This window comes from Pseudophryne corroboree, chromosome 7 (assembly GCF_028390025.1).
Source record: "Pseudophryne corroboree isolate aPseCor3 chromosome 7, aPseCor3.hap2, whole genome shotgun sequence".
Taxonomy (NCBI): domain Eukaryota; kingdom Metazoa; phylum Chordata; class Amphibia; order Anura; family Myobatrachidae; genus Pseudophryne; species Pseudophryne corroboree.
This window is the reverse complement of record NC_086450.1, coordinates 445921988-445990834: the sequence shown is the minus strand read 5'-3', so window position 1 is coordinate 445990834 and position 68847 is coordinate 445921988. Positions and strand designations below refer to the sequence as shown.

General features: G+C 48.0%; 1 protein-coding gene across 7 annotated transcripts; it reads right to left on the bottom strand.

Moving 5' to 3' along the window:
* Positions 1-37856: 37856 nt before the first annotated feature.
* INTS15 (integrator complex subunit 15) lies at positions 37857-53419 on the bottom strand. Of its 7 annotated transcripts, none has more exons than XM_063934983.1 (8): positions 53180-53419; positions 52468-52580; positions 45655-45853; positions 45242-45463; positions 44746-44911; positions 41739-42224; positions 40695-40734; positions 37857-39672 (listed from the first exon to the last, which is right to left on the bottom strand). In XM_063934983.1, the coding sequence occupies exons 3-8, from the start codon at positions 45844-45846 to the stop codon at positions 39399-39401; spliced, it is 1380 nt and encodes a 459-aa protein (XP_063791053.1). In that variant the 5' UTR covers positions 45847-45853; positions 52468-52580; positions 53180-53419; the 3' UTR covers positions 37857-39398. The 7 variants fall into 7 exon arrangements, with proteins under 7 accessions (XP_063791053.1, XP_063791054.1, XP_063791055.1 ...); XM_063934984.1 differs by having other exon boundaries at positions 52515-52580; XM_063934985.1 differs by having other exon boundaries at positions 53184-53419.
* Between the last annotated feature and the right edge of the window lie 15428 nt (positions 53420-68847).

Below are 68847 nucleotides of genomic sequence, written 5' to 3'. Positions count from 1 at the left end.
GGACATGTATATCTAGCACTGTGTGAAGCACTGTGGGGGCATGTGTATCTGCACTGGGGACATATCTGACACTGTGGGGGCATGTGTATCTGCACTGGGGCATATCTGCCACTGTGTAGGCATGTGTATCTGCACTGGGGGCATATCTGGCACGGTGGGGGCATGTGTATCTGCACTGGGGGCATATCTGGTACTGTGGGGGCATGTGTATCTGCACTGGGGCATATCTGGCACTGTGGGCATATCTGGCACTGTGGGGGCATGTGTATCTGGCACTGTGGGGGCATATCTGGCACTGTGGGGACATGTGTATTTGGCACTGTGGGGGCATACATGTATCTTGCACTGTGGGGCATATATGTATCTTGAACTGTGAGGCATATATGTATCTGGCACTAGGGGCATATATTAATCTGGCACTGTGGGGGCATGTGTATCTGGCACTGGGGGCATATATAGTGTTCCACCTAGGAATTTTTGAGGGCAGGGCGCCGGTTTGTGGGGGCACTTGTGCACGCGTCTGACAGCGTCACTTAAGGGGGCGTGGGCGGGCGCTGTCATCACTAAAGGGGGTGTGGGAAGCTGGCGGCGTCACTAAAGGGGGCGTGGGCGGCTGGCGGCATCACTAAAGGGGGCGTGCCTAGCACCTACGGTGGTGCTGGGCTTCCCCCAAGCGCTCTCCCGTAGCGTGAATGGATGCTGTGCGCATGCGCACAGCATCTATACACGCCGGAAGAGCAGGAAGCGGGCAGGCTGTTTAGCAGGGCGCCGCAGAAAGGGCAGGGCGGATTATGCCTTAATAAAATCGGGCAGGGCGCAGCGCCCTGCTAAAACAGCCTAGCGTGAACGCTACATATATGTATCTAGCACTGTGGGGACTTGTGTATCTGGCACCGGGAGCATATATTTATTTGGCACTGTGGTGGCACCCATTTTTTGATGGGGGGGAGCGAAGTTTCTTCACTCCCCCCGTCACCCGGCTCCAAAGCAGTGCATGCAAATATGGACGAGATCGCCCATATTGGCCTTCATGCACAAGCGACGGAGCACCAACGATAAACTTCATCATTGCTGCCTCCACACTGAACGATATGAACGTTTAGTTCTATCGGGCAGTGTGTAGGGCCTATTAGGGTCAGTTGTGCAGTGAGGGATAAGATTTGCTATGTTTGTCCACATATTTATTGATTAGTAGCCACCAGAACTGGTTTTGCTTATTTCATTGAACATAACTGATTTGAATTGGTCCTGGACCACCAAACCAGGGCACCCCTGCAAGTGTCCTGAGGCACCCTAGAGTGCCTAGGCACACAGTGGCTTAACGCAAATCATCATCTTCTGCAGCCAAACCCTCCAACAAGAGCCTAACCTTAATTTCTGTAGCAGGTTACATTGGTTTCCACAGGGAAACATCGGGGTGTAGAGTGGATCTTGATCCAGAGGCACCAACAGGCTAAAGCTTCAGGCTGTCCCAGGATGCATTGGGGCCTCCTCTATAATCCCGCCTCCAAGCACTGTGAGCTCAGTTTCAGTTGGTGTCTGCAGCAGTAGGTCACTTAACAGGTGGGCTGCACTGGGCAACCCTGAAAAAGCGGGACAGAAAATTTCTTCAAAACTGGGCTGTCAGCGCTGCATGTCAGGGTGACACTTCAGCACTGCAGCTCCATCACCTCCCAAGCCGCGTTGCGTACTCCCGCGCCCTGTTCCTGGGTACTTGCGACGGAGACGCTCCGGCTTTAGGCACACAGTCACAGTTATTCTCCTGGTTTGCGTGGCTGCTACGGGGAGGAGGTGAGAGGGTCCCCAAGGCGGGACCCGCCATTAAATGGCGTTCCATCCGCAACCTAGGGAGACGGGTCACGGCGCTGGCGTGGGCACTGTCACCGAGCAGGGACCCCACTAGACCACCAGGGCAATAGAGCACAGGTCGGGTGTACTAACGCCCCATTTAATACGACTCGCTAGTACCTGGGGTGGAAGTCCAGCATAGGGGAGCTGGCGCTTGACCTGCAGGCTCTCCCCTGCCTAGGGCAACATCTACTGCAGATTTTCCTGCCCTGGAGCTGCCTCACACTCTTCCTCACTGAGACGCTGGGTGCCATCTTATAAGCATAGTTGCGGCTGGTCTCTGGGATTGCAGGGCAAGGTCTCACTTGCAAAGCCGCCTGTATACAGCGCTATGACTTTACAAACACTTGAGTATTCTACATCTTTATACAGACCGCGTTGGTTAACAAAAAAAGTGTACCTATTACAGGATATATTGTACGAGTATTCTGATATATACCTCTGGTCTAGGACCGTGCTGTATTATATATATATATATATATATATCTGTATATACACTAGTCAAGTGGAGTTTTATTGTCATAATAATTAGCTGCTTTGCCTGTGACTGTGTGTGCCTGTACAGTTGTGCTCATACGTTTACATACCCTAGCAGAATTTGTGATTTTCTGGCCATTTGTCAGAGAATATGAATGATAACTCACAAACTTTTCTTTCACTCATGGTTAGTGGTTGGGTGAAGCTCCTGCATCATGCGCCAAATATTTACCAGAGGGGGAAGCTGTGTATGATGGTCGGTGTACTATGTTTCATACATCTCCCAGTCAGTCCGCAGCTCCTGTAACCAAATCAGGAGCCTCCCTGGGCTGCGTTCACAAACCTACTGGGTACTCTGGTGGAATGCCTTACGCTCCCTATGGGACCACCTATGTCATTACAACTACAAATTGTCCCTATGATTAATCCGCCTTGGGAAGAAAATTTACCTAACCAGTTGCAGCAATTAAATCATTCTTTGGTCAGACAAAAATCTACTCCAGGTCACTCTAGTGTCTCGAGGTCATCTAAGCGGGCTGCTTCCTCCTCACAATCCACGAGTCTCTCAGATGTTTCATCTGAAGAGGGGGGGGGAGCATACTGTCCTGTCAGACACTGAATCAGGTGTTTCTGACAATGATTCTCCATTGCAAATTGATGTCCCTGCCCTTGTGGTTGCTATTTAGCAAATCCTACAAATCACTGATGATGAGGATTCCACTGCTGTGGCTAAGAAAACCGATATGTTTAAATGGCAGAAGGTGGTTAAAAATCTATCACCCCATTCTAACCATTTGGTGGACATCAGGCAGGAGCCTTGGGCTAATCCAGTGAAGAAATTCCCTCTGTCTAAACGGGCCTTGGCTCGCTATCCTCTCCCGGCAGAGTTATGTAACAAGTGCGAAAATTCACCGCCGGTGGATTCTTATGGCACCCGCCTAGTGGCGTCGTCCACTCTGCCTGCTACCACTGTCACTTCACTGAAGGAACCCACAGATAAGCGTGTGGAGGGATGCCTGAAATCTATCTACTCCCTTACAGGTGCTGTACATAGACCCACTATTGCGGATTCTTGTGCTGCTAAAGGAATTGAAACATGGATTCAGGCATAAGAGGATGATCTGCCCGAGGCTATCTCTGACAATGCCAGACAATACCTGTCTCACATTACCACCGCCGCCTATTAAATTCGGGAGGCGTCCTCTGAGGCAGGTGTGTTGGCAGCAAAGGCGTCGACTACGTCTGTCTTGGCTCGCCGTATTCTGTGGTTGAGGTCATGTAAGGTGGACCTAGACTCCAAAAAGACCTTGTAGGTACTCCCCTTTGAGGAGGACATTGTGTTTGGGGAAGACCTAAATAAAATTGTGTCTGAATTGATGGCTGCTAAGACTGCCTTTCTTCCAAATAATAATCCTTCTACACAGAAGGCTAAAGGTACCATTTTTAGTTCCTTTCGGCCTCAAGGGAAAGCAAAAGGTCAGGCATACCCGAGACAATCTCGTGCTTCCAAAACCACTAAGCCCAAGACAAGTCAGTCCTGGGCGGCCCGTCAGCCTGCTAAACAAGACAAGTCTGCCACATGATGGGACGAGGCTCCCGCTGGGGGAGCACAGGATGGGAGGCAGACTTCTGCAGTTCACCCAGGTCTGGTTAATGACCACTTCAGACGCATGAGTGCTAGAAGTTGTCTCTCACGGGTACGCAGTCTCCTTCAAGAAACGTCCCCCTCGAACAGTTTTGCAGCACAGTTATCCCTTCGAATCTGTTAAAGGCGCAAGTTTTGCAAAAGGTTGTGAGTTCTCTCCTGTCAAAGTCGAAAAATATTACAGAACACACATCACGTACAAACTGCACACAGATGCCCAATGCGCGTGCACTTGTTCTGCAGTGCGTGCACATGTACGCACTTTGCGTATGGTCCTGCGCATCGGCGCGTGGTATGGGTATTTACGGCAGAGTTTGTGTACGCATGGAGGGCCATCAGAACACATTACATATTTAATCCAAATAGTGCACAATGTACACAGTCTCCTTGCACCACATCAGAAAGTTATAGCTGTTTAAATGGTTGCAGAACAAAGGGATTCACCTTTACAGGATAAGAGGGGACAGACTAAGGTTATAAGGTGGTATTTGGTACCCAGCTGTAGGGTATTTTAAGGGTAACATTCCGGTGGTGGTCTGCGGAAGATCGCATGTTCCTGCGGATAGTTATGTGCAGAAGCAGAATATAGATATATATTGTATTTACTGTATATTATGTATGCGGCGGGAATTCAGAGACCACCCACAAGAGCAGTTGAGAAAGACATCGCCTACCTTTTCAAATCAACCTATGACCTCTCCTGTACTGTAAAAGTGCATTCCTGTGTCCAATGGACAACGGGATTACAGTATCCATTGTATTGCTTTTGGAAGACTTGTATAAATAAAGCCTGCTTCAGGCCAGCCAGTCACAAGACTCACAACGTTATCTATTTGATTACGGAGGACTGGACCAGGAAGCGCACGTGAATATTCTCACGTATGTACATTGACTGTAGCCATTATTCTGTTATATATATTGTCTTGTATTGTAGCGTATAATTTGTATTGTAAACCCCCTTTCAGAAATAATCCACTGTGGTGTCGGAACCCAGCGGTAAACTCACAATTGGTGTCGTGCGCTCATTGCCCTGCTAAGGTTTAAAGTGTATTATTACTATTATTGCATAGCATTGCTGTAGAAGGCTTAAAGTGTATCTCTGGGTGTGTATGCGCTGCGAGTACTTTGTACCATCAGCGCGGCGTGTGTACGCAAAGTCCGTACACTACGGAACCATTTTAAAAGGTGTGTAGTGTGAATTAAGTATAGCGGCCACAGCGGCTAAAGGTTTAAAGTGTGTTTAAGGTATAGCTTTCATTCCTGTAAAGATAATCAGCTTTGTCAATTGGGGGCATCGTCCGATTTTCCACATTTTTACTGCTTAACAGGTCACAAGCAGACATAATCTATCAGCATAAGGGTGGACAGAAGGTATCCTACGTATCCTTTTCTTGGTCGGTGGATACACTGAAAACCCTACTTAATTGCTGATTAGATGGTGTCTGCTCTGTATGGTTTGTAGGGATGCTGGTAAGAACTCGTAAGGTAAGCAGGAAAAAAGCTATTTAAAATCTGTGAATTTATTTTTGGCGCCAAATGCGTACACAACAAAAGCGTACACCCATACCCTGTGCACACTCTCCCACATTGTTGCCATAACATTCAGATTACTAGATTCGTAATATAAACAAAGGAAGTAAGTGTAAAACACAAACGCAGTCTGGCCTAGTTATAAAGATTTATACAGAAAAGAAACTGTGTGGCATGTTAAGTGAGCAATTATAGTTAATATTGCTCACATTTATAGAAATTGTATGATTTGTGTTATTGCGGACGTACGGTTTTGTACACGTGTCTCGGACAAGGTACGGAACTGCACATGCGGCGTAAGCACGGTCGCGTGTTTACGCAAATTGCGTAAGAATACGGTCGCTAAGTACAAATTACACAATAGTTTGTTTAGTTTAAAGGTGAGACAGTAGCCACGCTACAATAACACAAGATTGCCCAGCTTCCAAAGTTTAGTATAAAACCCTTATTTACTGTATTGCCTCTGGGAGTAAAGCTGCTTGTCTGAATGAATTATAATTTTCTGTACAGAAAAACCAAAGTGTAATTGAGTGAGTGAACGCAGGAGCGAGTGGAAATTTGAACCACGGAATTTGGAATCTCAGTGTGTGGTACATCAAGTGAGTGGAGACTTGGTGGCGTGAGGCGGCTGACTCACGTTAATATAAGGTTTAATACGTAAGTCGTGAGGAGACATACACAGGAGCGTGGTAGGGAATTGTGAAGTGTTGTGACCCATATAGTTTTTTTTTATACGCTCCGGCTGAGGTTTCGCAGCCTGAAAATCGATTCCAGTGGTCGTACGGCAGATAAGTAACAAGTACCTATACGCTGTGCGATTGGACCGCGCGTTTGTGGGTGCGATATATAGCGCAACGTAATATCCTTTTTACGAGCTTTTGCGTAAAATCGCGGTATCATCAGCGCTGTATAGAACATACACAGGCGTGATTTGTGTATAATAAAGTGCATAGGGAGTTTTCGCTGGTCTCTCTCAGGAAAATCTCCAACGGCCGATACTTTACTGGAAAGGGTAAGTTATTCCTAAAAACTTCCAGTAAATATAGGTCACATAGGGCCCTAAGTTGGGTACATTGCCTTCGCTATCGACAGTGTATGGTAGTACTGGCCAATGTGGGCGGTGAGCAGGTCAAGAGCGCTCGGAGAACTTTCACCGTTACCTTATATTGAGTATTTTGGTGTTTGTGGGAAAAGGCCCACAATTATGGGAGCCAGTTGCTCAAGTAAGGGACGTTTAACCAGGGTTCAGGTTGTAGAGCCGCGGCCCATGGGGTCAGCGGAGTTTAAAGGAAAAAGTATTGAAGACTTTTTGTCTGAATAGGAATGTGTGACTGACAAAGATAGGGAACCATTCCCTAAGGTGGGCAGCTTTGAACCAGAGGTACTGCAGAATGTAAGCAGTAAAATATGTCTTCAAAAATCCAGAAAACAAAGGATTAGACATAATGATTGTTTAAAATTATGGCAACAGGAGGGGGATATGCAAAGAGAACAAATTCGCAAAGCAGGTTCAAAACCTAGCGGGAATGAGAACACAAACACACCAGTGTCGACACAGGTCGAAGGGGAAGAGATGGCTACAGTCAATGATATATCCGTAAACGATAGCAGTATGCAAAAAAACAATGTATTAACCCTAATTTTTGCAAGATGTATCCTGTTTTGAAGTCTTTTCCAGGTTATAGGTCACAGGAAGATGAAGGATCCAGCCAAATCGCAGCTCTCCTCCAAGCAGTCACTTTGCAGGACAAACAGGTGGGGTCTGTCCAACCAGGTAGTGCAGTAACAATATTCCCCAATGAACGAACTGGTGAGGTCACAGCTACCGGTAAGTATGAGACAGTTCATTGCACAGAGACAACACCTCACAGTAAACAAATCAGGAACGGAATGGTAGAATTACACCCTGTCTTGGGAACAGTAACTCCCAATGGGGGAACCGATAGTCAGGGAGTAGTCCTCACCAGGAATAATGCGATGCATTGCCCATGGCCCAGAGATGAGCTACGATCAATCATTTCAGAATTCCCCGACCCTCGGAAGGATTTAGCTAGATGTCAGAAATTTATCAGAGATCTGGGTAATGCGTATGAACCGACAAACACACACTGGCGGATACTTTTGAAAGCGTGCCTATCCCCTAATATTGACACCCAAAAATGTATCACTGATTGTAGATTAGAGGCGGATAGTCTTATGACTGACAAACACAATCAGGAGAACTTAGAGCAAATTAACAGGCAACTAGAGTTGTATTTCCCCACAACTGTTAAGTGGAGAAGAATTTTCTCCATAAAGCAGAGGGAAAATGAAATGATATCTGAATATTTCCATCGGGCCCTGCAAATAATGGACAGATACATGGGGGTATCGGATACAGGGAACGATACGAATTACAGGGAGGTGGCTGTCTCTGTGCTAATGGACGGACTCGATAAGACAGTAAGGGACAGAGTACAAACATCTTTGCCTAATTGGAGAGGGGTCACAGTAGCTTGCCTTAGAGAGTGCGCAATTGTACACCACAAAAATATTGTTAGGCGTAGAAAACAACAGGAGGAGAGGCTGAGGATTGAAAGTATACAGGCTCTTACACCAAAGTCTCATCAGCCTAAACCCTAGACCCCTGCTGTTTGGAATAGACCGAGAACATGCTACATTTGTAGGAAGGAAGGGCATTTTGCCAGAGATTGTAGGTATAGTAGAACACATAGCCAATATAGACCCCTAGACAGAGAAAACAAGCCACGTTATTAAACACATAGACGGGATCAAGGGACATATAGTAAGGAATCACGAGCCATATAGAAAAACACAGATTCGGTTAATGGGAAGAACAGAATAAATGCAACTTTACCCTTTTGACAGAACTTACTGGGGTTAGGAGGAGGCCTCTAAACTTCTGCTTCTCTCTCTAGCAGAAGTGACCTCTAAGTAACTTAACAGGAGTTTTGTTAGAGATGGTAAACATATTGAGTGCTCCCACCCAGGAAGCACAAAATGTTAGATACCCACGAAGACTAATGTTGCATTTCACTGTTTTAGATGCATGTCCATCACAGGTAGAGGAAATTATCTCAAAGATACCGAGTTCCCTATGAACTTAGAATGGACAGGACACTGGATTGATGGCTGGGATAGTCCCAGTAGAGATATAACACACACAGAATTTTTTTTAGGGGAACAGACCGATTAGGGAATCATTCCCCGTAGTGCCCAATCCAGATGTCAAACTTTGTAAAATCTTTTTTGCCTTTACAAACTTACCTGTTACTAAACTCTGTGATTTGTCTTCAAAGTTTCCTCTTCATTTCTTACGTTCACTGACAGGATTATAGTTCAAACGCCACATGCCTACTCGGTCTTTTCAGAGTTCTGCCCAAACCCAGTATATCTCACCAGCATAGGGACACCAGTATCAGTGTGCCTGGCCATGCACAAAGGGTGGAGAATGGGAATACTGGTGAAGGGAGACTGTGCATAGATACCGATATACATTATGGTGTGACAGCCTGATGGTGAACGCAAATCTGATAAATTTTCTTTTTATTATTTCCCCTCTCTTTTCACTTTCCAAAGATGGTTCACTTCACACAACTGATAATACACAACAGTTAAACACATTGAAATGCAAGATTTATGTTCCCTACAGAAAGGTCGCTGACCCAGAGAGAACCCGTGACAAAGAGCAGAGTATAGAGAACATCGTATCACTGGAGTGTCTGCTCCGGGAAGGTTGAGAGGCAGTACTGTTGAGACGGCACCTGAGCGCGGAGAACAACAAGACCAGAGGCGGTTGTCGCACCAGTTTTTTTTTATTTTCTCCATTCCCCACTACCCTCCTTCTCTTTCTCCCCCCCCACTTCTTGTTTCCCTTCTCTTCCCTTAACAAGATGGACTTACCCCAAGAGACTGCGTTCCGGGTTTTCCTGTTAATTCTGTTGTTGACCAGGACAGTCTGTTTCGGGGAGGGTCCCAGAGAGGTCGAGAAAGGATCTGGAATGGGTTCTGATGGCGGGGATGGATTTGTAGAATCTCAAGAGCAACACATCACTCGAGCAAAAGCGATTATCAGAAAGCGATCTGGTAGTTAGGGAGCTCGGAGGCACTGTGAAGGGTTATTGGCTGAGGAAATTTGCATTTGTAGGAATTGTGAGAACATAGTCGAGGATGGGTGCATCCAGAGATGTCAAGTCCAGCCTTAATATCAACATGGACCGTCATCCGTTGAGTGATTACCACTCACTAGTGGGTAAGGTCTTAAACCAGACAGAATGCTGGGTGTGCTCACAAGTACCTCAAGGTCAGAGCAAGTCAGGATTAGTACCGTACCCATTAGCAATAGAGGAGGTACTCGAATTACGGGGTGGGAGACCGGTGGACAAGAAATTCAATATTTCTAGGCCCCCTAGTTTGAAGCTCCACCAGTACTATGTAGATAGATCCTTATTATGTTTCAATATTTCCAATTACCGAAAACCGGGAAATTGGGAAGTGACGTGGAATAACCAGACAATGGTCTTTTCGCACAGAGCTGATAGGATACCCATAGACTCTGAACTTGTACGCCAAATAGCCAACAGTGGAAGGTATTTTCGGTATAGGTATACTCGAGGAAGCAAGACCATGTGGGTTGGAGAAGTATCACCAGGGTACTGTGCTCATATCATCCAGCCTGATACTTGTACTGAGTAGATGGGAGAACTAGGGATTGGGTTTTTCACTTGGAAAGTTTGTAATATGGTAATGTCATATTCTGTCCCCTATGTTCTCCCCGATGATGCCTATTTCATATGTGGGAGGAAGGCGTATAAGTGGCTTGCCCCGAACTCAGAGGGATTGTGTTATGTTGGAAGAGTGTTGCCAGAGGTCATGACCATAACCCATGATAAGATGAAAGATGTTTACTGCAGTGCTCAGGCTCCTTATACTCATACTCACTATGAACACATCGTCAAGAGACACCTCATAGAGAGGACAGAGCACATAGCCTCTGATTTGATCCACGAATCCACTGGGATTCAATTCCTTCTCGCATTAGACATCACCCGTACTGCCAGAGGAATTATAAATTATAGGTATATCCATGCGCTAGCGAACTTGATAGATAATATCACTGAGATGTATGACGACACCTTCAGGTATACGGGAAGGGAGTTACAAGCTTACAAGACGGAACTGATCCAGCACAGGATGGTCCTTAATTATATCACAGCCGTGACGGGTGGGTACTGTGTCACTTTAGCAACTCAGTATGGTGTGAAGTGCTGTACGTATATTACAAACAGCACTGACAACCCCACAGAGATTATCGATCAAAAGATGGATGATATATTGCAGTTGAAGTGGGAGTTCCGGAGGAGACACAACCTTACCCTGACCGCTGTGGGTAATGAGCTGACCGGCTGGGTCTCATGGTTGAACCCACGAAATTGGTTCTCAGGATTAGGAGAGTGGGCTCAAAATGTTATTATGAGTGTAGGAAAGTTTCTCCTTTGTATCCTGGGAGTCGTCATAATTATTGGTTTGATATTTAGGTGTGTTCGAATTCTGACGCGGCGCAAGCACGGCACAAATTTGATGAGTCTAAGGAGCGAGGGCATTGTTATAGCAGCAGATTTCATTTACGACCCATCCATAGAGACAGTGTTATGATAAGGATTGCAAATGAATTCCATGGCCTGTTTCTTTCACCCGTTTTTCCTTTGTCTCCCCCTCTGCCCAGATACACCCATCCGGAAAAGACATCAGCTCTACCCAAGAATGTTTATGAAAATGTTATGTGAATGTATTTTAGATATGTGTCTTATCTTCATCTCTACAACCTTCAGTTAATGACACACATAGTCGACAGGTGATATCCACATATACTAACACTCACATATGTTCCCCCTCCATGTATCATCAACTACATGTGCACCCCATTTGTTGGAACAAGAAGCCGAAAAGAGCTTGGTAGTGTTTGTCAGCCCACTTACAGACCCTTAATACGGGATAAGAAGGATTTAATGTATACTTCGCAATACCTCAAAGCTTATCTAAAACATATACGGCATGATGATACATGCCCCTCAGACATGGATTCATACATACATGCTTTTTACTATCCCACTAGGTCATACATTTCCCACCTACAACTCTCCTCCGACCATCCAATCGTCTGCAGATATTGTATTGATATTTTTCTGTTTAGTGATTAGATAGTGGCAGTTATTGGTGACTGCCAAAGGGTGAACTGTCAAAGTCGAAAAATATTACAGAACACACAACACGTACAAACTGCACACACATGCCCACTGCGCGTGCACTTGTTCTGCAGTGCGTGCACATGTACGCACTTTGCGTATGGTCGCTCCCACGGTCCTGTGCATCGGCGCGTGGTATGGGTATTTACGGCAGAGTTTGTGTACGCATGGAGGGCCATCAGAACACATTACATATTTAATCCAAATAGTGCACAATGTACACATAGTCTCCTTGCACCACATCAGAAAGTTATAGCTGTTTAAATGGTTGCAGAACAAAGGGATTCACCTTTACAGGATAAGAGGGGACAGACTAAGGTTATAATAAGAATTTACTTACCGATAATTCTATTTCTCGGAGTCCGTAGTGGATGCTGGGGTTCCTGAAAGGACCATGGGGAATAGCGGCTCCGCAGGAGACAGGGCACAAAAGTAAAGCTTTTACAGGTCAGGTGGTGTGTACTGGCTCCTCCCCCTATGACCCTCCTCCAGACTCCAGTTAGGTACTGTGCCCGGACGAGCGTACACAATAAGGGAGGATTTTGAATCCCGGGTAAGACTCATACCAGCCACACCAATCACACCGTACAACTTGTGATCTAAACCCAGTTAACAGTATGATAACAGAGGAGCCTCTGAAAGATGGCTTCCTAAACAATAACCCGAATTAGTTAACAATAACTATGTACAAGTATTGCAGATAATCCGCACTTGGGATGGGCGCCCAGCATCCACTACGGACTCCGAGAAATAGAATTATCGGTAAGTAAATTCTTATTTTCTCTATCGTCCTAAGTGGATGCTGGGGTTCCTGAAAGGACCATGGGGATTATACCAAAGCTCCCAAACGGGCGGGAGAGTGCGGATGACTCTGCAGCACCGAATGAGAGAACTCCAGGTCCTCCTTTGCCAGGGTATCAAATTTGTAAAAATTTACAAACGTGTTCTCCCCTGACCACGTAGCTGCTCGGCAGAGTTGTAATGCCGAGACCCCTCGGGCAGCCGCCCAAGATGAGCCCACCTTCCTTGCGGAATGGGCCTTAACAGATTTAGGCTGTGGCAGGCCTGCCACAGAATGTACAAGTTGAATTTTGTTACAAATCCAACGAGCAATCGACTGCTTAGAAGCAGGTGCACCCAACTTGTTGGGTGCATACAGTATAAACAGCGAGTCAGATTTTCTGACTCCAGCCGTCCTTTAAATGTATATTTTTAAGGCTCTGACAACGTCCAACAACTTGGAGTCCTTCAAGTCGTCTGTAGCCGCAGGCACTACAAGAGGCTGGTTCAGGTGAAACGCTGATACCACCTTAGGGAGAAAATGCGGACGCGTCCGCAGCTCTGCCCTATGTCGAATGGAAAATTAAATAAGGGCTTTTATAAGACAAAGCCGCCAGTTCAGATACTCTCCCGGCCGAAGCCAGGGCCAGTAACATAGTCACTTTCCATGTGAGATATTTCAAATCCACATTCTTTAGTGGTTCAAACCAATTGGATTTGAGGAAATCTAAAACTACATTTAGATCCCACGGTGCCACCTTAGGCACCACAGGAGGCTGTATATGCAGTACTCCTTTGATAAAAATCTGGACCTCAGGGACTGAGGCCAATTCTTTTTGGAAGAATATTGATAGGGCCGAAATTTGAACCTTAATAGATCCCAATTTGAGACCCATAGACAATCCTGATTGCAGGAAATGTAGGAAAACGACCCAGTTGAAATTCCTCCATCGGAGCACTCCGCTGCTCGCACCACGCAACATATTTTCGCCAAATACGGCGATAATGCTTCGCGGTGACTTCCTTCCTTGCCTTTATCAAGGTAGGAATGACTTCTTCTGGAATGCCTTTTCCTTTTAGGATCTGGCATTCAAACGCCATGCCGTCAAACGCAGCCGCGGTAAGTCTTGAAAAAGACAAGGACCCTGCTGAAGCAGGTCCCTTCTCAGAAGTAGAGGCCACGGATCGTCCGTGACCATCTCTTGAAGTTCCGGGTACCAAGTCCTTCTTGGCCAATCCGGAGCCACTAGTCTTACTCCTCTTTGCCGTATAATCCTCAAAACCTTTGGTATGAGAGGCAGAGGAGGAAACACCTATACCGACTGGTACACCCAATGTGTTACCAGCGCGTCCACAGCTATTGCCTGCGGATCTCTTGACCTGGCGCAATACCTGTCCAGTGTCTTGTTGAGGCGAGACGCCATCATGTCCACCATTGGTTTTACCCAACGGTTTAATAGCATGTGGAAAACTTCTGGATGAAGTCCCCACTCTCCCGGGTGAAGGTCGTGTCTGCTGAGGAAGTCTGCTTCCCAGTTGTCCACGCCCGGGATGAATACTGCTGACAGTGCTATCACGTGATTCTCCGCCCAGCGAAGGATCCTGGCAGCTTCTGCCATTGCCCTCCTGCTTCTTGTGCCGCCCTGTCTGTTTACATGGGCGACTGCCGTGATGTTGTCCGACTGGATCAACACCGGTCTTCCTTGAAGCAGAGGTTTCGCCTGGCTTAGAGCATTGTAGATTGCTCTTAGTTCCAGAATGCTTATGTGAAGAGACTTTTTCAGGCTCGACCACACTCCCTGGAAATTTCTTCCCTGTGTGACTGCTCCCCAGCCTCTCAGGCTGGCATCCGTGGTCACCAGGATCCAATCCTGCATGCCGAATCTGCGGCCCTCCAATAGATGAGCCTCCTGCAACCACCACAGAAGGGATACCCTTGTCCTCGGCGACAGGGTTATCCGCAGGTGCATCTGAAGATGCGACCCTGACCATTTGTCCAACAGATCCCTTTGCATGGAATCTGCCGAAAGGGATTGCTTCGTAAGAAGCTACCATTTTTTCCCAGGACTCTTGTGCATTGATGTACAGACACCTTTCCTGGTTTTAGGAGGTTCCTGACCAGGTCAGATAACTCCTTGGCTTTTTCTTCGGGAAGAAAAACCTTTTTCTGAACTGTGTCCAGAATCATCCCCAGGAACAGCAGACGAGTTGTCGGCATTAATTGGGATTTTGGAATATTCAGAATCCATCCGTGCTGCTTTAGCACCTCTTGAGATAGTGCTAAACCCATCTCTAGCTGTTCTCTGGACCTTGCCCTTATTAGGAGATCGTCCAAGTATGGGATAATTAATACGCCTTTTCTTCGAAGAAGAAATATTATCTCGGCCATTACCTTTGTAAAGACCCGAGATGCCGTGGACAAACCAAACGGCAGCGTCTGAAACTGATAGTGACAGTTTTGTACAACGAACCTGAGGTACCCCTGGTGTGAGGGGTAATTGGAACGTGGAGATACGCATCCTTGATGTCCAAGGATACCATAAAGTCCCCTTCTTCCAGGTTCGCTATCACTGCTCTGAGTGACTCCATCTTGAACTTGAACTTCTTTATGTACAGGTTCAAGGACTTCAGATTTAGAATAGGCCTTACCGAGCCATCCGGCTTCGGTACCACAAAAAGAGTGGAATAATACCCCTTCCCTTGTTGTAGAAGAGGTACCTTGACTATCACCTGCTGAGAATACAGCTTGTGAATGGCTTCCAAAACCGTCTCCCTTTCTGAGGGGGACGTTGGTAAAGCAGACTTCAGGAAACGGCGAGGTGGCTCTGTCTCTAATTTCAACCTGTACCCCTGAGATATTATCTGCAGGATCCAGGGATTTACCTGCGAGTGAGCCCACTGCGCGCTGTAATTCTTGAGACGACCGCCTACCGCCCCCGAGTCCGCTTGCGAAGCCCCAGCGTCATGCTGAGGCTTTTGTAGAAGCCGGGGAGGGCTTCTGTTCCTGGGAAGGAGCTGCCTGTTGCTGTCTCTTCCCTCGTCCTCTGCCTCGTGGCAGATATGAATAGCCCTTTGCTCTCTTATTTTTAAAGGAACGAAAGGGCTGCGGTTGAAAGGTCGGTGCCTTTTTCTGTTGGGGAGTGACTTGAGGTAGAAAGGTGGATTTCCCGGCCGTAGCCGTGGCCACCAAATCCGATAGACCGACCCCAAATAACTCCTCTACGCATCGCCTGTCCACTGTCGTGTCCATAAAGCTCTTCTGGCCGAAATGGACATAGCACTTACCCGTGATGCCAGTGTGCAGATATCTCTCTGTGCATCACGCATATAAAGAAATGCATCCTTTATTTGTTCTAACGACAGTAAAATATTGTCCCTGTCCAGGGTATCAATATTTTCGATCAGGGACTCTGACCAAACTACCCCAGCACTGCACATCCAGGCAGTCGCAATATCTGGTCGTAGTATAACACCTGCATGTGTGTATATACCTTTTTGGATATTTTCCATCCTCATATCTGATGGATCTTTAAGTGCGGCCGTCTCAGGAGAGGGTAACGCCACTTGTTTTGATAAGCGTGTTAGCGCTTTGTCCACCCTAGGAGGTGTTTCCCAGCGCTCCCTAACCTCTGGCGGGAAAGGGTATAAAGCCAATAACTTCTTTGAAATTAGCAGTTTTTTTATCGGGGCACCCCACGCTTCATCACACACGTCATTTAATTCTTCTGATTCGGTAAAGACTACTGGTAGTTTTTTCACACCCCACATAATACCCTGTTTAGTGGTACCTGTAGTATCAGCTAAATGTAACATCTCCTTTATTGCCAAAATCATATAACGTGTGGCCCTACTGGAAAATACGGTTAATTCGTCACCTTCACCACCGGAATCAGTGCCTGTGTCTGGGTCTGTGTCGACCGACTGAGGCAAGGGGCGTTTTACAGCCCCTGACGGTATTTGAGGCGCCTGGACAGGCACTAATTGAGTGTCCGGCCGCCTCATGTCGGCAAACGACTGCTTAAGCGAGTTGACGCTATCCCGTAATTCCACAAATAAAGGCATCCATTCTGGTGTCGACCCCCTAGGAGGTGACATCCTCATATTTGGCAATTGCTCCGCCTCCACACCAATAACGTCCTCATACATGTCGACACACACGTACCGACACACAGCAGACACACAGGGAATGCTCTATACGAAGACAGGACCCACTAGCCCTTTGGGGAGACAGAGGGAGAGTCTGCCAGCACACACCAAAAAGCGCTATATATGACAGGGATAGCCTTATGATTAAGTGCTCCCTTATAGCTGCTTTTATATTAATATATTGCCATTTATTTTGCCCCCCCTCTCTGTTATACCCTGTTTCTGTAGTGCAGTGCAGGGGAGAGACCTGGGAGCCTTCCTGACCAGCGGAGCTGTGACAGAAAATGGCGCCGTGTGCTGAGGAGATAGGCCCCGCCCCTTTTTCGGCGGGCTCGTCTCCCGCTATTTAGTACATTTAGGCAGGGGTAAATATCTCCATATAGCCTCTGGGGCTATATGTGAGGTATTTTTAGCCTTTTTAAAGGTTTTCATTTGCCTCCCAGGGCGCCCCCCCCCAGCGCCCTGCACCCTCAGTGACTGCCGTGTGAAGTGTGCTGAGAGGAAAATGGCGCACAGCTGCAGTGCTGTGCGCTACCTTAAGAAGACTGCAGGAGTCTTCAGCCGCCGATTCTGGACCTCTTCTTGCTTCAGCATCTGTGAGGGGGCCGGCGGCGTGGCTCCGGTGACCATCCAGGCTGTACCTGTGATCGTCCCTCTGGAGCTTCATGTCCAGTAGCCAAGAAGCCAATCCATCCTGCACGCAGGTGAGTTCACTTCTTCTCCCCTCTGTCCCTCGTTGCAGTGATCCTGTTGCCAGCAGGAATCACTGTAAAATAAAAAACCTAAGCTAAACTCTCTAAGCAGCTCTTTATGAGAGCCACCTAGAATTGCACCCTTCTCGGCCGGGCACAAAAATCTAACTGGAGTCTGGAGGAGGGTCATAGGGGGAGGAGCCAGTACACACCACCTGACCTGTAAAAGCTTTACTTTTGTGCCCTGTCTCCTGCGGAGCCGCTATTCCCCATGGTCCTTTCAGGAACCCCAGCATCCACTTAGGACGATAGAGAAAAGGTGGTATTTGGTACCCAGCTGTAGGGTATTTTAAGGGTAACATTCCGGTGGTGGTCTGCGGAAGATCGCATGTTCCTGCGGATAGTTATGTGCAGAAGCAGAATATAGATATATATTGTATTTACTGTATATTATGTATGCGGCAGGAATCCAGAGGAGACCACCCACAAGAGCAGTTGAGAAAGACATCGCCTACCTTTTCAAATCAACCTATGACCTCTCCTGTACTGTAAAGGTGCATCCCTGTGTCCAATGGACAAAGGGATTACAGTATCCATTGTATTGCTTTTGGAAGACTTGTATAAATAAAGCCTGCTTCAGGCCGGCCAGTCACAAGACTCACAACGTTATCTATTTGATTACGGAGGACTGGACCAGGAAGCGCACGCGAATATTCTCACGTATGTACATTGACTGTAGCCATTATTCTGTTATATATATTGTCTTGTATTGCAGTGTATAATTTGTATTGTAAACCCCCTTTCAGAAATAATCCACTGTGGTGTCGGAACCCAGCGGTAAACTCACAATTGGTGTCGTGTGCTCATTGCCCTGCTAAGGTTTAAAGTGTATTATTACTATTATTGCATAGCATTGCTGTAGAAGGTTTAAAGTGTATCTCTGGGTGTGTATACGCTGCGAGTACTTTGTACCATCAACGCGGCGTGTGTACGCAAAGTCCGTACACTACGGCACCCTTTTACGCTAATAGCGTAAAAGGTGCGTAGTGTGAATTAAGTATAGCGGCTAAAGGTTTAAAGTGTATTTAAGGTGTGTTTAAGGTATAGCTTTCATTCCTGTAAAGATAATCAGCTTTATCACTCCTGAATACAGGAGTGGTATTGCCGGTTCCTCTAACCCAGGGAGGCTGAGGTTACTACTCAACCCTGTTTCTAGCTCTGAAACCCAGTGGTTCCTTCCGGCCTATACTCAACCTCAAATCACTGAACAAGTATGTGAGAGTGTCCAAGTTCCGTAGGGAAACACTGCGCTCAATTATACTGGCTATGAAACCAGGAGACTATATGGAATCCCTTGATATACAGGATGCGTACCTGCATATACTTATTGCCATGTCGCATCAGCAGTATCTGCGGTTTGCTATTTGCAACCTCCATTACCAATTCCAGACTTGCCCACTCCACTGGGATCCAGGAGAGGGGTATACACTCCTGGAGGTCAGGGAGATTACCAGATCTGCCACTAGAGTAGGTAAGTATATTAAATACAATGCGCTGGATTTGGAGATCATAAGGAAATATTGGGATTTTTGTTTACTTACCGTAAAATCTCTTTCTCTGATTCCATCTGGGGGACGCTGCGCACTTACTGATGGGTTAGAGTGGGTGGGAAGGAAGTTTGGCACAGAACCTATAGAAAGCTAACTCCACACCCCCTCTAACCCCTCTCATCTCCAGCTTGAACAACAACTACCTCAGTTAACGTTTAGCAAAGGCGGACGAGACAGAACAGAACATAACATAACCAATAAACCAGACAAAAATACTGGAGGGATCGCTGTGTCTCCCAGATGGAATCAAAGAAATAAATTTGACAGTAAGTAAACAAAAATCCCAATTTCACTTTCATCCATCTGGGGGACGCTGCGCACTTGCTGATGCGATTTCCCAAAGCAAGCTAAATAGAGGAGAAACAATCAGGCGGCATAGCGGTCTGTAAAATTTGACACCCAACAGAGGCAGTCTTCAAACTAAAAGTATGAAAACGGTAGAACTTGGTGAAAATATGCACGGATGACCAGGTAGCCGCTCTACACAGCTGCTCAACAGATACACCTCCGAACAGCCCAGGAGGCCCCAACAGCCCTAGTCGAATAAGCCCTCAGGGAGTCAGGAACAGGTAGAGTAGAGGATGCATAGGCCTGTCAAACAGCAGAGATCACCCAACGAGCCACCGTGTTCTTAGAGGCCGGCCAGCCACGTTTGGGTGCTTCAAAGTCAACAAGGTATTTGTATGGCGAATAGACTCTGTACGAGACAAATAAATGCGTAAGATTCTGGAACAAACCCTGGAAGCACAATGTCCTGATTCATATGGAAAGCAGACAACCTTTGGCAAGAAGGAAGACTTCGTACGTAAGACCACTTGATCATCATGAAAAACAAAGGTGGTCTGCAAGAAAGCGCCGCTGACTCTGAAACATGTCTGGCCGAACCAATGGCCAAAAGAAAAACCACCTTTAGAGTAAGGAACCGCAATTCTACATATTCCAGTGGTTCAAACGGAGGCTTTTAGAGAAAATTTAAATCCATGGGGGGAAACGGAGGAACAAACTGAAGTTGAATCCTGAGCACCCCTTGAAGGAAAGTCTGGACTGAGCGCCAATCTTTTCTGAAAAAGCAATGTAGATACGCCACACCCTGTGATAAATTCAAGAGGTGACAGGTTTCCTAGCTTGGAGCAGAGTCCTCACCACCGGCAGAAAATAAGAATTTACTAACCGGTAATTCTATTTCTCGTAGTCCGTAGTGGATGCTGGGGACTCCGTAAGGACCATGGGGAATAGACGGCTCCGCAGGAGACTGGGCACATCTAAAGAAAGATTTAGGACTATCTGGTGTGCACTGGCTCCTCCCCCTATGACCCTCCTCCAAGCCTCAGTTAGGACACTGTGCCCGGAAGAGCTGACACAATAAGGAAGGAAGGATTTTGAATCCCAGGTAAGACTCATACCAGCCACACCAATCACACCGTATAACTCGTGATAGGAACCCCGGTTAACAGTATGATAACAAAAGGAGCCTCTGAACAGATGGCTCGCAATAACAACCCGATTTGTGTAACAATAACTATTTTGCAGACAATCCGCACTTGGGATGGGCGCCCAGCATCCACTACGGACTACGAGAAATAGAATTACCGGTGAGTAAATTCTTATTTTCTCTGACGTCCTAGTGGATGCTGGGGACTCCGTAAGGACCATGGGGATTATACCAAAGCTCCCAAACGGGCGGGAGAGTGCGGATGACTCTGCAACACCGAATGAGAGAACTCCAGGTCCTCCTCAGCCAGGGTATCAAATTTGTAGAATTTTGCAAACGTGTTTGCCCCTGACCAAGTAGCAGCTCGGCAAAGTTGTAAAGCCGAGACCCCTCGGGCAGCCGCCCAAGATGAGCACACCTTCCTTGTGGAATGGGCTTTTACAGATTTAGGCTGCGGTAGTCCCACCGCAAAATGCGCCATCTGAATAGTGCTACAAATCCAGCGCGCGATAGTCTGCTTAGAAGCAGGAGCACCCAGTTTGTTGGGTGCATACAGGATAAACAGCGAGTCAGTTTTCCTGACTCCAGCCGTCGTGGAAACATACATTTTCAGGGCCCTGACTACGTCCAGTAACTTGGAATTCTCCAAGTTCCTAGTAGCCGCAGGCACCACAATAGGCTGGTTCAAGTGAAACGCTGATACCACCTTCGGGAGAAACTGAGGACGAGTCCTCAACTCTGCCCTATCCATATGGAAAAGCAGATAAGGGCTTTTATATGACAAAGCCGCCAATTCTGACACACGCCTGGCCGAAGCCAGGCCCAACAGCATGACCACTTTCCACGTGAGATATTTCAAATCCACAGTCTTAAGTGGTTCAAACCAATGTGATTTCAGGAACTCCAAAACCACATTGAGATCCCAAGGTGCCACTGGGGGCACAAAAGGAGGCTGAATATGCAGAACTCCTTTGACAAAAGTCTGAACTTCAGGCAGTGAAGCCAGTTCTTTCTGGAAGAAAATCGACAGGGCCGAAATCTGGACCTTAATGGACCCCAATTTGAGGCCCGGCGTCACCCCTGCTTGCAGGAAATGCAGGAATCGACCCAGTTGAAATTCCTCCGTTGGGGCCTTCCTGGCCTCACACCACGCAACATATTTCCGCCAAATGCGGTGATAATGTTTTGCGGTGACATCCTTCCTGGCTTTGATCAGGGTAGGGATGACTTCCTCCGGAATGCCCTTTTCCTTCAGGATCCCGTGTTCAACCGCCATGCCGTCAAACGTAGCCGCGGTCTTGGAACAGACAGGGCCCCTGCTGCAGCAGGTCTTGTCTGAGCGGCAGAGGCCAAGGGTCCTCTGAAAGCATCTCTTGAAGTTCCGGGTACCAAGCTCTTCTTGGCCAGTCCGGAACCACGAGTATAGTTTTCACTCCTCGCCTTCGTATTATTTTCAGTACCTTGGGAATGAGAGGCAGAGGAGGAAACACATAAACCGACTGGTACACCCACAGTGTTACTAGAGCGTCCACAGCGATCGCCTGAGGGTCCCTTGACCTGGCGCAATATCTTTTTAGCTTTTTGTTGAGGCGGGACGCCATCATGTCCACCTGTGGTTCAGTACCGGTTGGTTTTGAAGCAGGGGCCTTGCTTGGCTTAGGGCATTGTAAATGGCCCTTAGCTCCAGAATATTTATGTGAAGCGAAATCTCCTGATTTGACCAGAGTCCTTGGAAATTTCTTCCCTGTGTGACTGCACCCCAGCCCCGAAGGCTGGCATCCGTGGTCACCAGGACCCAGTCTTGTATTCAGAATCTGCAGCCCTCTAGTAGATGAGCCCTCTGCAGCCACCACAGCAGCGACACCCTGGTCCTTGCCGACAGGGTTATCCGCTGTTGCATCTGGAGATGGGACCCAGACCATTTGTCCAACAGGTCCCACTGGAAAGTCCTTGCGTGGAACCATCCGAATGGAATTGCTTCGTACGAAGCTACCATTTTTTCCCAGGACTCGTGTGCATTGATGTACCGACACCTGTCCCGGTTTTAGGAGGTCTCCGACTAGGGATGACAACTCCTCGGCTTTTTCCACTGGAAGAAACACTTTTTTTCTGGTCTGTGTCCAGAATCATTCCCAGGAACAGAAGACGTGTCGTCGGGACCAGCTGTGACTTTGGAATATTGAGAATCCAGCCGTGCTGTTGTAGCACTTCCCGAGAAAGTGCTACCCCCACTACCAACTGTTCCTTGGACCTCGCCTTTATCAGGAGAACGTCCAAGTACGGGATAATTAAAACTCCCTTCTTGCGAAGGAGTATCATCATTTCGGCCATTACCTTGGTAAAGACCCTCGGTGCCGTGGATAACCCAAACGGCAGCGTCTGGAACTGATAGTGACAGTCCTGTACCACAAATCTGAGGTACTCCTGGTGAGGAGGGTAAATGGGGACATGCAGGTAGGCATCCTTGATGTCCAGAGAGACCATGTAATCCCCCTCGTCCAGGCTCGCAATTACCGCCCTGAGCGATTCCATCTTGAACTTGAACTTTCTGATATACGTGTTCAAGGATTTTAAATTTAAGATGGGTCTCACCGAACCGTCCGGTTTCGGTACCACAAACATTGTGGAATAGTAACCCTTTCCTTGCTGAAGGAGGGGTACCTTGACAATCACTTGCTGTGAATACAGTTTTTGGATAGCCACCAACACTGCCTCCCTGGCAGAGGGAGTTGCTGGTAAGGCAGATTTTAGAAAACGGCGGGGGGGGGGGGGGGGACGTCCCGAATTCCAGCCTGTACCCCTGAGATACTACTTGAAGGATCCAGGGATCCACCTGTGAGAGAGCCCACTGTGTGCTGAAATTTCTGAGACGGGCCTCCACCGTACCCGGGTCCGCCTGTGAAGCCCCAGCGTCATGCTGTGGACTTACCGGACGTGGGGGAGGACTTTTGCTCTTGGGAACTGTCTGTATGCTGCAGCTCTTTCCCTCTACCTTTGCCTCTCGGCAGAAAGGATGCGCCTCGAGCCCTCTTGTGTTTATGGGGCCGAAAGGACTGTACTTGATAATATGGTGCTTTCTTTTGCTGTGGGGTAGCCTGTGGCAAAAATTTAGATTTCCCAGCCGTAGCTGTGGAAACGAGGTCTGAAAGACCATCCCCAAATAGTTCCACCCCCTTATAAGGCAAAACTTCCATGTGCCTTTTTGAATCGGCATCACCTGACCACTGCCGAGTCCATAACCCCCTTCTGGCGGCAATGGACATTGCGCTTATTTTTGATGCCAGCCGGCAAATATCCCTCTGTGCATCGCGCATGTATAAGACAGCGTCTTTTATATGCTCTACTGTCAGCAAAATATTGTCCCTATCCAGGGTATCAATATTATCCGACAGGGAATCTGACCACGCAGCAGCAGCACTGCACATCCATGCTGATGCAATCGCTGGTCGCAATATAATGCCCGTGTGTGTATATATAGCTTTTAGGGTAGCCTCCTGCTTTCTATCAGCAGGATCCTTTAGGGCGGCCGTATCCTGAGACGGTAGTGCCACCTGTTTTGATAAACGTGTAAGCGCTTTATCTACCCTAGGGGATGTTTCCCAACGTGACCTATCCTCTGGCGGGAAAGGGTACGCTGCCAATAACCGTTTAGAAATTATCAATTTCTTATCGGGGGAAGTCCAGGCTTCCTCACACACCTCATTTAATTCCTCAGATGCAGGAAAAACTACTGGTAGTTTTTTCTCACCGAACATAATACCCTTTTTTGTGGTACCTGGGGAACTATCAGAAATGTGTAATACATTTTTCATTGCCTCAATCATGAAACGGGTGGACCTATTGGAGGGTACACTAGTCTCATCGTCGTCGACACTGGAGTCGGTATCCGTGTCGACATCTGTGTCTGCCATCTGAGGTAGCGGGCGTTTTAAAGCCCCTGATGACATTTGAGACGCTGGAACAGTCACAAGCTGAGTAGCCGGCTGTCCTATGTCGTCAAACCTTTTATCTAAGGAGCTGACACTGTCACGTAATTCCTTCCATAAGTCCATCCACACAGGTGTCGACCCCTCAGGGGGTGACAACACATTTACAGGCATTTGCTCTGCCTCCACCTCATTTTCCTCATCATACATGTCGACACAGCGGTACCGACACACAGCACACACACAGGGAATGCTCTGACAGAGGACAGGACCCCACAAAGCCCTTTGGGGAGACAGAGGGAGAGTATGCCAGCACACACCAGAGCGCTATATAACAGAGGGATATCACTATACAGAGTGTTTTCCCCTATAGCTGCTTGTATTATATTTATACTGCGCCTAAATTTAGTGCCCCCCCTCTCTTTTTTACCCTTTCTGTAGTGCAGGACTGCAGGGGAGAGCCAGGGAGCGATCCTTCCAGCGGAGCTGTGAGGGAAAATGGCGCCAGTGTGCTGAGGGAGATGGCTCCGCCCCTTTTTCGGCGGGCTTTCTCCCGCTTTTTGTGTTATTCTGGCAGGGGTAATTTACACCTATATAGCCTCTGGGGCTATATATGGTGTCAGTTTTGCCAGCCTAGGTGTTAATATTGCTGCTCAGGGCGCCCCGCCCCAGCGCCCTGCACCCATCAGTGACCGAAGTGTGTGGTGTGCATGAGGAGCAATGGCGCACAGCTGCAGTGCTGTGCGCTACCTTGGAGAAGACTGAAGTCTTCAGCCGCCGATTTTCCGGACCTTCTTGCTTCTGGCTCTGTAAGGGGGACGGCGGCGCGGCTCTGGGAACGGACGACGAGGTCGGGTCCTGTGTGCGATCCCTCTGGAGCTAATGGTGTCCAGTAGCCTAAGAAGCCCAAGCTACCACCACTTAGGTAGGTTCGCTTCTTCTCCCCTTAGTCCCTCGCTGCAGTGAGCCTGTTGCCAGCAGGTCTCACTGTAAAATAAAAAACCTAAACTATACTTTCTTTCTAGGAGCTCAGGAGAGCCCCTAGTGTGCATCCAGCTCGGCCGGGCACAGAAATCTAACTGAGGCTTGGAGGAGGGTCATAGGGGGAGGAGCCAGTGCACACCAGATAGTCCTAAATCTTTCTTTAGATGTGCCCAGTCTCCTGCGGAGCCGTCTATTCCCCATGGTCCTTACGGAGTCCCCAGCATCCACTAGGACGTCAGAGAAATAAACCTTTAGCTCTTAGGATGCTGGATTCAAGAACCATCCCATCAAAGCCAGACAATATCATGGTAGCGAAAAGGTCCTTGTAGAAGATCTGGTCACAGAGGTAGACCAAGTTCCTTGGTCACCATGCTGCGAAGAAGAGAGTGTACCACTGATGACGAGGCCAGTCCAGAATCACGAGAATGACCGGCAGACCTTTTCTCCAGATGTGCTGAAGTACGCGTGGGATTCGGGGAATCGGCGGGAACACATCCCAATTGAAAACGCCATGGAGCGGTTAAGGCACTGATCAGCGCTGCCTGAGGATCCCGAGTTCGTGAGCCGTACCTAGAGAGCTTTCTGTTGAGATGAGACGCCATGAGGTCGATGTCTGGAGTACCCCACAGAGACACCAGGGTAAGAAAAACCTCTTGATGAAACTCCCATTCCCCCGGATGGACTGTGTGACGACTTAAGAAATCTGCTTCCCAGTTTTCCACTCTGTGAACTGCGGAGATGGTCGGAATCAAATGTTCCGCCCACTGAAGAATATGGGTGACTTCCTTGATGGTTTTCGAGCTGTGAGTTACACCTTGTCTGTTTGAATGCGTACCGGATGACCCCAGACGCTGGTTTGTACCTGAAGCAGAGCATACCGGATTGCTCTCACCTCCAAGATGTTGATTGGTAACTTTGAATCTTGGCTGTTCCAGAGGCCCTGGAAGTGCCGAGATTGAAACACTGCCCCCCAACCGATGAGGCTGGCATCCGTGGTGACCATTATCCAAAGACCAAACAGTGAATGGCACCCCCTTGGTCAGATTGGAACTGTGAAGCCATTAATGGAGAGACTGTCGAGTCTGAACAGACAACCGGCACAATTGCAATTCCAGATGTGGTCCAGTTTGATTCCAACAGCCGAGAATTTGAGTTTGAAGGGGTCGAGCATGGAATCTGGCATATGGCACTGCCTCGAAGGTTGCTATCATCTTGCCCAACACTTCCATACATCTGAGAACTGAGACCTTCGCCAATTGTAACAGGGATCGGATACTGTATTGTAGATCTTGAAGTTTGTCCTGAGATAGAAAAACCTACTGACTTCTGGTGTCGAACAGGAGACCTAGAAATACCATCTTCTGAGAGAGAAGCAGCAAAGATTTTTGGAAATTCACTATCCACCCGAATGACTGTAGGGTGTCTGTTGTGAACTGCAATTGTTGGTGAAGAAAAGTCTGTGATGGAGCCTTCAAGCAACAAGTCGTCCAGGTAAGGAGTAATGTTGACTACTTGACACCTCAGTACTGCAACCACATGGGCCATGATTTACGTAATCACCCGAGGGGCCGTGGATAGGCCAAACGGAAGAGCTTGAAACTGAAAATGTCAAGGGCCGATTGCAAATCTCGGAAGATGCAGGTGACCTGTCCTAATGGGAATATAGAGGTATGCGTCCTTTATGTCTATGGAAGCCAAATATTCCTCCAGTTCAATTGCGGCAATTATTGATAGAATGGATTCCATTTTGAATTTCTGTACAGAGAGATACGGATTTAGGCATTTTAGATTTAAAATAGGCCGAAACAAACTGTCCGGTTTGTTCACGAGAAAAAGGATCGAGTAAAAGCCCTGACCCTGTTGTAGCTTGGGAACTGGAAGAATTACTCAGTTGTGTAAAAGTGCGGAAGTTGCCTGAATCAGTGCTTGTCGTATGGAGGGATCGCATGGGAGAGGAGTGATGAAGAAGCGGCGTGGGACTGGTTCCTCGAGGTCAAAAACATATTCTCGGGATACGACCCCTGTCATCTACCGATCTGGTTTCGACAGGAGCCACACTTCCTTGAACTGTAGTAACCGAGCCTCAACCACCAAGGATCCCTCCGGAGACCTCACCGCGTCATGTGGTAGGATTGTCGGTAGATTTGGCGGCTGGTCAACGAATTGCTTGGGTTCCTCTACCTCGAACGCCCCTCTACGAGGTAATCCCCTGCCTTGAGTACGAAAGGACCAAAACTTGGTTTGTTTTGGCTTTTGAGGAGCAACTGGAAGAAACTGGCTCTTGCCTCCCGTGGTATTGGAGATAATTTTCGTAAGATCCGGGCCAAAGTGAAATTCCCCCTCAAAGGGAACAGCTGTTAACGTCAGTTTAGAACCGGAGTCAGCATTCCAAACCCGGAGCCAGAGTGAACACCCTGTAGCGAGGCCTAGTCCAACAAGGCTTTACCAACAAAAGTGAGAGCCTCAGAAATTTGTACTGCTAGCTGAATAGCCTTCGATGGATCGTCAGATTGCATGCCAGATACAACCCGTGCTAGCCAGTCGTCCACGGCCTTAAGGACCGAAGCGCTGGCGAGGATTGGACAGAGATACCCCTGATAAGGTGAACATAGATTTAAGAATCGCCTCTATCTTCCTATCCCTTGGATCCTTCAATGTCACTGATTGCGCTGAAGGTATAACTGTAACCTTCGCCAAATGAGTAATAGGAGCTTCCACCTTCGGGGCTGATTCTCAGAATTTTGTGTCTTCCTCTGCAAATGGATACAGAAAATAGGATTTTAATTACCTACCGGTAAATCCTTTTCTCGTAGCCCGTAGAGGATACTGGGGGCCACATTAGTACCATGGGGTATAGACGGGTCCACTAGGAGCCATGGGCACTTTAAGAATTTTATATTGTGGGCTGGCTCCTCCCTCTACGCCCCTCCTACCAGACTCTAGGAAACTGTGCCCGAGGAGACGGACATACTTTGAGAGAAGGATAGAAAATAAACTGGCGAGATTCCGAACCAGCACAAACTAGAGGAAAGCCCCTCTAGTAGTAGTGATCCCCCTGGGGAAGAAAAGCACTCTGCCGTGCATGAAACACACTCCTTAGACATTGTAACGTGAGATACACACACACCAAGAGAAAAAAAGGTTAAGCCCAGTCAACCCACACAGAGCCCGTCTAGGGAGATACAGAGTAAGATGGAGCCAGCCACACAGTGCCCTTCTGTTAAAGCTTAAGCCTAGCTGGGTCACAGACTAAGTACCCTTAACAGGTATCAGTATTCTTATACTGCTCCCCCCTTGCTATGACTCCCTGGTACCGCTGAGGTAATCTGGAGTCCACGTGGAGGAGCTGCGCTTCTCTAGCAGTCTGCACAGTGAGAGCTGTAGAGGGAAATTGGCGCTGGAGAGCGTCTGGATCCGCTCATAGTGAAGCCCCGCCCCCTTAATGGTCTTCCCTTTTTTTTTATACTGGCTGAGGTTTATAATGTGCTTTACAGTGGCTTAGAACCCCTGTAAGCTGCTGCTAGTGTGGGTATTTTGTATTTTAAGGCTTCACCTCGCCCCTCACAGCGGAACACACATAGTATGTCTCTGAAACCTGGAGCCCCAGCCTGCCTGTCAGCGCTGCGTCTCCATACCCTCATGCCGCTATCACCGGCTTTCTACTCACCACTCTTCTCACCTCTGGCTCTGTTAGGGGTGGCGGCGTGCTGCGGGAATGTACGCTCGCCGTGGTGGTGCTTATGAATAGTTCCCTCAGGAGCTCAGTGTCCTGTCAGTGGGGACAGGACCATTAACCCTATATAAGGCTTATATCATTTGAAAAAAGGCAGTCGAAGTCTCCGCCACCACCATCTCTTGAAGATTAAGAGTCTGACTTATGGCTTCTATCAATATTCTGACACCTGAGCTTGTTGACAACTCCTCTTCTTCCCAAGCGTGAGTATCCTCCCACTCAGGGTCTAGTTCACCTTCCTCAAGAGGGGAGGGGGGGGGGGGCTACAGAATCTAACTCCGCCCTTGGGAAAGTGATAGCTTACAGTGGCTGCTGTTGTTTAGTAACAGTTGAGCCTGAAGCAGTCACTATCTTGTTCAAAGACTGTGCTAAGTCAGAAAGACATTTGCCCATATGTCTTGCCCATCGTGGCTCCTCAGCAGGCTGTCCTAAATCAGTACCCAATTGGGACTGACGCAAGTCAGCAATAGCATCGGCCATGTTCCTGGCCCACTGAAGAATTGTCTGATCTGCAGAACCCCCTGCTGCTCTGCAACAGGTGTTCCAGAGCACGCCGTGCAGAAAGGACCTGGGTTCGTTCTACCTTTAGAGAGTTTGGAGCCGCACTGTGAACAGGCAAAATAAACAATAGAGTCTGCTTTCCCTTTAGCAGATTTGTTCGGCTTACTGGCCATATTATCTGTTAAAATCTCACAAGAGTCCTAATAAGAAAACACTGAATAGTTGAAAGGGGCTGAATAAAGTCTAAAGTCTGTATAATCTCCTTACACAATGTCTAATACAGATATGAACCCCGCCTGTACTAATAACAGGATAATAATAACAGAGAGAACTGTCTAGCCCCACAAGTTATTGTAACAGTGAAGGAATAAAGTAAATAACTGAACCAGCACAGGGCTAGCACAATACTTGCTGTCAGCCGATCCCCGTCTGCAGTGAACAGGGCGAGAAGCCGAGGTCCCCGTAATTCTGTGTGTGTTGTGCTATCTGCAGCGCAGCATCCCCCACAGTGTAAATGCAGCGTGGAGAAAATGGCGCCCGTAGCACAAGACCGCCCTCACAGAATGAGGTGGGCGGCGCAGTAACAATCATCCGAGTGGGAAGAGCAAGGCAGGAAGCGCTCCTTCCCCCTCTGTGTCACCGCCACGGCTGGCCATTCCCCTTCAGTAAAGGGACCTAAGCGTCTACAGTAAAGGCACAGAGCCAGACCAAGGTGGAAGTAGCATCCAGGGCAGGCCTGGACAACCTGTGGCTCTCCAGATGTTGTGAAACTACACATACCAGCATGCCCTGCCAGTTTTAGCATTCCCTGATAGCAAAACTGTGGCAAAGCATGATGGGATTTGTAGTTTTACAACAGCTGGAGAGCCACAGGATGGCCAGGCCTGATCTAGGGCTTACCTTCCTTTCAGCATCCGTATTGCTGAGGAAAGGTCCCGCTGCCTCCTCCCTGACCAAACCAGCCTGTATGGCAGCGGACAGTCCACCAGCGCGTGCCCATACCAGTGGTCCCTGTCAGACTGCAGCACACAATACCCCACCACGCGCCCCTACTCTCAGTCCTCCACAGCACCGCCGCTTACAGCCGCTAATGTCAGTTTCCCCGAGCACAGCACATAAAATAGTAAATAAGAGGGAGTAACAGCCCAGCATTGCCTAAGCAGGTTGTGGCTGCAGGAAATTAACCATTAGGCTTGTCCTACCTGACGGTTGCCTCCCCGGATCTCCTGTCCGGATAGAAGAAAGCCCCAGTGACCTCAGTATGGTGGCTTCCCCAGAGGCTGTATTGAGTGGGAAATCTGCTCTATCTAGCTCCACTCTAAATATACTTGTCATCTGTAGACAGGGACTAAGTATCCACAAAGAAATGAAATCAAACAAATACAACCTAACTAAAAACCAAAGCAAAGAATACTGTGCCTGTACTCTCCAGGCACAAAACTAAAACGGAGGTAGTTATTGGTCAAGCTGGAGATAGGAGGGGTTAGAGGGGGGAGGAGTTAGCTTTCTATAGGTTCTGTGCCAAACTCCCTTCCCACACACTCTAACCCAGAGGTTCTCAAACTCGGTCCTCGGGGGCACACACAGTGCATGTTTCGCAGGTAACCCAGCAGGTGCACAGGTGTATTAATTACTCACCGACATTTTAAAAGGTCCACAGGTGGAGCTAATTATTTCACTTGCGATTCTGTGAGGAGACCTGCAAAACATGCACTGTGTGGGCCCCCGAGGACAGAGTTTGAGAACCTCTGCTCTAACCCATCAGTAAGTGCGCAGCGTCCCCCAGATGGATGAAAGAGAAAAATGGCTTGGAATGGTTGGGGCTGAACCACAGTGGAATGGATATGAAAAGAGAGTAGAAATAAATTACCAGGGAGATAGAGGAATGGAAGGGGGGAGGGGGATGTGATGAATCAGTCCCACACAGCCAGGAGCTGGGACGTATGGCCATTGTTCTTCTGCAACTGCATGTTCTGCATTACAGATAGGGTGCATGAGGCAGACTGATGCTGGTCTTGCATGCTTCATGTGATGAGCCTCTATCAAATTGAGCACTTGCCCCTGGTCTGTCCCATCATTTAGGAAGCGTGTCCTGCTGCCAGCACTGTTGCCCTAAGCATACCCTTCGTCAAGGCGGCGTAAACTAAGGCGATGTGCAGTCCACATGGTCAGGCCATCTGGGTCTTTGATCTGCATACTCGGATCTGCTGTGGCAAGGTTGGGTGGTATGGTTAAGTGAAATTGCTAAAGCAATCCATTCCCACTGGAAGTTACGTATGAAAGGTTTAAAAAAAAAAAATGAAAGAAAAGGGAACAGTCCTGGGGAAACCAGGACATACCACCAAAGACTGATGTAATGAAGAGGCCCCCAGAGACTTCACCACAACGCATCCATGCTCTGAGACTTCAAGTTGTCTTCAATGCCATTGGGACTAAATGCACTCTTGCAACCGAAAAAAAACCTGAAGTGCCAGAGCAAGGGGCTGGGGTATGAAGGGGAAAAAATAAGAATTTACTCACCGGTAATTCTATTTCTCGTAGTCCGTAGTGGATGCTGGGACTCTGTAAGGACCATGGGGAATAGCGGCTCCGCAGGAGACTGGGCACAACTATAAAGAAAGCTTTAGGTCTAACTGGTGTGCACTGGCTCCTCCCGCTATGACCCTCCTCCAGACTTCAGTTAGGATACTGTGCCCGGAAGAGCTGACACAATAAGGAAGGATTTTGAATCCTGGGTAAGACTCATACCAGCCACACCAATCACACCGTATAACTCGTGATACAATACCCAGTTAACAGTATGACAACAACTGAGCCGCTCAACAGATGGCTCAACAATAACCCTTTAGTTAAACAATAACTATATACAAGTATTGCAGACAATCCGCACTTGGGATGGGCGCCCAGCATCCACTACGGACTACGAGAAATAGAATTACCGGTGAGTAAATTCTTATTTTCTCTGACGTCCTAAGTGGATGCTGGGACTCCATAAGGACCATGGGGATTATACCAAAGCTCCCAAACGGGCGGGAGAGTGCGGATGACTCTGCAGCACCGAATGGGCAAACTCTAGGTCCTCCTCAGCCAGGGTGTCAAACTTATAGAATTTAGCAAATGTGTTTGACCCCGCCCAAGTAGCTGCTCGGCAAAGTTGTAGAGCCGAGACCCCTCGGGCAGCCGCCCAAGAAGAGCCCACCTTCCTTGTGGAATGGGCTTTCACTGATTTAGGATGCGGCAGTCCAGCCGCAGAATGTGCAAACTGAATCGTACTACAGATCCAGCGAGCAATAGTCTGCTTTGAAGCAGGTGCACCCAACTTGTTGGGCGCATACAGGATAAATAGCGAGTCAGTCTTTCCGACTCCAGCTGTCCTGGAAACATAGATTTTCAGGGCCCTGACTACGTCTAACAACTTGGAAGCCTCCAAGTCTGTAGTAGCCGCAGGCACCACGATAGGTTGGTTCAGATGAAAAGCTGATACCACCTTAGGGAGAAACTGGGGACGAGTCCTCAATTCTGCCCTATCCATATGGAAAATCAGATAAGGGCTTTTACATGACAAAGCCGCCAATTCTGATACACGCCTGGCCGAAGCCAAGGCCAACAACATGACCACTTTCCACGTGAGATATTTCAATTCCACGGTTTTAAGTGGCTCAAACCAATGTGACTTTAGGAAATCCAACACCACGTTGAGATCCCAAGGTGCCACTGGAGGCACAAAAGGGGGCTGAATATGCAGCACTCCCTTAACAAAAGTCTGAACTTCAGGTAGTGAAGCCAGTTCTCTCTGGAAGAAAATCGATAGAGCCGAAATCTGGACCTTAATGGAACCCAATTTTAGGCCCATAGTCACCCCTGACTGTAGGAAGTGCAGAAAACGGCCCAGCTGAAATTCCTCCGTTGGGGCCTTCCTGGCCTCACACCACGCAACATATTTTCGCCAAAGGCGGTGATAATGGTTTGCGGTAACTTCTTTCCTAGCTTTAATCAGCGTAGGAATGACTTCCTCCGGAATGCCCTTTTCCTTCAGGATCCGGTGTTCAACCGCCATGCCGTCAAACGCAGCCGCGGTAAGTCTTGGAACAGACAGGGCCCCTGCTGCAGCAGGTCCTGTCTGAGCGGCAGAGGCCATGGGTCCTCTGAGATCATTTCTTGAAGTTCCGGGTACCAAGCTCTTCTTGGCCAATCCGGAACAATGAGTATAGTTCTTACTCCTCTTCTCCTTATTATCCTCAGTACCTTTGGTATGAGAGGAAGAGGAGGGAACACATAAACCGACCGGTACACCCACGGTGTCACTAGAGCGTCCACAGCTATCGCCTGAGGGTCTCTCGACCTGGCGCAATATCTTTCTAGCTTTTTGTTTAGGCGGGACGCCATCATGTCCACCTGTGGCTTTTCCCAACGGTTTACAATCAGTTGAAAGACTTCCGGATGAAGTCCCCACTCTCCCGGGTGGAGGTCGTGTCTGCTGAGGAAGTCTGCTTCCCAGTTGTCCACTCCCGGAATGAACACTGCTGACAGTGCTAACACGTGATTTTCCGCCCATCGGAGAATCCTTGTGGCTTCTGCCATCGCCGTCCTGCTTCTTGTGCCGCCCTGTCGGTTTACATGGGCGACTGCTGTGATGTTGTCTGACTGGATCAGTACCGGCTGGTTTTGAAGCAGGGGTTTTGCCTGACTTAGGGCATTGTAAATGGCCCTTAGTTCCAGAATATTTATGTGTAGGGAAGTCTCCTGACTTGACCATAATCCTTGGAATAATAATCCTTCCCTGTGTGACTGCCCCCCAGCCCCGAAGGCTGGCGTCCGTGGTCACCAGGATCCAGTCCTGTATGCCGAATCTGCAGCCCTCTTGAAGATGAGCACTTTGCAGCCACCACAGTAGAGACACCCTGGTCCTTGGAAACAGGGTTATCAGCCGATGCATCTGAAGATGCGATCCGGACCACTTGTCCAACAGGTCCCACTGAAAGGTTCTTGCATGGAACCTGCCGAATGGAATTGCTTCGTAGGAAGCTACCATCTTACCCAGGATCCGCGTGCAGTGATGCACCGACACCTGTTTTGGTTTTAGGAGGCCTCTGATTAGAGATGACAGCTCCTTGGCCTTCTCCTTCGGGAGAAACACTTTTTTCTGTTCTGTGTCCAGAACCATCCCCAGGAACAGTAGACGTGTCGTAGGGACCAGCTGTGACTTTGGAATATTCAGAATCCAGCCGTGCTGTTGTAGCACCTCCCGAGATAGTGCTACCCCGACCAACAACTGCTCCCTGGACCTCGCCTTTATCAGGAGATCGTCCAAGTACGGGATAATTAAAACTCCCTTCTTTCGAAGGAGTATCATAATTTCGGCCATTACCTTGGTAAATACCCTCGGAGCCGTGGATAGACAAAACGGCAACGTCTGGAAATGGTAATGACAATCCTGTACCACAAATCTGAGGTACTCCTGGTGAGGATGGGAAATGGGGACATGCAGGTAAGCATCCTTGATGTCCAGTGATACCATGTAATCCCCCTCGTCCAGGCTTGCAATAACCGCCCTGAGCGATTCCATCTTGAACTTGAATTTTTTTATATATGTGTTCAAGGATTTCAAATTTAAAATGGGTCTCACCAAACCGTCCGGTTTCGGTACCACAAACATTGTGGAATAGTAACCCCATCCTTGTTGAAGTAGGGGCACTTTGACTATCACCTGCTGGGAATACAGCTTGTGAATTGCCTCTAACACTGCCTCCCTGCCTGAGGGAGTTGTTGGTAAGGCAGATTTGAGGAAACGGCGGGGGGGGGGGGGGGGGGGAAGAGACATCTCGAATTCCAGCTTGTACCCCTGAGATACTACTTGAAGGATCCAGGGATCCACCCGTGAGTGAGCCCACTGATTGCTGAAGTATTTGAGACGGGCCCCCACCGTACCTGGCTCCGCCTGTGGAGCCCCAGCGTCATGCGGTGGACTTAGAGGAAGCGGGGGAGGACTTTTGCTCCTGGGAACTGGCTGTATGCTGCAGCTTTTTCCCTCTACCTCTGCTTCTGGGCAGAAAGGACGCGCCTTTAACCCGCTTGCCCTTATTGGGCCGAAAGGACTGTACCTGATAATACGGTGCTTTCTTTGGCTGTGAGGGAACATGGGGTAAAAATGTAGACTTCCCAGCTGTTGCTGTGGAAACGAGGTCCGAGAGACCATCCCCGAACAACTCCTCACCCTTATAAGGCAAAACTTCCATGTGCCTTTTAGAATCTGCATCTCCTGTCCACTGCCGAGTCCATAACCCTCTCCTGGCAGAAATGGACATTGCACTTATTTTAGATGCCAGCCGGCAAATATCCCTCTGTGCATCTCTCATGTATAAGAGTGCGTCTTTAATATGCTCTACGGTTAGCAATATAGTGTCCCTGTCTAGGGTATCAATATTTTCCGACAGGGAATCTGACCACGCAGCTGCAGCACTGCACATCCATGCTGAAGCAATAGCTGGTCTCAGTATAATACCTGTGTGTGTATATACAGACTTCAGGATAGCCTCCTGCTTTCTATCAGCAGGTTCCTTCAGGGCGGCCGTATCCGGAGACGGTAGTGCCACCTTCTTTGACAAGCGTGTGAGCGCTTTATCCACCCTAGGGGATGTTTCCCAACGTGACCTATCCTCTGGCGGGAAAGGGTACGCCATTAGTAACCTCTTAGAAATTACCAGTTTCTTATCGGGGGAAGCCCACGCTTCTTCACACACTTCATTTAATTCCTCAGATGGAGGAAAAACAACTGGTAGTTTTTTCTCTCCAAACATAATACCCTTTTTTGTGGTACCTGGGGTAACATCAGAAATATGCAACACATTTTTCATTGCCTCAATCATATAACGTGTAGCCCTATTGGAAGTTACATTAGTCTCATCGTCGTCGACACTGGAGTCAGTATCCGTGTCGACATCTGTGTCTGCCATCTGAGGTAGCGGGCGTTTTAGAGCCCCTGATGGCTTTTGAGACGCCTGGGCAGGCACAGGCTGAGAAGCCGGCTGTCCCATATTTGGTATGTCGTCAAACCTTTTATGCAAGGAGTCGATACTGTCGCGTAATTCCTTCCACAGAACCATCCACTCAGGTGTCGACCCCGCAGGGGGTGACATCACATTTATCGGCATCTGCTCCGCCTCCACATAAGCCTCCTCATCAAACATGTCGACACAGCCGTACCGACACACCGCACACACACAGGGAATGCTCTGACAGAGGACAGGACCCCACAAAGCCCTTTGGGGAGACAGAGAGAGAGTATGCCAGCACACACCAGAGCGCTATAATAATACAGGGATTAACTGAATTATTTCCCCTTATAGCTGCTATATAAGTTATACTGCGCCTAAATTTAGTGCCCCCCCTCTCTTTTTTACCCTTTGTAGCTTGATACTGCAGGGGAGAGCCAGGGAGCGATCCTTCCAGCGGAGCTGTGAGGGAAAAATGGCGCCAGTGTGCTGAGGGAGTTAGCCCCGCCCCTTTTCCGGCGGACTTCTCCCGCTTTTTTCAGGAATTCTGGCAGGGGTAATTTATCACATATATAGCCTCTGGGACTATATATTGTGATGATTTGCCAGCCAAGGTGTTTATATTGCTGCTCAGGGCGCCCCCCCCCCCCCCCCAGCACCCTGCACCCATCAGTGACCGGAGTGTGAGGTGTGCATGAGGAGCAATGGCGCACAGCTGCAGTGCTGTGCATTACCTTGTTGAAGACCGAGGTCTTCTGCCGCCGATTTTCCGGACAACTTCTTGCTTCTGGCTCTGTAAGGGGGACGGCGGCGCGGCTCCGGGACCGAACGATCGAGGTCGGGTCCTGAGTTCGATCCCTCTGGAGCTAATGGTGTTCAGTAGCCTAAGAAGCCCAAACTATCTCCAGTCAGGTAGGTTCGCTTCTTCTCCCCTTAGTCCCTCGTTGCAGTGAGTCTGTTGCCAGCAGATCTCACTGTAAAATAAAAAACCTAAAATATACTTTCTTTCTAGGAGCTCAGGAGAGCCCCTAGTGTGCATCCAGCTCAGCCGGGCACAAGATTCTAACTGAAGTCTGGAGGAGGGTCATAGTGGGAGGAGCCAGTGCACACCAGTTAGACCTAAAGCTTTCTTTATAGTTGTGCCCAGTCTCCTGCAGAGCCGCTATTCCCCATGGCCCTTACGGAGTCCCAGCATCCACTTAGGACGTCAGAGAAAAGCCCAGTGCATCCTGGGAGGCTCACAAGCTTAAGCTACTCGGTGCCAGTCCTTGACTCCACCAGCCATATCAAAGGTTATCCCTGTGGAGACCATTACTTTGTTTTCATACTTTATTTATAAAAAAAGAAAAATACATAGAAATATATAAACACATTATCTGCTTGCAGCTCAGCCTGCTTGTGTCACTTTAAAGGCAATCTCCCAAAGATAACTTTCAGAATCTTCAGTGAAGTTTTTTCAATACATTGTTTTATCTGGTTAAGAGTTTTCTTGGTCGTAGTACGAGGGGTTTTTATGTGCAAGCTTCACACTACTCTCTAGGCTACAGGATGTACTGCCTGAACTTTGCATGTTAAATACACTTATGTATTATATATTAGCGTACCCCCAGAATCATGGGGAGTACCGCAAATATCGTCCTCAAAAAGTGCAGCATTAATTCAGAAACCGCTCTGAAAACCCTTTAAAGGCCTCAGTTAAACTCAAAAAATTATTATTATTATTATACTGGGAAACAAATGGATTTATATTTCTGAATTCAAGATACAATTTCTTAGACAATCCCCACAACTACAGGCAGCACTGGAAAGGATTATTTAAAGAGGGATTGCCAGTCCGTACAGATCAGATTAGTCCTCCACACTTTCCACATGATTACCCGCAGAAGCTAAATGCAATCTTCTAAGGCTGCCAGTGGCCGCTCCTGGGTGTCATGGCTCTTTCGTGTTGTACTTACAGAACCGCAGCAGATATCTGTGGATATTGTAATGTCACCAGGCAGTAACACATGGATAATAATGTAATACAGCACAGGGTAGGTGGTGGAACGTTAGTACAATCCTCTTGCTGTATGTACAGGTAGAAAGCCGGACTATTATTCTGGTAGTAACACTAGTTTATGGAAAATCGAGCGGGAAGAAGAACCAAAAAGGCCCCGACACCAGATTCTCGGATGTGGGTTTTATGGTTTTACATATATAGTGCATAAAACATTTTGTACAAAAATATAAAGTACATTGTGACCACCATCACCTTGGACAAGGCGTGGCATTCAGAGCGCAGTTCATGTACCACACCTGTTCCTGGGATCGCTTACTCATAATCGCACTGCAGCCTAGCTCGCCAGCGGACGTAGTACAGTCTGACGGTCTGGCTCCACAAGGAAGTTAGGTTGTCAGCACAGAGAGCTTGGTCTTGGGGCCAGCTTCCGCTAGCCCCTCCCCTCCAAGATCTTCTGTTGTGTTGTCAGTGTGGAAGCATGAGAGACTACAGTGCATATACAGTCCGCCGGATGAAATGCACTGCAGAATGAACCAGATCACAGTAGAACTCCATCTTCTTGGGTCTTTGATAACTACATAGCGCCCACTGAACAAAATAGCAAAGTTATAAAATTACATCACAGAACCTGGTAATGTCAGAAGACTATAACGCTCATTATGGATGACCAACGCGACAGATTGTGACCTACGCGGTGTAGCCACCTGCAGGTCAGGCATAGTATTACAGCTAAGGAAGCCTGGACACCCAGTATGGTGACGGATGTCCTTGCTGCACTGGAACAATGATGGCATGCAGCTTCTCCGGGTCCTGCGTTCCTCTTCCAGCTCAGCGGCAATGATAGTCTCTCTCCGTAAGTCAACGCATTGGCCGGAAAGGAAAAGTGACCCCAGGGATGAATGCCTGCACAGGATGACCCGGTAAAGACGGGTGAGTAGGCAGCGCTGCATGTGCAGGAAGCGCTGTGTGAGCGGGCAGGGCTGCATGAGCAGGTAATGATGAGTGTGCAGGCAATGCTGCATGAGCAGGAAGCGTTGGGTAGCCGAGCGGCGGAGTATGAATGTGAGGGTAGTATGTCTGAGACAGAGCAGGCTGTGGCTGAACCGGGCCAGAGACCACCAACTGCATTAGGCTAGAGGGGAAATAAAAAAAAATAAAAAAAATTATAACGTGGGTTAACAGAGCATCCATCTATAGCAGAGGTTCTCAAACTCGGTCCTCGGGGGCACACGCAGTGCATGTTTTGCAGGTAACCCAGCAGGTGCACAGGTGTATTAATTACTCGCTGACACATTTTAAAAGGTCCACAGGTGGAGCTAATTATTTCACTTGCGATTCTGTGAGGAGACCTGCAAAACATGCACCGTGTGTGCCCCCGAGGACCGAGTTTGAGAACCTCTGATCTATAGTCATGTACAATACAAAATAAAGTTCTTATTCTATGGGTCCCTATCACCCCTAACTCAGACTCGTCTAAACGACTTCCAGCTACTAATCTTTACACATCTCGGGCCTGGAGGCTCTTTGGTACAGCAGGTGCTGGAATGGGCAAGTAGTCTGCACCAGGCATGAGGACGCCACCTTTCTGCTGGTTGGTGAGAGGGCAGCGCAGGACAGAACATGCTTTCAAGTTCCACTTTATAAATCTGTAGCTATGTTATTACACAGGTCAGAAACCTGCAGTGGAACCACAGTAAGAGGAACACGGGGGAAACGGTACATTTCTAGTGTAATACAGCAATTTATAATATAATCCTAGCCAGCACATGGAGGGTCACTAACTGAAGCGTTTTGGAATCTAAAAGTAATAACAGATGACAACAGCTCCATGTGAGCTATAGAATAATAATGGGGCAGATGTATGGAGAAGGCAGAAGGAAGTGATAAACCAGTGATAAGTGCAAGGTGATAAACGCACCAGCCAATCAGCAGTGCACTTATCACTGGTTTATCACTTCCTTATACCTTCTCCAGGTTAATACATCTGCCCCAATGTCACATAACGTGCAAACCCTCTTAATTATGGCCATGCCATTGAAATGTTTCATATAGATCTTCCAACGTACTGTACGTGTGACTACATTTCAATTTAACAAAAAAAAAAACACTAGTCCACAAAAACATACAGCATCCCCACTCCCACCCAGCACTTACTTATTATGGGGAAGCCTCGCACAAAGGGTCCTGAGGTCATCTGCAAGAAAAATGCACAGGGAAATCAGACATGTGTTGCGGTTTATTCCCACTGGTCATTCTATGTGGTGCGGGAGTTTAGAAATTCAGATGTTGCCCATGGCAACAAACCAGATACTACTTACCACTAATCTATCACCTTCTAGATGACAATAGCTAGAATCTCATTGGTTGCTTCGGGCAACATCTCCACTTCTAAAAACCTGCACTTTAGTAAATATACCCCCAAGATCTTTGGACACTATGGCGGGTATTCAATTAGTGCCGTTTACATTCGACCTATTCAATGCCAGTGCCGTTTTATCGACTGGTCAAAAAATCTGGCACTTGCAAAAACCACGTGTATCTGCGAATTTGCCGCCAATATACGTGTTTTGCCAAATTTTCGACCATTTTATGGCGCAATTTTCACCCGTGCCGATTCGGCAGAAAAAAAAAAAAAAAGTGAAACGACATGGGCGAAAATGGATTAAAAAATGGGCGAAAATGCCCACTATTGAATACCCTGTCGAATTAGTGCCCACTTAATTGAATACCTCCCTTATAGTGGTAAAACTGAACATTTTGTAAAGGATCCACTCTGCAAGGTTGCACTAACCAGCAGTTTCTCATTGCAGCTATTTACGTTACGCTCTCCTATTTAGAGAGCAAGGCTTAGGAGGAATGGTGGTTGGCTCCACATACAAAGATCCACATTGTCTCTGAAAACAACTGCCAGCATAGAACAGTGGTAATCAGACCATGACTTTTAATCCTTCGTTAAAAGGTAAATCGGCCAACTGCCAAAGGCTTGTGTGTGCTGCTGGTGGCATCTATCAGTGGTTCCAGAATGCAGTAAGGATGGACAACAGCTTTAAAGATCCCTACACTGCTTGATACATCTCCCCCTATGCCACCGTTGGTCCCAGCAAAAGACAGAAAGGTGCATCGTGTTAAAAAAGCACTACCAATAGCAAGTAACAAAGATGCAGCTTTGTACGCAAGTAGCTCTGATCAATTACTTACCGCGGGTGCAGAGTAATGCTCCTGTGGCCATGGAGACCTGTAGCGCCTGTGCCAGCCGATCTAGCGCCAGCTCCATCTCTTGCTCAGCGTTCAGTGGGTTAAGCTCATTGCACAGTTGTCCCAGCTCTTCCACCAGAGGCACAAGTTGATCAAACATCACCAGCCCCAGCCGCCCATACAGGTTCTTCTCCGTAAGGTGGGTCTGAAGGACCATAAGGCCCTGCAGGACACTCAAGTGTAGCTTGGAGTAAAGGCTTTGATTGTCTGCAATCACCCCACCGCCAGCAGCCTTCTTCTTGCGCCTGTAGGCCAGGGGGGCGATCACACACCACCGCACCAGGCTCATTAATGGAGAGAAGTCCAGGAAGCCAATGGACAGGTTGGCAGTGATAGGGGTGTTGAGGAAAGTGATCAGAACGAGACGGGGATCCTCGAAGATCCAGGAAACAATCATCTCCAGAAGATTGTGAGGGGGGAGGAGGTCCTCTGTAACATATTAGAAAAAAGAAAGGTACTGAATGTAAGCTCTCACGAGCAGGACGCTCTTCCCTCATGTGCTTTTACGTCTCCTACTTAACCTATCTTCTTTTCAATACTCCCTTTGATGGCACCAAATCACTCGGTTTTCTGCCAACCTGATACTTATTTCAGTGCTGGTTACTGACGCAGATATGTTTATATACCCTGGACTTGTCCTATATTGTATTGCATTTTAACTCACTGTTTTATGTTTTGCTTATTTGTTTACTCTGTAATTTATTTGTTTACTCTGTAATTGGGCGCTGTGAATCCCATGTGGCGCCATATAAATAAAGGATAATAATAATAACAACAATAATATTATTATTAATCACTTTATGCTTCTCACTTAGGAACAGCAATATTTAATGCATAAGTACAGTCATCGCAATATGCTGGGTTGTGATTTCAGGAACTGGAGACTGCGGGGGCACACTATGTACTAGGAGGGAGACTGCGGGGGTACACTATGTACTAGGAGGGAGACTGCGGGGGCACACTATGGACTAGGAGGGAGACTGCGGGGGCACACTATGGACTAGGAGGGAGACTGCGGGGGCACACTATGGACTAGGAGGGAGACTGCAGGGGCACACTATGGACTAGGAGGGAGACTGCAGGGGCACACTATGGACTAGGAGGGAGACTGCGGGGGCACACTATGGACTAGGAGGGAGACTGCGGGGGCACACTATGGACTAGGAGGCAGACTGCGGGGGCACACTATGGACTAGGAGGCAGACTGCGGGGGCACACTATGGACTAGTAGGGAGACTGCGGGGGCACACTATGGACTAGGAGGCAGACTGCGGGGGCACACTATGGACTAGTAGGGAGACTGCGGGGGCACACTATGGACTAGGAGGGAGACTGCGGGGGCACACTATGTACTAGGAGGGAGACTGCGGGGGCACACTATGGACTAGGAGGCAGACTGCGGGGGCACACTATGGACTAGGAGGGAGACTGCAGGGGGACACTATGGACTAGTACGGAGACTGCAGGGGGACACTATGGACTAGTAGGGAGACTGCAGGGGTACACTATGGACTAGTAGGAAGATTGCAGGGGTACACTATGGACTAGTAGGGAGACCGCAGGGGTACACTATGGACTAGTAGGGAGACCGCAGGGGTACACTATGGACTAGTAGGGAGACCGCAGGGGTACACTATGGACTAGTAGGGAGACCGCAGGGGTACACTATGGACTAGTAGGGAGACTGCAGGGGCACACTATGGACTAGGAGGGAGACTGCAGGGGCACACTATGGACTAGGAGGGAGACTGCAGGGGCACACTATGGACTAGTAGGGAGACTGCGGGGGTACACTATGGACTAGTAGGGAGACTGCAGGGGCACACTATGGACTAGTAAGGAGACTGCAGGGGCACACTATGGACTAGTAGGGAGACTGCAGGGGCACACTATGGACTAGTAGGGAGACTGCAGGGGTACACTATGGACTAGGAGGGAGACTGCAGGGGCACACTATGGACTAGTAGGGAGACTGCAGGGGCACACTATGGACTACTACGGAGACTGCAGGGGCACACTATGGACTAGTAGGGAGACTGCAGGGGTACACTATGGACTAGTAGGGAGACTGCAGGGGTACACTATGGACTAGGAGGGAGACTGCAGGGGCACACACTACTACTACGGAGACTGCAGGGGCACACTATGGACTAGGAGGGAGACTGCAGGGGCACACTATGGACTACTACCGAGACTGCAGGGGCACACTATGGACTACTACGGAGACTGCAGGGGCACACTATGGACTAGTACGGAGACTGCAGGGGTACACTATGGACTGGTACGGAGACTGCAGGGGTACACTATGGACTAGTACAGAGACTGCAGGGGTACACTATGGACTAGTAGGGAGACTGCAGGGGCACACTATGGACTAGTAGGGAGACTGCAGGGGCACACTATGGACTAGTAGGGAGACTGCAGGGGTACACTATGGACTAGTAGGGAGACTGCAGGGGTACACTATGGACTAGTAGGGAGACTGCAGGGGTACACTATGGACTAGTAGGGAGACTGCAGGGGTACACTATGGACTAGGAGGGAGACTGCAGGGGCACACTATGGACTGGTACGGAGACTGCAGGGGTACACTATGGACTAGTACGGAGACTGCAGGGGTACACTATGGACTAGTACGGAGACTGCAGGGGTACACTATGGACTAGTACGGAGACTGCAGGGGTACACTAGGTACGAGTAATTTAGAACCACCTTTAGCTGGGTCATCATTTCGTCCTTAGCAGCCCTAGAGAACTACGTGGGGGGCGAGGCCGACCCCTCGGCTGTAGTGCGCAAGCTATAGATGCACAATTACGCGGATTATATCATAGATAACAAGTGCCACTTAGACCTGGATGACTGCAGAGAACAGAGTGCAATAATCAACATTTTTTCCTATCTTTAAAGCAATATGGAAAACCGTCAGATCTGGAAACAGACCGGCACTCACCTTTGGACATATCATAAAGTGCAGCGACGGCAGTGATGAACTGACAGCAGAAACGGGGGCTCACATTGAAGATCTGCTTTAGTGTCTGGATGGAGCCTGGAACCATGCCACAGTAGTCATCCACTAGAGTCTTGGCCAAACGTATGCAGTACACAGCCGGAGTGCGCTGCCGGTAACACCACAGAGAAACAGCACAAAGTCAGCAACCTCACAAAGCAACATGGAAGGGAGCATAAAGCTCCATAACAGAATAAACAGTTCTAATATACAGCTGTTAAACCAACGCTGGTTTAAACTAGGAACAGAATAAAATGCACTTCTGTTACCTAACCCCTATGTGTTCCAAAGGAATCACCCCAAGGCAATCATTCTCTGTATTGGAGGCACTATACATATGTTGAGCCTCATTGTGTAATATGGGCCGGTAGTTATGTACCAACCATAAGAGATTCTGTACAGAATGACGCGGTGTCCGATGGTTATCACGGCTCTTTACCTGCAGCCATGAAGCCGCACACTCCAGCACAGGGACTCTGCACACCGCCACTGCCATAGACGTCAGCTTCCCCAGCAGAGACATGCGCGGCTCGTCGGCTTTATTGCCCTGCGGGCTGAAGAGCGAGGAGAAGATGACCTGCCGCACGGGCTCCTTGTTCTGCTCCTGGAAGTAGTTGCAGAGTATCTCCAGCAGCTGCAGCTCTTGCATGGCGGTAAACCACTGAAAGGGGAAGATGAGCAGCTCGTTAATGATGAAAGAGAAATGTTTTGGGTTTAGATTTCTCAGCTTATTCTGACAGTGAGCGACAATACTCTATGTTGTGGCTGTCGCAGGGCAATTATACTGCGCCCCATACACAGAAGACCATTGCAGCGTCAAAGTACGATGATAGGTATAGAATGCGCGGTCACCTTGCTATGGATCCCTCGCTCCTTGGGAACGTGGAAGATAAACTCCTCCAACAGTTCGATGGGCCCCTTTTCGACCAGCGGCACCGGGGCACTCTGCAGCTGGCTGCTGAAATAGATGTCCAGGTGGTAAAGCACCTCCTTGGCCGCGCTGAGGGCATCTCGCCGCAGGAGGGAATGGCGAATGTCACTCATCCTGCCCCTATCAGTGAGAGAGATCAGGCAGGTTATCTTATGTACATAGAAGCTTTATAACAACATTAGCAAACCTGGGGTAGGGAAGCCGCTGTGGAACTACAAATACAAGCACACCCTGGAAGCCAGCATCCTGGGACATGCAGTTCAACACACACCAAGCGGCCTACAAGATGCTCAGGAATTATGCAGATTCAAAATAAAATCATAGATTATTCCTGAAAACATGGAACCATGTCTATTACACCAGCTCCCCAGCATCATGACTACTATGGATGCTCATTACATGCAGATAAGGCCCCCAGGAGTTAGGTTACCCACTAGGAACATGTACACAGCTCTTTGCACTGTTGGCATCCACATATTAGGATACAGAGAAACCCCAAAAGCTTCTCATCACCTACCGACCCCGGCTCCCCCGGCTGGTGCTGTAATGGAACTGCAAACAGTGACAACTGGGTCTGGAAAACGCACTTCTTCCCCACTGGACACTGTAGCCTGTAGTGGGTGGGGCTAATCCAGGCCTTGATGCAGCTAAATCAATAGATTTTTTTCCCTGATTCAACTTGTAAAACTTTATTTGAATGTAAGCGGACATGAACACTTTGCTGTACACAGTTTAATATGAGTTTTGGAGACTGGTGTTACTGGTAACACAGTTGATGCAATAGGGGAAAAGACAGTCTTAAAATAATCAGCATGAGGAATGTTGGCCAATGAATTGATTACAGTGTCGAGTGACATAACATTACATTGTGCGACACAAAACAGCTGGAGCACGGGGACTCTCTAGTACTGTATGTGCCTGACATGTTTATTTCCTGCAATGTGAGTCACATGTCTGAGTGATTAGAGAAACATCTACAGCACAGGTGTAATGTGGTATAGTGCAGGGTGATACTGCAAAATGAAGGGGCCAGGTACATAATGTAATATATAAGAAGCTGTACAGAACAATGCTTTATATTCATCCGCACCCCCTGTGTTTCCTATGAGCAACACCCACTACATGGAAAGGTGCAGGGATAGTACGTAGTATGACCCCCATCTTCCTGTGCCCGGAGCCTGTTCTGTGACAACATGACAGCACGTGTGCCCCCAGCTATGGCGCAACTTGTGTGTTATACAAGTCAGGAGAAAGCTGTGTCTTTGTCAAATCACAGAAATCCTTTTACTAATGTTAGACCCTAGCTTCACACTAGGGGGGTAATTCAGAGTTGATCGCAGCAGCCAATTTGTTAGCAGTTGGGCAAAACCATGTGCACTGCAGGTGGGGCAGATGTAACATGTGCAGAGAGAGTTAGATTTGGGCGTTTTTTTTTGTTTCTGTGCAGGGTAAATACTGGCTGCTTTATTTTTACACTGCAATTTAGATTTCAGATTGAACACACCCCACCCAAATCTAACTCTCTCTGCACATGTTATATCTGCCCCACCTGCACTGCACATGGTTTTGCCCAACTGCTAACAAATTGGCTGCTGCGATCAGGTCTGAATTAGGCTCTAGATGTTTCCCCTGAGCTACCTGTGCCATGTCCCTTGTACTGTCAGGCTCCATGCTTTGTCTGTAGTTATGCTTTTGTACGATTCCGTGCTGTATTACAGTATATACACTGCCCTAAAGTAATCGTCTTCTAACAGTCATTTCATAGTCCGTACTAGATAAATGACAGAAGTTGGTTTGTTTAGGCAACTTCTCCACTTTAATTCTCTCCAAGGCTTGATACAGCCCCCCATCTCACCTTTAAAGCTCTCAGCTAATCATCCTTTCAGCTACATCTCTGGCTTCACCTCCCTCCATACTCCCACTTCGTTAATGACCGCCACCTCTCCTCCAAACTGATAATCTCTTCCAAATATGCCTCCACTGGCTGCTCCCCACCACTGGAACACGCTCCCTGCCAGATTCTCCACGTCTCTGCAAACCTTCACAGTGGGGTTTTAAAGCCTATTCCCTTACCAAAGCCCAGCTCATCCTAAACCGCCCCTCTTTGTACCTTTTGGACACTCTAACCCACAGAGCCTAAACGAGCCTCCATTGGTAGTTTCAGATGCCTAATTTATATCCCCTTTACACCAAGTTTTTGACCCGTATTATTGCTGGCTCTAACTAGGTCAAATCTTGCTGTAAAAAGGTGCTTGGAAAATGACCCAGGTCGAGTGACCAGGGCATCTGACTCTGGTAGCTATCATAGTTGGACCCAGGTAATGAGTAGTGTAAACAGCTTAACCTGGGTCATCCGACCTGGGCAATGCTTAAAAGCTGCTGATTGGTTGTGTATGCAGAGGTCCGCCTTAAGGGAGGGTCTGTGAGTGACACGCAGGGCAGACCAGGGTTCAGTGTACATGGGGCCTACCACGGGAATAAACCGGATCCAATGTGCAACGTAAACAGGGTCTGACCCAGATTGAAACTGTTTCCAGAAAACCTGGGTTGAACCTGGGTTTTGGGTGTAAAAGTGGTATTACTCATCTTTCATGCGATTTAATATTCATCCGATATGCATGGATGTCCTGTTACCCCCCCTTTATTTGTTTCTTTATATTTATCCCTATGTTCTCTTCCCCTTGCTTGTTTTTTCTTGCTATTTATTCAATTAAAAAATGTACTTATGATAAAAAATAAAAAAAAAGTGGTGTGGCAGGGACTGATGTGTATGACAAATATTCTCGTTATACCAGCGCATAATTAATGGTGCCACAAATATTTATCCTATGATCAAATAATAATACTAATAATACTAATAATAAAGCTTGATATATAATCTGGAGAATATTTTTTCTTTGAGTAGAAAAAAATTCAGATAGGAGGTGGTAAGAATGGGGATTATGGGTCATATGTATTATAATTTGCAGCAATAAGGATTCTTTTTCCCATGAAATGTATCAATTTAAACTGCCATGACGTTAAGCAAGTGTCGGGTGTAGTGAGGATTTGGGGTGTAGTGAGGATTTGGGGTGTAGTGAGGATTTGCAGTCTGATGCTGCGATGCCTATAGACATGACTGTAATCTGACATATGTCTTACTGGTAGGCCCATTGTCCTGTGTAGGTGTGACCAGAGCCACAGACTACAGGGGGGAGTAGGACTGGCCCCATCTGGGAATGGCTGCAGTAATAAACAGTGACTAACAGACAAGGACCAAACCTAGTTTTGATGTACAGGTCTTACCCGATCCCGTCATGTGTATAATGACTGACTGACACAGGTAAGATGAGTGGCTGGGAGTAGGAGCCAGGCAATGCCGGGGGATAACTATACAGAAGTAGGATGTGATGCAGGATTAGGCTGTGTGTGTATTAATGGAGGGAAAAATAAATACCCAGGTCATATGCACGGCTGCCAGGTACTATATGGCTGACTTTAATCAGTGGTTGTGTGGAGGAAATGTTATACAGGGACCTGTACATGAATAATCTCAAAGGCGCCGTGCAAATTAAGGATCTGGTGCACCATGATTTACAGCAGCAGACAGAACGCTACAGGAGGAAGTCATCAATGATCCAGTACCGAGACACCTGCTCCGAAAATCCCCAGTCCACCCCCCCCCCCCCCTGTTCCCACAAATTCGTAGCAGCAAAAGTTTAGGCTGCTACTAACACCATCAGCCACCAACAACAAAGCAGCCACTGGTGTCAATGGTAGGTGAGGACATAGGGAGAGATGTATCTAGCAAGCAGTGAAAAGAATGGAAGATTCACACCTGATGCAAAGACACAGTGTGCAGTAAAAGGAGATTTGTGTTCTTACCTTGTTATAGGCTATTAAAAAAGGACTGGGCACAAAACAGTTAAAGCTTTGACTGCCCGGCAGCCAAGAGCCTACGGTAAGCTGCCCAAGAAGAACCCGTCACCGCATACGCACGGCGGAAAGTCAAAGGGAGCCAATTGGCCGAGGTCTATTTGTTAGTCGGCCAGCCACGTTTGTGAAAACCATAAAGTACAATAAGGGAATCAGATTTATGGCTATCCCTGGTGCAGTGAAAATAGATCTGGAGGGCCTGAACAACATCCAAAGAGGCCTTCTCTGGCGAAGCATCAGGTAAGTGAAAGGCAGGGACCACGATCTCCTGGTTGATATGAAACCAAAAAATTACCTTTGGGAGGTATCCTAAATGAGATCAAAGAACGTCCTGTTCCCAGTGAAAAAAAACCCCCACATAACGGGGAGCGATACGATAGCGCACCTAGATCCGACACACTCATGTCGACGCAATGGCCAAAAGGAAGAGTCTTCCATGTGAGCCAATGAATGTCCACTGGGTCCAAGGGCTCAGAGGAGATGGACTGAAGATCCTAAAGCACCAAAGGCAAGACCCAGGAAGCCACGGGCCTGTACATGGAGGACACCCTGAAAGAAAGTTCGAACTTCGGACATCAACACAATCTGTCTCTGGAAGAGTACAGAAAGAGACGAAACCTGCACCATCAAAAAAAGAAAAATGAAAGCCCAAGTCCAGATCCGCCTGAAGAAAGGAGAGGTCTCAGGAAAGACGAAAGGACCTGGGGTTAAGGCCACTGGTCGGACACCAATAAAATTAAGTCTGCAAAACCCGGTTATAAATCCTTGCCGAGGTGGGTTTACGGGTCTTCAACATGGTCCGAACAACGGATCTGGAGAATCTCTTAGCTCTGAGGACGGATTCCTAAAGAGCCACACTGTGAAAATGAGCAGAGCTAGGTCTGGATGAAAGCATGAACCTGGAGACAAAAGATCTGGTCGCAGAGGAAGTTGCAGTGGGGCGTTAATGGAGAGGCCCAGAAGAGGAGGGGTAGTGGTGGGGGAAGGGCAGGGTGGAAGAGATGTACATTAGGTGGAATGAAGGGCCCACTCGCCGCAGCGAACGTCCTGTCGTCTTAGGAAGTCCACTTCCCATTTCTGAACCTCAAGAATGAAGACTACCGAGAGAGCCGGCAGATGACAACCCTGACGGTTGATGTAGGCGACGGCTGTCATGTTGTCGGACTGTACTTGGGACTAGACGATGTTGGAGGAGCAGCTGCGAAAGACAGAGCTCACGGTGGGAGCAGAAGGAGCCTGGGCTGCTGGGAAGTCAAAGCTTTAACTGTTTGGTGACCAGTCCTTCTGCACAGCCTATAAAACAGGGTAATCCCTGTGTCCCCTACGAAACAAGGAAGAAATGTACATAGAATGAAAGTATAAAAGCAGTTTAGGACTATGTACATCTGAATAGAAGTTTTGGCAAACCAGGACTAGACCTACAGCTGGTGCACAAGACCTGCACTACAAGCACCCACAACCGTGCCACTGTGAATCTTGTGTCAGAAAAACCAGGATGTATGTTCACTAAACGGCTGCTTGTCCATGGTCAGCGGGTTTGCCCACAGAATTTAAAACGGCAATAATATAAAATTCCAAACATGCCTGGAATTGCCTTTAATATTACCGGTAACATTGTGGTACCACAAGGTCTGGGTCAGTATGGATGGTGTAATGGTCAGCATTACTGCCTGACAGCACTGAGGTCATGCGTTCGATTCCCACCATGGCTCTCTGTGGAGTTTGTATATTCTTCCCATGCTTGTGTGGGTTTCCTCCGGGTACTCCAGACTTCCTCCCACAGTCCAAAAATATACTGGTAGGTTAATTGACTCACAACAAAATTAACCCTAGCATGAATGTGTGGTGTACATGTGGTAGGGAATATAGAGTGTAAGCTCCACTGGGGCAGGAACTGATGTGAATGGTCAAATATTCTTTGTAAAGCGCTGCGGAATATGTGTGTGCTATAATAATAATAATAAAGCTTCACTGCTACATATATTGTACTGAGAGGAACCTTTTGGGGTCTGCTCTTAGAATGATCTCCGTGTTAAGGGGTGATAAGCCACTAGCTTCCGATTGGTCCTACTGCTCAAGCTCATTCTGCAGCACCACGTAGCCATGATTTTGGCTAGCGAGGAGCCTTGGGAATCATGCAGCAGCCACCCCCAGGGTTGTTGCTGGGGGAAGGAGCAGGTTAGTAACATACTACAAATAGGTGGTAGTGCAGGGTTATTGAAGCTTTCCTGCAAACCCCAACTTTCCTCACATTAATAAACCGATGGGAGTTTTTACATATATTTACTGTGTTAAAGGCACAACAACAACACAATACAAAGCAGGAAGACGCTTATAAAGATGACAATATTACAGAGGGACTGGAATCTGTATTTTGACTGTAGCATGTGAGATGCACTATAGTTATAGATCTATTACTGTATATCTTCAATTAGAAGCTACAGCATAACATATAGAAAAGCCCAGGTTGGCACTATGCCACAGAAAGCCACCACCCAGTCATATGCATCCAGTCAGTACAGTACCCTGCACCCAAACAAAACTAGCCACCCCAAAATCGAACACAGACACAAACATGCCATGCCAGCCTATTGTGGTCTCCTGTACACCGAGCCATCAGAAACTAATAGCCTGCTGGATTATCTACACAAAACGTCCTTGTGTAGCATCCAGACACGGCCACCTGCAGACTGGTACCCTGGGATGTGAGAATAGTGCCACGTATCTCACACCACCACCCATACAACTAGTATCCTGAACCCAGGCACACACCCTGAACTTAGGGATGTCAGAACACTGTAATATCTTATATTATGCACCAATACGTGGAATATGGGGTGAGCCACACGGAACCCAAATGACTCGCCCTGTTTGTGGGGCAGACAGATTCCAGATCAGCTCTTCCGGACTGAGCCCCGAGCTCCGCCGCAGTCTACAGAGACAAAGGAGAGGAGGAAATACAATTAGCATCTATACTGGAAGCTATACACTTATATTACCACTACAGTACCGGCCACTGCAGGCAACGGGTCCTATGGTATAATGAGACCCAACAAACCCCTGAGCCTCGCCGGTTCTGGGCTCCACGTTTTATGGTGTCATTCCATGTCCGTGTACTACCTGACACTTCGGGGGCCAGTCTACCAACACCCCTCCTACATTTCTAACAGCAGGAGAGGCAGGGTAACACTGGGAGAGGCGGGGTAACAGTGGGGGAGACACCGCAGGGTAACAGCGGGCAATAGAGGGTGAGTGGCAGCATTTGCACATCCCCCAGTTCTGTATGGTCCTGGACATGTCTCAGGGACACAGGAGTGACAGGATACCCCGGGTGTAATGAAGCAGGGCAGGCAGGGGTAGAACCAACCATCACCATACAGGGCAGGTGATGACTGAGGGCAGGATCCTGTTGCACTGCAGGGGTTACGTGTCCCCGGATCCTATATCCAAGTATCAGGTGACAGCTCTCAGCACTGACCCCCGGGGGCCCCATGAGCACGCCCTGCAGCTGACCTGTTCCCGGTAACATACCCACTTGTGGATGCTCCGCTCTGTTCTCCCGGGATCGCCCTCCCCCTCGGTACTTCCGGTGCAGGCCCCGGATGTCACCGACGCAAGGAACTCGCGAGTACAGCGGCTATTTCCTTCCTAGTTCCTACTAGTCGCGGGGGGGTGCACATCCAGGCAGGGACGTTGAGGAGGGAGCGCGGGCACGCGCGTCTCTCCGACAACGCGGCCCGTGCGCATGCGCCACCCTGCCAGAACCCGGATTGGCCGGCAGGGATGATATAATTTGGCCGGGGAGGGGCGTGGCCGCTCATCATATTATAATATCAATAGAGAAAGAGTCACCTCACTCACTGTCTGTGTCACCTGTGTGTGGTGTCAGGCCAGGGTTACCTTAATACAGGCTGCTGCTCAGTATTCCCCCAGCTCCCTGCTCATCATACCACCTGCTGCTTATACTGAGAGTCTGTCATATGCACTAAGCAGCAAGTGCTATGGGGAGGGGCTGTTATTTATCTATACTGACTTATTATATGCACTGTCTGAAAATATTTATATATCAATCCATATTATAGGCCTGAATGTTGTCCCATCACCGGGGGTCAGCGGATGCCCCCAATATATGGTTCCCACGGCTGACCCCTGATACACGACCCCTTCATCTCGCACGCCTGATTCTCCCATGACATGCCAGGCATACTTGTCTACCTGACCCTCTCCATGAGGGAGAACATGCTCTGTTCCTGGACTTTCCTGGTAATGTATGATTGCCATCACCTGTAGTGAAACACCTTTCTTATCAATTAACTAGCTCACCACAGGTGATGGCAATCATACATTACCAGGAAAGTCCAGGAACAGAGCATTTTCTCCCTCATGGAGAGGGTCAGGTAGGCAAGTATGATGCCAGGGGATGAGGGGGTTGAAGACACAGAGGAAAGAGATGGGGTAAAGCGGTAGAGGGGGCAGAGAAGGGAGGAAGGAGAGAGACACAGTGACACAGAGAGTGGGTGAGAGGAAGAAAGCAATGGGCCTAATAGCTAGCAACCTGGCAAACGTCAGGTCAGAAACACTAGCAGTATTATGGGTGTGGACTGACGAATAGACAGCACATAGATCGACACCAAATGGTCGACAGGGTCAAAAGGCCGACATGAAAATGGTGACGCTTTTTAAAATATTTTCTCTGACGTCCTAGTGGATGCTGGGAACTCCGTAAGGACCATGGGGAATAGCGGGCTCCAAAGGAGGCTGGGCACTCTAGAAAGATTTATGACTACCTGGTGTGCACTGGCTCCTCCCACTATGACCCTCCTCCAAGCCTCAGTTAGATTTTGTGCCCGGCCGAGGTTGGATGCACACTAGGGGCTCTCCTGAGCCCTTAGAAAGAAAGTATAGATTTAGGTTTTTTATTTTCAGTGAGACCTGCTGGCAACAGGCTCACTGCAGCGAGGGACTAAGGGGAGAAGAAGCGAACTCGCCTGCTTGCAGCCGGATTGGGCTTCTTAGGCTACTGGACACCATTAGCTCCAGAGGGATCGACCGCAGGCCCAGTCCTTGGTGTTCGGTCCCAGAGCCGCGCCGCCGTCCCCCTTACAGAGCCAGAAGCAAGAAGAGGTCCGGAAAAACGGCGGCAGAAGACAGTCTTCACCAAGGTAGCGCACAGCACTGCAGCTGTGCGCCATTGCTCCTCATACACACTTCATACTCCGGTCACTGAGGGTGCAGGGCGCTGGGGGGGGGGGCGCCCTGAGAAGCAATAATAACACCTTGGCTGGCAAAAATTCCACAATATATAGTCCCAGAAGCTATATATGTGGAAAATACCCCTGCCAGAATATGGAAAAAAGCGGGAGAATAGTCCGCGGAAAAGGGGCGGAGCTATCTCTCACAGCACACTGGCGCCATTTCTCCTTCACAGATCCGCCAGAAGGAAGCTCCCTGGCTCTCCCCTGCAGTCTACACTACAGAACAGGGTAAAAACAGAGAGGGGGGGCACTAAATTTAGGCGCAGTATATAATATATAGAAAAAGCAGCTATAGGGGACATAACTCAGTTAGTCCCTGCATTATATAGCGCTCTGGTGTGTGCTGGCATACTCTCACTCTGTCCCCCCAAAGGGCTTTTGTGGGTCCTGTCCTCATTCGGAGCATTCCTTGTGTGTGTGTGGTGTGTCGGTACGGCTGTGTCGACATGTTTGATGAGGATAATGATGTGGAGGCGGAGCAGATGCCTTTAGAAGGGATGTCACCCCCTGCGGGGCAGACACCTGAGTGGATGAGCTTATGGAAAGTAATGAGTGCACGTATAGACTCCTTACATAAGAAAATTGACGACATGCCAAATGTGGGACAGCCGACTTCTCAGCTCGTGCCTGCCCAGGCGTCGCATCGGTCGTCAGGGGCTCTAAAACGCCGCTACCTCAAGCAGACCCAGATGTCGACACTGATACTGACACCAGTGTCGACGACGATGAGTCTAACCTGATGCCCACTAAGGCCATTCACTGCATGATTGAGGCAATGAAAGAGGTGTTACACATTTCTGATATAACTACAGGTACCACTAAAAAGGGTATTATGTTTGGAGAGAAAAAACTACCCGTAGTTTTTTCCCCATCAGATGAATTAAATGAAGTGTGTGAAGAAGCGTGGGCTTTCCCTGATAAAAAATTGGTAATTCCTAAGAAGGTACTAATGGCTTTCCCTTTCCCGCCAGAGGATAGGTCACGTTGGGAAACACCCCCTAGGGTGGATAAAGCGCTCACACGTTTGTCTAAAAAGGTGGCACTACCGTCTCCGGATACGGCCGCCCTCAAGGAACCTGCTGATAGAAAGCAGGAGGCGATCTTGAAGTCTGTATATACACACTCAGGCATTATACTTAGGCCAGCTATTGCGTCAGCTTGGATGTGCAGTGCTGCCGCTGCGTGGTCAGATAAACTGTCAGAAAATATTGACACATTAGACAGAGACACGATCCTGTTAACCATAGACCATATAAAAGACTCAGTCTTATATATGAGAGATGCACAGAGGGAAATCTGCCGACTGGCATCTAAAGTAAGTGCATTGTCCATTTCTGCTAGGAGAGGCTTATGGACTCGCCAGTGGACAGGAGATGCAGATTCTAAAAAGCACATGGAAGTGTTGCCATATAAGGGTGAGGAATTATTTGGGGATGGTCTCTCGGACCTAGTTTCCACAGCAACGTCTGGGAAGTCAGCATTTTTATCCCATGTCCCCTCACAGCCTAAGAAGGCGCCGTTTTATCAGGTTCAGTCCTTTCGGACCCAGAAAAACAGGCGTGGAATTGCGGGTCCTTTCTGTCCAGAGGCAGAGGTAGGGGAAAAAGGCTGCAACAAACAGCAGGTTCCCAGGAGCAAAAGTCCTCCCCCGCTTCTTCTTCCAAGTCCGCCGCATGACGGTGGGGCTCCACAGGCGGAGCCAGGTACGGTGGGGGGTCGCCTCAAGAATTTCAGCGATCAGTGGGCTCGCTCACAGGTGGATCCCTGGATCCTGCAAATAGTATCTCAGGGGTACAAACTGGAATTCGAGGCGTCCCCACCCCACCGGTTCCTAAAATCTGCCTTGCCGATTGCTCCCTCAGACAGGGAGGCGGTGCTAGCGGCAATTCACAAGCTGTATTCCCAGCAGGTGATAATCAAGGTACCCCTACTTCAACAAGGCCGGGGTTATTATTCCACACTATTTGTGGTACCGAAACCGGACGGTTCGGTGAGACCCATTTTAAATTTGAAATCCTTGAACACGTACATAAAAAAATTCAAGTTCAAGATGGAATCGCTCAGGGCGGTTATTGCAAGCCTGGACGAGGGGGATTACATGGTATCCCTGGACATCAAGGATGCTTACTTGCATGTCCCCATTTACCACCCTCACCAGGAGTACCTCAGATTTGTGGTACAGGATTGCCATTACCAATTCCAGACGCTGCCGTTTGGACTGTCCACGGCACCGAGGGTATTTACCAAGGTTATGGCGGAAATGATGATACTCCTTCGAAAAAAGTGAGTTTTAATTATCCCGTACTTGGACGATCTCCTAATAAAAGCGAGGTCCAAGGAACAGTTGTTGGTGGGAGTAGCACTATCTCAGGAGGTGCTGCACCAGCAAGGCTGGATTCTGAATATCCCAAAGTCACAGCTGGTTCCGACGACACGGCTACTGTTCCTGGGTATGATTCTGGATACAGTCCAGAAGAAAGTGTTTCTCCCGGAGGAGAAAGCCAGGGAGTTGTCATCTCTAGTCAGAGACCTCCTGAAACCAAAACAGGTATCAGTGCATCGCTTCACACGGGTCCTGGGAGAGATGGTGGCTTCTTACGAAGCAATTACCTTCGGCAGGTTCCATGCCAGAATCTTTCAGTGGGACCTGTTGGACCAGTGGTCCGGATCGCATCTTCAGATGCATCGCTTAATAACCCTGTCTCCAAGAACCAGGGTGTCTCTACTGTGGTGGCTGCAGAGTGCCCATCTTCTAGAGGGCCGCAGGTTCGGCATACAGGACTGGGTCCTGGTGACCACGGATGCCAGCCTTCGAGGCTGGGGGGCAGTCATACAGGGAAGAAACTTCCAAGGACTATGGTCGAGTCAGGAGACTTCCCTTCACATAAATATTCTGGAACTAAGGGCCATCTACAATGCCCTAAGTCAAGCAAGATCCCTGCTCCTACACCAGCCGGTGCTGATCCAGTCAGACAACATCACGGCAGTCGCCCATGTAAATCGACAGGGCGGCACAAGAAGCAGGATGGCGATGGCAGAAGCCACAAGAATTCTCCGATGGGCGGAGAATCATGTACTAGCACTGTCAGCAGTGTTCATTCCGGGAGTGGACAACTGGGAAGCAGACTTCCTCAGCAGACACGACCTCCACCCGGGAGAGTGGGGACTTCACCCAGAAGTCTTCCAGATGCTGGTAAACCGTTGGGAAAAACCACAGGTGGACATGATGGCGTCCCGTCTCAACAAAAAGTAAAAAAGATATTGCGCCAGGTCAAGGGACCCTCAGGCGATAGCTGTGGACGCTCTAGTGACACCGTGGGTGTACCAGTCGGTTTATGTGTTCCCTCCTCTGCCTCTCATTCCAAAGGTATTGAGAATAATAAGAAAGCGAGGAGTAAACACAATTCTCGTGGTTCCGGATTGGCCAAGACGAGCGTGGTACCCGGAACTTCAAGAGATGCTCTCAGAGGACCCGTGGCCTCTACCGCTCAGACAGGACCTGATACAGCAGGGGCCCTGTCTGTTCCAAGACTTACCGCGGCTGCGTTTGACGGCATGGCGGTTGAACACCGGATCCTAAAGGAAAAGGGTATTCCGGAAGAAGTCATTCCTACGCTTATTAAGGCCAGGAAAGATGTTACGGCAACGCATTATCACCGCATATGGCGGAAATATGTTGCATGGTGCGAGGCCAATAAGGCCCCAACAGAGGAATTTCAACTAGGTCGATTTCTGCATTTCCTGCAAGCAGGAGTGGATATGGGCCTAAAACTAGGCTCCATTAAAGTACAGATCTCGGCTCTGTCGATTTTCTTTCAAAAAGAACTAGCTTCAGTACCTGAAGTTCAGACATTTGTGAAAGGAGTGCTGCATATTCAGCCCCCGTTTGTGCCTCCTGTGGCACCTTGGGATCTCAACGTGATGTTGAATTTCTTAAAATCACATTGGTTTGAGCCACTAAAAACCGTGGATCTGAAATATCTCACGTGGAAAGTGGTCATGTTATTAGCCTTGGCTTCAGCCAGGCGAGTGTCAGAATTGGCGGCTTTATCATGTAAAAGCCCTTATCTGATTTTCCATGTGGATAGGGCAGAGTTGAGGACTCGTCCCCAATTTCTCCCTAAGGTGGTGTCAGCGTTTCACCTGAACCAGCCTATTGTGGTGCCGGCGGCTACTAGTGAATTGGAGGACTCCAAGTTGCTAGACGTTGTCAGGGCCCTGAAAATATATGTTTCCAGGACGGCTGGAGTCAGAAAATCTGACTCGCTGTTTATCCTGTATGCACCCAACAAGCTGGGTGCTCCTGCTTCTAAGCAGTCTATTGCTCGCTGGATTTGTAGTACAATTCAGCTTGCACATTCTGTGGCAGGCATACCACAGCCAAAATCTGTAAATGCCCATTCCACAAGGAAGGTGGGCTCATCTTGGGCGGCTGCCCGAGGGGTCTCGGCTTTACAACTTTGCCGAGCAGCTACTTGGTCAGGGGCAAACACGTTTGCATAATTCTACAAATTTGATACCCTGGCTGAGGAGGACCTGGAGTTCTCTCATTCGGTGCTACAGAGTCATCCGCACTCTCCCGCCCGTTTGGGAGCTTTGGTATAATCCCCATGGTCCTTACGGAGTTCCCAGCATCCACTAGGACGTCAGAGAAAATAAGAATTTACTCACCGGTAATTCTATTTCTCGTAGTCCGTAGTGGATGCTGGGCGCCCATCCCAAGTGCGGATTGTCTGCAATACTTGTAAATAGTTATTGTTAACTAAAGGGTTATTGTTGAGCCATCTGTTGAGAGGCTCAGTTGTTTTTCATACTGTCAAACTGGATATAGTATCACGAGTTGTACGGTGTGATTGGTGTGGCTGGTAAGAGTCTTACCCGGGATTCTAAATCCTTCCTTATTATGTCTGCTCGTCCGGGCACGGTGTCCTAACTGAGGCTTGGAGGAGGGTCATAGTGGGAGGAGCCAGTGCACACCAGGTAGTCATAAATCTTTCTAGAGTGCCCAGCCTCCTTTGGAGCCCGCTATTCCCCATGGTCCTTACGGAGTTCCCAGCATCCACTACGGACTACGAGAAATAGAATTACCGGTGAGTAAATTCTTATTTTAACCCTAATCATAGACCTCCCCCTGGTGCCCAACCCTCACCCTAGTGTTAAGGTTCACAAACACAGAACTCAAGGCACTCTAAGGGTGGGATTCAATTGTTTGAAAAGTCGGTTGGGTGTCTGTTTTGTCCTGTCTATTAGATAGGACAAAAACAGACTCCCAACTGACTTTTCAAACCTTTGAATCTCCCCCTAACTGTCCAGGTTTTAAGTATATCCTTGCTTGACCACAGGTAAGTAAATTAGTACCTCAGTCAATTTAATTTAACCATCTGTGTTTAGCTATGGATATACTTAAAACCTGGTTAGGGTGCCTTGAGGACTGCGTTTGGGAATCTCTGCCCTGTTGCTAACCCTAACCATCTCAGGTCACCTGAGTCTTTGGTCTGCATGCCCTGACCTGCAGTGGCAATGTTGGGTGGTATGGTTAAGTAATACTGCTAAAGCAATCCATTCCCACAGTGAGTTATGAAATGTTTAAAAGAAAAAAAAAGTCTGTGCAGCTCAAAGCCGGCAGCCACCGCAGCCAGGGACAGAGTGGTCCCTGAAGTGGTGTATGGGAAATGACACCTGCAACGATCAAAATTGACAGCTGCAGATGTCGGAAAGGTCATGCCGCTGACCGTTCTGCCGATATAGACAGGGGAGCATAGCGCCACCTCACATGCAGCACACGCCGCCACATTAATACATCGGGGGAAGCGGTACATATCAGGGCACATAACAACCAGCGGCATCGGGGCACTCTGCAGCTGGCTGCTGAAAGGGATGTCCAGGTGGTAAAGCACCTCCTTGGCCGCGCTGAGGGCGTCTCGCCGCAGGAGGGAATGGCGAATGTCACTCATCCTCCCCTGTCATTGAGAGAGAGAGAGCAGGCAGGTTATCTTATGTACAACATAGAAGCTTTATAACAACATTAGCAAACCTACGGTAGGGAAGTCACTGTGGAACTACAAATCCAAGCACTCCCTGGAAGCCAGCACCCTAGGACATGTAGTTCAGCAAGTACCAGTGGCCTACAAGATGCTTAGGAATTTTAACAATTGAACATACCCTGCAGCTAATTACAGGGGCAATGCGATTCAATTATCAGGGAGTCACGCTCAGGTAAATTCCCAATTATTTAATTGCGCTGCTCCTGTCCCGCACATGAATACCTGAGGACTAAGTCAGTGAGAAAAGGGCCCAATTGGGGGTTCACACGCGCAGAAAACCAACTGATTCTATGCAGTATCAGTGAGTTTACGCCTGGTAATCCCCCTTTTAGGAGCGGGTAAAAGGTAGTTTAATTGAATAGCTTTTCCCTGCGCTGTGCGGTAATTAGACGACAATTAGCGCTAATTGAATAAGCCTGAATGTCTGCTACAAATATCCATAGTTTAAAAAATAATAATTCCAAATCTCAAAATATATTAAAAATAAATTCGAACTCACGTTCTGCATGAATGGAATGCCATAAATGTAAAGCTGATTTAATTCTGGATGCTAATAAGGAGGTTGGGTTTTTAAAGCCAAGTGTAGAATTAAAAAAAACAAAATTTTCAGCGCTGTTGTAAACTGTGGAGATCGGAGCTGAGTGTTCAATGCAAAATGCTGGAGAATTCCTTTACTCACTTTTCATTTTAATAACCAGCCCATTCAGTACTGGTGTGATGTGCAATCCGGGGTAAGGCTGTCTGTCATATCACGCCACCTGTTTGTATGTATGAAGAGGCCGGGACACAAACACAAACATCATTCATTGCAGTATTATTTGTTAATTGCTGTTCACCCTGTGATTCATTTCAAAGCTATGGAACAGTCTCAAAATATTCAGCATGAGGAGTATTCGCCAATGAATTGATTACAGTGACATAACATTCCATTGTGTGACACCTGACAGCTGTTAGCACGGGGACTCTAGTACTGTATGCGCTAAACATGTTTATGTCCTGCAATGTGAGTCACATGTCTGAGTGATGCGAGAATAAAAACTCTATAGCACAGGTGTAATGTGGGATAGCGCAGTGTCACTGCACAATGAAGGTGCCAGGTACATATTATAAGAGAAATTGGGGGTCATTCCGACCCGTTCGCACACTGCTGGTTGTCGCAGCGGTGCGAACGGGTTGGGCCTGCGCGGCGCCTGCAATGCGCACGCGCGTCGTTGCCCAGCGACAGCCGTCGCCGGGCAACGATCAGAAGAAAGTGATCGCTAGCGTGATCGCAAGAAGATTGACAGCGGGGAGACGTTCCGGGGCGGATACTCACCGTTTTCTGGGAGTGGTGAGTCCAACGCAGGCGTGTCCAGGCGTTTGGAGGACGGGTGTCTGACGTCAATTCCGGGACCTTCATCGCTGGATCGATCGCACAGGGTAAGTAATTCTTACCCTGGTCTTGTTTTACAGGATTTTTTTTGTTGCATAGCAGGGCTTCACAAGCGTTCGCAGCCCTGCTATGCAGAAATACACTCCCCCATAGGCGGCGGCTAGTTGATCACACGGGCAGCAATAAGTTGCTACGTGCGATCAACTCAGAATGACCCCCATTGTACGGAACAATGGGGGATATTCAGAATTGTTAGCAAACCAAAAAAGTACACTTTTGTGGGCGAAACTATGTTGCAGCACATGTGGGGCAGATGTAACATGTGCAGAGAGTTAAGCTGGGTACACACTGGAGTGATGTCGCAACAAAATGCCGTTTTGATGCGACATATCGCTTACATCGTGCAGTGGGTACCCAGGATTGTGCGCTTCCGCGGTCGCATGCGACAGACGCTTGGTTTGATATGCTGCACGTCAAACCAAGCGTCCGTCGCTAGTGTCCTGTGTTATGTTAGTAAAGGACAGAACATGGTCGCTCCTTACTTCATGAACATCGCCTCCTCATCGATTCCCCATCGCTTCAGTGTGTAACTAGCCTTAGATTTGGGTGGGGTGTGTTCAAACTGAAATCTAAATTGCAGTTTAAAAATAAAGCAGCCAGTATTTACCCTGCACAGAAACAATATAACCCACCCAAATCTAACTCTCTCTGCACATGTTACATCTGCACCACCTGCAGTGCACATGGTTTTGCCCAACTGCTAACAAAGTTCCTGCTGCGATCAACTCAGGATTACTCCCATGGTTTTGCCGAATTGCTAACTTTTTTTGTTTGCTAACAACTCTGAATAACCCCCATTGGGGGTAATTCTGAGTTGATCGCAGCAGGAATTTTGTTAGCAGTTGGGCAAAACCATGTGCACTGCAGGGGAGGCAGATATAACATGTGCAGAGAGAGCTAGATTTGGGTGAGGTGTGTTCAATCTGCAATCTAAATTGCTGTGTAAAAATAAAGCAGCCAGTATTTACCCTGCACAGAAACAAAATAACCCTCCGAAATCTAACTCTCTCTGCACATGTTATATCTGCCCCCCCTGCAGCGCACATGGTTTTGCCCAACTGCTAACAAAATTCCTGCTGCGATCAACTCAGAATTACCCCCAATGTTCCTTATTCATCCTCCATCTTACAGATGGTTAGGACAAGACCAGGGACTGAACAAGTTGGGAGACTGTGTCATATGTCTATCTCTCAAATACATTCTTATAGAGCTAACTAAATAAGTTAGCGAAAACTGGGAAATTATTATTATTACTATTATTCCCACTGTACACATATTTATTTACATATTAAGCATACCTCACAACAGTCCCGATTTTAATAGGACAGTCCTGTTTTTTAACAGACTGTCCCACTTGCGGGCCGCAGTGTCCCGCTGTGTTGGTGGTGGGGGAAACGCACAGCGTCTATTCACCAGCAGAGAAGGTCAGGGGGCATGGCCAGCAGCTCACAGAGTGCTTTCCATGCCCCCATAGTGACGAAAATGGGGGGCGTGGCTTGCAATCGTGGCACTTGTCACAAGGTCACGCCCCCCTAGCTGTAAGGCAACTCCCCCTAATTTCAGGTGCATGCCTCCGGCAAGCGCAGATGTGCCTCTTAATAAAGTCCAGAAATTGGGAGGTATGTATTAAGGTCACATTTTCTTTCAAGGACACGGTCTGAAGATCGACACTGTCTAGGTCGACAATGTTTAGGTCGACCACTATTGGTCGACAGTCACTATGGCGACATGGTTTCAAGGTCGACGTGGATTCTATGTCGACAGGTCAAAAGGTCGACATGACTTTTACAAAAAATTAACAATTTCTTTTTTTGAACTTTTTCATACTTAACGATCCACGTGGACTACGATTGGAATGGTAATCTGTGCCAAGCGAAGCAAGGCACCTTGCCTGAAACATGGCGAGGGGACACGGTGGTCTAATTGGGGTTCCCGGTCACTGTACGGAGAAAACGACAAAAAATATATATGAAAAACTCATGTCGACCTTTTGAACTGTCGACCTAGACCATGTCGACCTAGAACCCCTGTCGACTTTCCAAACCTGTTGACCTAGTGCCTGTTGACCTATAGTGGTCGACTCAAACATTGTCCTAGACCTAGAAACTGTCGATGCAATAATCCACACCCATTTATACATCTGGCGGCGCGTTCAGACGCAGCGGCTGCGAGCTTGCAGAGCCATGGGAGCAGTAGTAGGAGCAGTAGCAGGAGCATCGCTACCTACCATCAGACTCACCCTTTTGTTTGCAACGTGGATCGTGGGCCTGGGGGCTCTGCTGCCGTGTGGTCCATGTGGGATTGTGTACTCGCGGTGGGAGCTGCTCGCGGTCCGTTCCGCCTCTGGTCCCTCTGCTGCATCGCTGTCGCTGGGGGAAGCCGCGTGGGGGATCCTGCGGGCTTCCGGTGTCCTGGTGGCGGGCGGGCGGGCTGGTGCGGCCAGGGGTGTGCGGCCGGCGGGCGCCGGTGTGCGGGCTGGCGGGGACGCTGGCTGGCCTCCGGGCGCTGCTGCTGTGGATGTGGGAGGCGCTGGCCGGCCTCTGAGTGCTGCTGCTGCGGCGGGCTCGCAGGCTAGTTCCGGGGTCAGAGGAGGTGATGGCCCGAGGCATGCTGGGTGCTCCTCTGGTCAGGAGAATTGTGGTGGATCCTGCGGAGGTCTCAGGAGGACCGTGGTTGCTAGGGGCTGGAGGAGGCAAGGAAGCCTGGAATCTGGTCAGCCCGAGCAGCCTGAGCAACAAGACTCTGCCCATGAATGGAGGATGCCTAGTCCCTGGAGGGTATGCAAGCCCAGATGGAAACGCAGACCACGGAGAGAGAGGAAGCAAAAGCGGGGTAAAAGAGCAGGTATTAGGGTAAGACTTTATCTGTGCCCCTATAGACCAGCGCTTCCCAGTTTATTTATGGCAAACGTAAGATCTCTTACGAACAAATTGGATGAGATCCATGTGAGACTAGCAAACAAGTCCCCTTTAAAGACCTGCTCTCTCATGATTTTCACAGAGACATGGCTGAATGACTCTATCCTGGACTCTGTAGTTCAGCTTACAGATAGATCATTATTTAGATCAGACAGAACCATGGAATCTGGGAAAACGCGAGGAGGTGGACTATGTGTATACGTAAATAATAACTGGTGTACTGATGCCAGTCTTGTTGCGACTTTTTGCTCTGTAAATGTGGAATATATGGTGGTAAAGTGTCGACCATTCTATTTGCCAAGAGAATTTTCAGTGGCGTTGGTAATGGCCGTATACATTCCTCCCTCTGCTCATGTAGAATCTGCATTAGATATCTTGCACGCTGCTATAGTTAAACTGGAAACTAAATATGTTGAGGGGGTTCTTTTAGTAGCAGGGGATTTTAATCAGGCTAGATTGAAGGTAGTTTTACCAAAATTCTATCAATATGTTAAAGTCCCTACTAGAGGGGGAAATGTGTTGGACCACGTCTATTGTAATATTAAGGATGCTTATGCGACTTTTAGATATCCCAATATTGGTCATTCTGATCACATGTCCCTATTTTTGGTTCCAGCATACAAAACCGTAGTCCAACGGTTTAGGCCGACTAGTACTAGTATTACAGTTTGGCCTGAGGGGGCAATGCAGAAACTTCAGGATGCTTTGGAATTTACTGATTGGGGGTTGTTCATTGAAGAATCATTGGGGGATGATAATAATGTGAATGTGGACTCCCTTACTTCCATGGTCCTTGGTTATGTGTGTTGTTGCATACAGAGTGTAACAATTAAAAAGTGTGTTCGTACTTACGCAAATGATAAACCATGGATAAATGGTACGGTTCGAACCTTATTAAGTGAGAGAGACAAAGCTTTTAGATCTGGTGACCAAAATGTTTTTAGGGCTGCCCGTCAAAAATTAAAAAAGGGTATAATAGAGGCAAAAAGGGCCTTTTCTGTTAAACTCGAAAGCAAGTTTAAAAATGATAAAGATGCAAAAAGTCTGTGGAAAGGTATTCAAGATATCTCTGACTACAAAGTTAATAAGAACCCCTCTCATAAAGAGGCTGACAGTTCCCTAGGGGAGACATTAAACATATTTTACTCTCGTTTTGATAGCATGGCTGTTTCCCCTGTAGACTGGGATGGGAATCTGGAGAACGCGGAGCCCCTGGTACTGGATGAATTGTCTGTCAGACGGTGCTTTGCCAGTTCTAAATCAGGTAAGGCCCCCGGCCCAGATGGGATTCCGGGAAATGTTATCAAGACATGTGCTGAGCAGTTGGCTGGGATTTTTACTATAATTTTTAACCTTTCTCTTGCCACTTGTCATGTGCCTAAGTGTTTTAAGTCATCTATTATTGTCCCGGTCCCCAAAAATGGTAAGGCCAGTGAGCCAAACGATTACCGACCAATTGCTCTGACATCTCTTATAATGAAGGCCTTTGAAAGATTGGTTATGGGACACATAAAAAAAAGTATCCCAGCCAATCTGGATCCTTTTCAATTTGCATATAAAGCAAATAGGTCGACAGATGACGCTGCTATCACCTTGATTCATCGTGTGGCTACCCATCTAGAATCCACATGTTCCTCTGCGAGAATTTTGTTCGTGGATTACAGTTCGGCATTTAATACAGTAATCCCAACATCATTAGTGTTTAAATTATCTGAGTTGGGATTGAATAACTTTGTATGTAGATGGATCTTGGATTTCTTGACTAACAGGCCCCAATCTGTTAGATTGTACAATTCCCTGTCAAGCGAACTTGTAATCAGTACAGGGGTGCCTCAGGGTTGTGTACTGAGTCCCCTGCTGTACTCTCTGTTTACCTATGATTGCCATTCAAATTCGGAGTCAGTTCACATTATTAAATTTGCCGATGATATCGCAGTCGTAGGTTTAATAAGTAAGGACGATGAGTCAGAATATAGATCTGAGGTCGCTAGGTTAGAAGCTTGGAGTCAAACTAATCACTTAATTTTAAATGTAAAAAAAACAAAAGAAATGATTGTAGATTTTAGGAAAATTCACATGCAGCCTTCTTGTCCCCTAGTCGTAAATAACCAGGTTGTGGAGACAGTTGAGTCCTTTAAATTCCTGGGTATTAACATCTCCAATGACCTGTCTTGGGGTATCCATACACGATGTGTTGTTAAAAAATCTCAACAACGCCTGTTTTTATTGAGGAAAATGCGCATGGCAGGGATACGTAAGGAGATTTTAGTAAACTTTTATTCAGCAATTTTAGAGAGTGTCCTCACATACGGAATTATAGTATGGTTTGGAAACTGTACTGCTATAGAACGTAAGTCCCTTCAGAGAGTGGTTAAAACTGCAAGTAGAGTAATTGGAGTCAGCCTGCCCTGTATTCAGGATATATATGAAAAAAGGCTCCTCACTAAGGTGAAAAGTATTCTGGGAGATCTATCTCATCCAAATGGGGGGATGTTTTCTGTGTTGCCATCTAATAGGCGTTACCGTTCTATTCTTTGTCGGACAAACCGGTTAAGGGGTAGTTTTTTCCCAAAAGCAATAAACATGTTAATCCAGATAGGACCGAGATAAATTGACAATTGGGAATGTCTTGGGTTTAGGAGTGCTCTCTTCGTTCTGTTCTTATGGTCTCTGTATATGCTTGCTTTTTAGTTTCGTTGATTGTTCATTGAACTATTGATGACAATAAAGTATTATTATTATTATTATTATTATTATTACATGGGTATTTTTTTAATCTTTTAGGGTACACAGGAGTCCTTACAAAATGGTGCTATGGGGCCCGTTTATCAAGAGTGATAAAACTCGTTGTGAATGATAAATTGTGTTCCAACCAATCAGCTCACAACTGTTATTTTTCATGCTTCGACATACTGCACAACAGTCCTTCCTGTTTCTTATGGAGAGCACCACTTTCTTATTTGTATGAAATAGCAGACTTAATTGGCTTACGCCCTTTGCAATCTGTATCATCAGTTGGGTGGGTGGGTGGGACGTGGCCAGTTCTGCCCCATTTATATTACTAAGGAATGCGGAGAGATATTGCCTGACCTCATTTATAATCTGAACGCTTGCAGGCAGCACAATATAACAAAATTCTACCACTTCTAAAAATGAAACATGTGGAATATATTGGTTTCATTTTCATCATTCCCAAAAATGGGATTACTGCCTGGGAATGATACCTTCATAGAACGACGCTAAATGATGTCATCACACGGCGCTAAGTGATGTCATCACACTAGCGTTTCTGAAGAACACACGTTTAACAATGAATATCATGTTTCCTAATGTAGAATATACCTGGCATACCTGCTACAAATGGTAAGGATATGAGGTCACTGAAGAGCTCTGAGGCCATATTGCTTTTATACAGGTTATGGATCGTTGGGGTAACTACACTATTATAATAATAGTGGGGGCATTATTTAGAAGAGCCTAGCACCGGCCCTGGTCATATACTCTATGTACGGATTCAGTATGATAACCCGGCTTGCGGGATGCTGGCGGT

Excerpts from the sequence above, each read along its gene's own strand:
- INTS15 (XM_063934982.1), bottom strand. The coding sequence starts at position 46,444 with ATGTCCGCTTACATTCAAATAAAGTTTTACAAGTTGAATCAGGGAAAA. Across the intron at positions 45,854-46,250 it reads AGCCGGGGGAGCCGGGGTCG|GGGCAGGATGAGTGACATTC; the intron begins GTAGGTGATGAG and ends TCTCACTGATAG. Across the intron at positions 44,912-45,241 it reads GTGCGGCTTCATGGCTGCAG|CGCACTCCGGCTGTGTACTG; the intron begins GTAAAGAGCCGT and ends TGTTACCGGCAG.